The 71,241-nt window shown below is 43.7% G+C and overlaps 5 protein-coding genes across 5 annotated transcripts; 2 read left to right on the forward strand and 3 right to left on the reverse strand.

Annotated features, from left to right (window-relative positions):
• Positions 1–2,018: 2,018 nt before the first annotated feature.
• On the reverse strand, positions 2,019–8,376 carry LOC139660881 (volume-regulated anion channel subunit LRRC8E-like). The gene is made up of 3 exons (XM_071539146.1): positions 8,361–8,376; positions 7,593–7,776; positions 2,019–6,037 (listed from the first exon to the last, which is right to left on the reverse strand). Exons 2-3 carry the CDS (start codon positions 7,731–7,733, stop codon positions 3,749–3,751), a joined length of 2,430 nt encoding a protein of 809 aa, XP_071395247.1. The 5' UTR covers positions 7,734–7,776; positions 8,361–8,376; the 3' UTR covers positions 2,019–3,748.
• A 2,072-nt stretch (positions 8,377–10,448) lies between these two features.
• LOC139660888 (kelch-like ECH-associated protein 1B) lies at positions 10,449–23,984 on the reverse strand. The gene is made up of 7 exons (XM_071539157.1): positions 23,937–23,984; positions 19,578–20,990; positions 18,013–18,258; positions 15,951–16,627; positions 14,486–14,691; positions 13,593–13,769; positions 10,449–12,413 (listed from the first exon to the last, which is right to left on the reverse strand). The coding sequence occupies exons 2-7, from the start codon at positions 19,881–19,883 to the stop codon at positions 12,148–12,150; spliced, it is 1,878 nt and encodes a 625-aa protein (XP_071395258.1). The 5' UTR covers positions 19,884–20,990; positions 23,937–23,984; the 3' UTR covers positions 10,449–12,147.
• Positions 23,985–26,721: 2,737 nt separating this feature from the next.
• On the reverse strand, positions 26,722–31,527 carry LOC139660883 (sphingosine 1-phosphate receptor 1-like). The gene is made up of 2 exons (XM_071539149.1): positions 31,456–31,527; positions 26,722–29,826 (listed from the first exon to the last, which is right to left on the reverse strand). Exon 2 carries the CDS (start codon positions 29,548–29,550, stop codon positions 28,321–28,323), a length of 1,230 nt encoding a protein of 409 aa, XP_071395250.1. The 5' UTR covers positions 29,551–29,826; positions 31,456–31,527; the 3' UTR covers positions 26,722–28,320.
• A 25,380-nt stretch (positions 31,528–56,907) lies between these two features.
• Positions 56,908–59,933, forward strand: fdx2 (ferredoxin 2). The gene is made up of 5 exons (XM_071539158.1): positions 56,908–57,094; positions 57,694–57,745; positions 58,067–58,173; positions 58,280–58,367; positions 58,509–59,933. Exons 1-5 carry the CDS (start codon positions 56,908–56,910, stop codon positions 58,663–58,665), a joined length of 591 nt encoding a protein of 196 aa, XP_071395259.1. The 3' UTR covers positions 58,666–59,933.
• Positions 59,934–68,130: 8,197 nt separating this feature from the next.
• On the forward strand, positions 68,131–69,428 carry LOC139660890 (forkhead box protein D1-like). Its single transcript, XM_071539159.1, has one exon. It carries the CDS (start codon positions 68,205–68,207, stop codon positions 69,141–69,143), a length of 939 nt encoding a protein of 312 aa, XP_071395260.1. The 5' UTR covers positions 68,131–68,204; the 3' UTR covers positions 69,144–69,428.
• Positions 69,429–71,241: the final 1,813 nt, after the last annotated feature.

The raw sequence follows: 71,241 nt of genomic DNA on the forward strand, positions 1-71,241 counted from the left end.
TCGACTTTGTTGAGGGAAATCACAGAAACTTACATTAGGTTTTCTTTGATCTAGATACCCTGTGATCTAGTAACATGGGTTTGCGTGGGTTTGACTGTTTTCACCTCCCTGCCTCACATTCATATAGTTCCATGCATTCACACCTGGGAGCTGCACAGTACAACCACAGTCAACAACAACTTCAGCAGTACTTGTTGAGGGAGGAGGGAGTGTTTGTCATGCATTTTCCCCACCCACATTTTCCCAGCCGGTCTTGGGTTTTGAAACTGCAACCTTCCAGTCAGCAGCCTGCTTCTCTGTCTTCTATGCTACCGCTGACTCATCTTCCATAATAAAGACACAGCGCTCTGGACCTCTTCGCTGCATTAAACTATATTTTCTTACCCTAACACTTAAATCAGGTACAAAACAGTTGTACGCATGATAGTGACTGACTTTACTGAGCACAGATGCGGGTGTGGCCCTGGATCTGAAAATACTCCTTGGGTAAACATGGTTGTAGTTCATCTCCCATGTAAGTTAGGAGAGATAAGACTGTGAAGAGAGAGACAGAGATGTGACTCGAGTGTGAGACCCCCTTACACATGGTCACACACATACACAGAGTTGAATCCATGATTCATGGGAATACATGATGATGGTGCTGAGATAAATCAAGCTGTGACGTAAAGTTTTTGGTGGGAGAGTTTTAGTTCCTCTTCCAGAGAATATGACAAGGGGTGAACTGTCTGAACTCATGTCACTGGTGTCAGCCTCTGCAGCTCATGCTATACATGATACGTTGTGTTAAGAAGTCCAACAGGGGGTAGAGGTTACAGTGCAGAAAGTTCTCCTTTATGAGTCTTTAAAATAAAACTCCATAAAATAAACAAGATAGTCACTCAGTGGTAATACACTGTAGTATTCCATGAGTTCTGAACTTTCATCTTGATTTATGTCACCTTGAAGTCACACATGGTGAGTCATTGTAAAATGTGATCACATCTGGCACCAACACATGCTTTATAACTGCGGTAGGTTGCAACACTTCAATTCACTATTCAGTTGGATTCATCAAAACGTTTGCATGCAGGTTGCGTGGAATTAAAGCCGACTGGAATGGAATTCTAACCATTTAGACTCTGGAACAAGAGGAACTAACTGTCAAGGAGTTTCCCTCTCTGATTTTCCTGTAAGTCAAACAAGTGTAAATATTGCATTAGGACAACCAGGCCTATTGGCATACTACATAAACTTGACACTGAGGCGCAGCAGTAGTAGCATATACTGTATCAACCCCCCTCTTTAATGACTAATGCATCTTGGAGTAATAATCTGTTGTTTGTGAATCCAGCCAAGCTAATTGTACTTCCACTGGAAAGCACCCCAAGTGTGCTGTAAACTATTAGCTACTACTATTATCTCATCTGTTTGGCTAACACTGGCGACACTTTACTGCCACCTTCGGTGAGGTGAAGGGAAATAGGGAAATGATTGCCAGAGCATTATGAAGTGGTGCATACAATTCCAGCTATGGAAATTTCCATTCGGTTCAATCTCTCTCTCTTTCTTCAACAACGGTGGCATATTCTGCTCCTGTCCAACTCAATTAGAAAAGCTGAAACAGAAAAGACAAGGTTTCCCTATGGCCCTGGAGGTGTGTGTCAGCGTGGGCAGGTCAGTGTGTGTTTGGGCATTACTGAGGTATGTCCCTACACCGGCTGATAGGATCCCCTGTTGTGGAGATACAAGCCAGGACATGACTGTGCACTGACTGCGGAGCACAGTTTTGTTGTGTGAGTTTGTAAGTGCAAGAGAGACACAGGAACAGGGAGAAAGAAAAAGAGAAAGACAAGATAAAGAGGGAAAGCAAGTGTGCATTTGTGTGTTTGTGTGAGAGAGAGAAACAGAGAGAGAGAGAGAGAGAGAGAGGGAGGGAGACAGTATCTGAAAGAGATTGCCTAGTATAAGGTAATGAACAGCCACGTGTAAATAGGTCTCTAAGCATGAGTAACTACACTGACACCCAATGTGGCACCAGAAAAAGTTCAAATTGTTTTTATTTCCTTGTTTCAATGGGCATCGTTCATAAAGCACTCTGTTATTTGCTCAAGTGTTTGATAATGTTATTGAACAGGCCAATGTGTGTTCAAATGTTTTTGGTACCTTTACTTCTTACTATTATATTACAGCCAGATTCATTAACAGTATTCTCTGGATATCACATCCTGATTTTCCCATATCTAATTGTAAATAGTGAATTGTGCTGACGAGGTAGTAAATAGAAAAAAAAGAGAAGCAGTAATCTTCCCATCGATATTTGTGTAGTGTGTTGAAAAATGGTAAAAGGGAACAATACATTACCCACCACAGTCATGTACTCAACATAATATTCATCTAAAAGGCATTTCAAAGACAGCAGCTTTCACTTTTTCAGTTTTTTCTTTCAGAAAAACATTGCTTACTGTATTCTGTTATGCACACTGAATATCATATTTACTTTCATCTGATTCATAATCCCATGTATGAATTCAGGCTTCCCTCCATTTGAATGAATATGTGAAGAGAGAGATGAACACCCATTGTGCTTCTATTGAAAGGCAGCAACATGAGCCACTGCGCTGTAGGAAACAGTTGTTCATGCTCTATAAACCTGTTGAACAGGATACAGGATAGTAACCCATCCCCTCTTGCCCTGAAAAATTCACAAAGAGTGCATACATCCACCAATGCTATGCAATTGTCAATATATGCCAGTTCTATATGTTGGATTTTCACCAAAAGTTAATAATTTCTTCCATACCCCATTACCAACTTGTTTCACATCAGAAGATACACACATTTTCATGATGGGACCTGAAATGGGTCATGAGACATGTCTGTTCAAATTCTAGCCACTTTTAAGCCGATTATCACAAAACCACATGGCCAATCAGCTCTATAGCTGTTCTGTGGCCTTTAGGGCTGCCCTTCTACCAAAAATTGGCAGGGCAGATATGTCTAAACCGCTCTCCAGTGCGTCTTCTTATGTCTGCTGATAGGTACACAAAGTTTGATGGTGTTATGTGAATCTGTTTTGAAGTTATATGTTTTTTAGTGAGAAGCCACACCCATCTTTGGCCAATTGGTGTGAAAAGTTAATCAATTCTTCCTTGTTTTGTGCAACTCCATTTATAACTTTTTTAGATATCTTGCAGACAGACAAACAGAAACCGGCTGTCCAACTCAGCATAACAGGAACCTGAAGCCCATTTCATCAGTCTTTTCTGGCAAACTTCACATGACTATATGATCTGTCCTCCCCTTCCTCAAACCGTAAAACCAGTTGCATAGAAATCCAGTTTCAGTAAAAACAAATGTAGGAAAGTATTTACACAGTATCCATTTACATAGAAAAATGTTTAAAAAAACATATTTAGATTAAAACGTGTATACAATATTTTCAAATAAAAATGTGCAAGTAGATCATTCACGCATTACACTGATTTGACCACACATTGTATGATGACTGATTTTAAATAAGACAAAACAAACCGTTTACTCAAAATTGTTCATATCTCAAGTCTTAAGTGTTTGCTTATCCTTTTATGTTCAGTGATGGTTTTGGTTATGGTTTCCCTTGTGTATTGTATGAAAAATGTCCCCTAATGGCATGGACTGCTACTCTTGACACATTCTGTGCCATCCATGCAAGTCCGAACACCACAGACCACTACATTACAAAAAAAAAAATAAAAAAATGGTAATGCCAACTCTTAGCTCTTCTAAATCATCTGTCAGTCATTCTGTTTCGTACATCTGATGGCAGCTGATCCACCAGGCTGTCCTCTACTACCACCCCACTGAGATTCAGCGCGGGACAGTCCCCTATCTCCAGCGGTAGAGACTCCAGGCGGTTCCCCTTGACCTCTAGGCGGACTAGCTGGGCCAGGTTGGCCACTCTGGGGTTAAGGGAAGACAGGCGATTGTTTCCAAGAGCCAAAATCTTTAGCCTTTTACAGGAGAACAGCTCCTCTGGCAGTGTCTCTAAGGAGTTGTAAGCTGCAGAGAAGAACTGGAGGCTCTGCAGGATGCCCACCTCAGGAGGGAGGGAGGTCATCTGGTTGTGGGACACATCCAGGTGCCTAAGCTTGGTGCAGTAGAACATCCTGGAAGGCAGCTTTCGGAGCTTGTTCCAGCTAATGTCCAGCGTCTCCAGGGAGTGCAGTTTGCTGATATGCTCGGGGATGTAGGTGATGGCGTTGTGCCACAGCCGGAGTGTCACCAAACGGCGACAGTGCTGTAAGCTCAGGATCTCCTCCACAGTGGTCAGCTTGTTCTCCTTCAGGTCCAACTCCTGGAGGTTAGAAAGGCTGAAGACAGCACTCGGGATACGCTCCAGGTCACAGCCCACTAACTCCAACGAGACTAGGTTGGTTAACTTCTTCAGGCTGCTAAAAGCTTGGAGCTTGCCACCTTCATTATAGATACACAACCGCTGCAGCTGGAATGCCACATCCCCTACGCTGGGTGGGATCTTAGTAAGGTTGCTGCGGAGAGTGAGGACTCTCAGAGCTTTAAGGTCCTTCAGGGAGTCCAGAGTGGCGCTTCGGGATACCTCATTGGTTAGAGGACCACTCAGATGTAGCTCTTCCATGCCATGTAGGGTGTACATCCACACAGGCACCTGTTCTAAACTCTCAAACGCCAGACGCAAGACTTTTAAATGTTCCTTGAGGTGGGTCATTGCAGCTAGCTGGAGCTTGGCGGGGCAGTGGATCAGTGCTAACTCCTGAAGAGAAGCTAGCTGTGCCACACTACCTGAGATAGTGACATTAGTAAGGAGCTCCAGTTTGAGCGATTCCACCTCTGCAATCTCAAAGACAGTGTCCGGGAGCCCCGGCAGCATTAACAGGTGGAGCTCCAGCCGGTCACTGGAGTTCTTAGCAAGACGGGCGCGCAGCTTTTTGGCGGTCCACTCATGGTTGAGGTTGACCTGGCGGAGACGGCTCTCACTGACCTCAGATAGAAAGACAGCAAATCTTTTTGAGTACAGAGCATCATATTGGTCACTGAGGTGGAGGAGGAATGCAAAGTCGTTCTTCACATCCGGTATGTCATTAATACCTGTCTCCAGTCTCACTTGCTCAAAGGAGTACTCTTTCAGAGGGCGATGGAATAGCCAGTAGAGGGTGTAGATGCATAGAAGTCCATACACTCCCACAAAGCAGATATAGCAGTAGGCCAGCTTAGAGAAAAGATGGGCCTTGTTGTGGTTACAGCAATAGATATCAAAACCAGTCAATTCAGGAGGAACAGAACAGCGCACTACAATCTCAATGTTAGGAACCAGGGCTGCACTGTAGATGGTGATTAAAAGGAACTTGAAGACTTTGAGGGATGTCTGTAGCACATACATGACATAGAGGAGGTCTGCCTCCTCCACATGAGTTCTGAACTTCTTCACCTTCTCAAACAAAGCCTTGGCCTGCTCTCCCTCCTTCTTATCCAGCACTGAGGGGGCTGGCTGAGGCTCTGGATTCTTCTTGTCTGGATTGGACTTGACAGAGGAAGACCTAAGAAGCCCTACAGTTTCCTCTTCTGCTGCTGGTCCATCTGGGGCAGACTTTGACATGGTGTTCCTCCTCAAAATAACCAACTTCTCCTCTCCTCTTTCCTCAGAAACCTCACTCAGGGCCCTCGTGGTCCAGGGGGAATCAAAGCACTTCCCAAGGATGGTGACAAAGAGCTCAATTTTAGAAGAGGTCCCTGGGAACTTGAACCAGAAGCTGCTGGCTACCATGAAGATCATAGTGTGGATGACAACGAGGTATGGGAAATACTTGCCATACCAATGTACAGCCCTCTCATAGCAATAGTGGTTGACAAACACATACTGGTGGATGTCCAGGTTGTTCTTGCGGCCAAACACCTCCCGGATGATGGGGCTGGCAGGTTTGACCAGTGAGTGTTCCCACGTCTCGTTCTCCCCGTAGCCCCGGATGTGGCTGCAGTCGATCGCCTCAGGGGTCGGGCTGGAGAAGTGGCTGGGCAGACAGGAGATCTTGTCTTGGGTGAGCTGTGGAAGTTGAATGAATGAATGAATGAATGAATGAACTACTGTATGTGGAAACTAGGCATGGAAATTATTAGGAATACATGACAGTGCATTTTGCTACGTACACCAATACAAGGCAGTCAGTCCTAAACTATTTCACTCAAATCAAAGTATGGCTCATTCAGTTTTTGTCTAGAAAATTACTTTAGTGAATGTGAGTGTGGGGTTACTTTTGAATGAAAAACATTACGATTCTCTGCATGTTCCTGAACCTTCCCTCCAAAACTTAATGGACTGACTCAATGTAGCAATTCAAATAATTTGGGGATGGTTCCTTTTCATCTCATATCAGCAGCTGCAAGGCAATAGTGCCATTTATGGCAGATTAAGTGAGATTAAGATGCTGCTAGATCTCCTTGCATTCACTACTCTTTCTAAAAATAAAACTTAGGTTAAAGTAGGAGTAAGCATTTAAAATATAGTCAAGTAAAACTAAAAGTACAGAAAACATACTCCAAAAGTTGTAACATCTCTACATTTTTAACTATATATTACAACTTATTGTTATATTTTATATATTACTAAACTTTGCTCAAGTACCTTAACTCGACTAGTGGTTAGTTTTTAATGCATTTTAAACAGCTGCTAAAACATAATGCTTTTAAGTTACTTTGACTAAAACGGAGAGATGATATTATTTGAAAAGAAAAGTAGAAGAATTCTAATCTAGATCTTGCATGGCTTTAAAGTCAGATGTTACTATTTATAAAATAATTTTCCAGCTTTTCTTACACCAACACATGGTGCCTTGGTGTTTTTTAGGGGGTGTCTTGCAGTTTACATCTTTATTCTTCTCTCCAACCTTTTTCCTTGAGTCTGGTCTGTCTGCCTCCAGTCTAAGTAGTGCCTAGATGGTGTAGTGGTTTAGACAGCCGCCTCTGGGTGCACAAATGTTTCTGCTGTCTTCAATGTTTCCTCTGTTCTGTACTTCTCTTGTCAATACTACTGTCTCTTAAGAAGAATTGTTGAGGAGAACTGACTGTCCCTATTGTTTTTTTTTTTTAAAGCACCACCTATACACTTATCTCCTGGTCTACAGAGAGACAATGTAAAAAACAAGTAGTGGAACTTGCAAGTTATCACTTTTTACGTATTAATTTCTTTGTTTCTGCTCTATTTTAGATTCAGTTAATATGACACAGTAATGATAAGCAGGTGATGAGAGACACATTAAGCAGAAAGTTAGTGATTTGAATCCACAGTAAGTGGGTCAGGAGAGACAAAGGTTAGTTCGGTTACACTGTCTCTGTTTTTTTTTACTTGGAGGTCAGATAATGTAGGAATTGTTGTGGTATGTGCCACCAGATTTAGACAAAGCGGGGGTTTGTGAACAAAGCATTGCTCCCTCAACAGGTTAGTCAGACATGCCATAATAGTTACAAATGATGCGAATGTTTCACCCTCGTCAACTAGGCTGGTAATAGTGATGTCGCTAAATCCATTTCCACCCATACCCTAACATTTGAGGATTTAAGAGCTTATGATCACAAAGTGGTTGGTTTGTAGGCCGCCTCACCTGCAAGGTGCACCCAAAGACTCCAATCATAAGCATGGCAATGCATAGGTACTCCGAGAAAACGTCCCACCACGGCTTCAGGACCCGAAACTGTGGATTCTGTTCTGTGGCAAAGTTTCTGAATTCACCCACTGGGATCATCCTGGCTGCTGCTCCAGACTGATGATGGAAAGGCAAGCAGTGACTGAGAGTGAGAGGAGAGAAGAGAGGCTCAAATAGGCTGGATGAAACAAGGTCCAGTTTCTTAACAACTTGTCAGAAGTTTGAAAGGTATAGGACACAAAAACACAGTTGTACTTAGGTGGATAAATAGCTGGATGTATCTATGGGCCTTGCATGAACACACGAATGATCTGCCTCTGCACTGTATGGGTATTCAAAGTGGATAAACTAGTTTGACAACAATGTCTGGAAACAAAAAAGACAAGAACGACTCAGGGAAGAGATAGGGAGGTGACATTATCTTGAGTATTATTATGGGGGTAAAGAGCTTTACTAATGCGCACTACATTTGCAAATGCCACTGCATCCAAATAAGAACAATTATTATTATTTAGTTCCTGATGTCAGTTGTTTGAAAATGAAACCTCACACAGGCGGGTTAAGAAATCGAGAAAATCATTGCAGCAGATCAAGAAACTTCAAAAACATTTATTCCACAGAACAATCTAAACTTAATGTCGTGGAAATGTTTCCAGTTTGTCCCTAAAATATGAGCCTGCTGTGTAGGCTACCTGATTCAGTCTTTTACAGGTGAAGTCGACTTACCTGCGTCCGAGCAGGATCAACTGGAGCGCTCAGGAGCCTTTTTTTTTTTGCCTTTAAAGAGGCAATCGTGTTAAGCAACACAGAATGAACACAACATTTCCGGGCAGGATTTTCAAAATAAAAATAAAATCGACGAACCTGTTGCAACGCTTTTTGAGTAATACAAAGTAGCCTACCAAAAAGAATATAAAGACCATATCCAAAACGGAATCTGCAATAAATGAAAAAGACACATATTTTTTTTCTCCCGAAATCCCGAAATGCCCTTTTCACAGCTACTCATAGCCATATATTTCAAGCTTTTAATTATTTTGTGCATTTTCCCTTTTGTATTTTATTCTTTAGGCCTATTTTTTTTTCTTGTAGAACACTGTTACTCTGTTTTGATATGTACTAGGCCCTATATAAATTCTACGCAACTATACTACTGCTACTAGTACTGCTAGGCAACACTCTAACTTCCTGTCTTATCGTGCTGTATCTGCTGGCTTGACGCATCAAGTTCAAACTAATTTGTATATTGGGGCGGAAAAGTCTTTCAGCCGACAACAGGGATTCTTATGCTTGACAGAGACTTTTTGCTCGTCCTTCATGTTCATCCAAAAAGAGATACAGTAATCCTATAACGACCTTTAGAGGGAGAGCCTGCTACAAATGTCACAGTAGTGGCATAGTAGTAGGCTAGCAGCTACTATAATAATATATCCTTTGGGAATATTATAGTGATACCAGGAGATAAAATACCATACAGTGCGAGGTCACTTTAAACTCACTACTGAGCACCTTGAACCCACTCTGAGTCCTTATAGTGAATATTATACTGATTTTCTGTTAGGGTTAGGGCATAATAACCCTAATGTTGACTTGGCTATAATATTCCTCCAGGGACTCCTATATGATTTGCTGTGCTATTTGTACAAGCTTGGTCTGTAATGTATTAAAGGATTACAGTATTTTTTCTTTTCCTAAGGAGACATATATTAAAACATCAAAATGCAGTTTTCCTGTCGCTTTCAGTGTTAATCTTCTTTCTTGAGGGCCGCTGTATTTTATTATTATCTGGCACCACAGATTATGTTTTCACTGAAGTAAGCCAACACAAACAGGGAAGTTTTCCTTTTGGATAATGATGGTTTGCCAGCCGCTCCATCACATCCATCTGCCAGATTCAGCAAGGAAATGAGATGTGTCAACAACTATCATGGGTGGCCGATTATATTAATAACACGTTTGTAAGACTTGCTGGGTCTAGTTTTATGAGATATGTGTAAGACCGTAATTATGACAAAACATCCAAGTAAAGTTTGACTTTACTTCTATCTATCTCTACTTCTAGGCTATCTCAAATGGAACTGAAGTCGGTAATATTGTATTTATTATATTATTTATTAGTAATATTATTGACACAAAGGCTGTGTTCAATTTAAAAGGGGATTTGACACCATCTAGTGGCATGTCGCTCTGAAAACGTGCATACATTTTAATGTATTACCCATGTTTCAGTAGCTAGACCCTTGCTTCATACTAAAATACATATTAACGCTTTTAGCCACATCCATTAATAATAAAGCAGATGTGCTCACGTAGATTCATATGAATGGGTGGTTTTGTGTGTGTGTGTGTGTGCTCATGTTCATGTGTGGAGGGCGCAGCTGTCTCTGGTGTCATCTCCAAACACTGGCCCTTGAGGGGCCCCATAGCCACATCATAGAAGTGGGGTGTCTGCCATATGCATGTATGCTTCTGGGTGTGTTTTAAGCATGTGTGAGACCTTTGTGTCTGGGTCTCTCTGATACTTCACTCTGGTGAAAGAGAACCCAGTGGGGGTGTAATGTCAGTGAACCATAGAGTGAGAGAGGGTGTGTGTGTGTGTGTGTGTATGTGAAGGAGAAAGGAGAAGTGATTAGAGAGGTTTAGAGTGTGCAGATATTGTCTCCAGGTTCATGGGGTTAATATGGTAAGTATTTATCTAAAATGGGTTTTTTTTTTAGATTAATGTCTACATTGCATCAAATTTCTGCTCACAAAGGGAAATCAAGACATGACCACGGTGGTACAATAAACATATACTTTTACTTTACAATGTATTTTTGTACAGGGTATTGTTTGCTGAAAAAAATTTACAAAGCAGACCTTAAATATTCTAATTTCCATTCCAACTACTGACGGACAGGAAAAGTCGTCCCTTTCAAACTGAAGCAAACTTTTTACAAACATTCAAAATTAGCATTCACAGGCATTCCTAATTAGTTACAATGCATGCTAGTTAGTCAGAAACACAACACCAGAGTCAAATTCAATACAAAGTCGATGTCAGTTTAGAGGAAGAAAACAAGAGGACCAGAACAAATAAATAAAAAACTGAGCTCTTAAATTCTGTACAAGACTTCTTAGAATATCAATGTACAAAACATCACTTAAAAAACCTTTGTAGCTTAAATTGCTGTTACAAATACATTTCTTTAAGCAATTTTTTTTTCTTTCATTACAATATTTGAACACTAATGCACAAACATGGTCACTTGTGTTTTTGAGGTCTGGCGGACGTGAAAACCAAATGTCGACTGTAGGGGAGGTTCTGAGCGATTTCAGTGATTAGTGTTTTAAAAAAAAAAAACACATTCAGTGAGATGTCTTGAATCATAAGTTTCTAAATGCTACAGTATTCCCTTTCCTCTAAAACATAGTCAAAACCTGTTCCTCTGTTCTCTTGGCACTCCACATACAGCGATCCATCAGAACCCGCTCCGATTCACAAGAGGCGACGCTCACCATTTTGCTAAAACCTATTCAACACTTTCAGATCGAATTCACCTGCTTTTCTCTGATTATATCTGAATTTTAGACATTGTGTTGAAGTCTAAGCTTCATCTTGTGGCCGTCTGGGTCAACTTGGCCAATTCCTACACACCACACTGCGCCTCAATTTGTGCCTTTCCGACTCAAGCACCTTGAGAGAATATACTGACGACAGTTAACGCCTACAGGCATGGTAATGGCACTTTGAACTCTACTGCCTTATACTGACAAATGCTACTTTTTCTTCTCTCCTTTTGTGTTTTTTTTAAACAATGGATCTATTTGAAATATGTTTCTCCCCGCGTAGATTTAGCTGTTCTGCACAGGCTGGTCTTGAAGTAGAAAAAGAGCCCCTGACTGCTCTTCGAGCAGCCCTAGGCCAAGAAACGGCCATTTTCAGTGTACAGCCCTTCTCTCCCGTGGGTTAAACCCGGGAGATGTTGGTCCGATCGGGGACTTCAAATGCCAGAAGGTGGACTGATCAGAGGTCTGTCTGATTTGACCGATCACAATTCAAAGTCCAGATCTTGGGAACTGAACTGAAAGATTTTTGTGGTCACATTATATTTGGATAGTCCAGTGCTGATACTCAACTTACCATCAAATGGCAATGATGAGTCGGTAAAAAGTGTACTGAAAAGTAGTCCATAGATATTCAATGTCTGGGTTAGGGTTAATCTTAGGGTTAGGGTTAGAAATGGGTTCAGTGTTAGAGTTACATAGTCTGCAGAGATGCAGCAAATAGGCAAGTGACTCTGTTGAACATTTACTTTTTGTCACCTGATAGTAGAGTATCAACATTGGACTATCCAAATAAAGTGTTAGGGATTTGTTTTTTAACTCCTCACTCAAATCAAATATCAGCTGGAGAATCAAAGAGGCAGCTTTGAGTGTTTCAGTACGCCTGTTTCTTCTCAACTGGGAGGAGCCATTTTTTTTATTATGGAAGACAGAAGAGAGAGCTCAGAGCGGAGGGGGGGTCCAGGTCTCAGGTGCCCTTGCCGAAGGGCTCGTTGTGCCGCGGGATGTGGTGAGAGCCGAAGCCGGAGGTGGTCGAGTGGAAGGCCGGTGACGCCGTGCCGCTCTCCCTCTCCGCTTTCTGACACTGAGACAGTTCTTTCTGGCAGGGCTCCATGGTGACGGCCACACCCACGCCGCTCCGGCCCGACGTCATGCGCGTCACCTCTGACCACGTGTCCGTCTCTGGGTCGTAACACTCCACGCTGTCCAGGAAAGTGTTGCCATCGTAACCTCCTGTCAACATACCATAGATGTTTTAGCCTATGAATATACAGTACTCCTGTTTATTTCCTGTTTAGTTCATTAATGGTGCATGCTGATTATAGAGCTGAAACATAAATCTGTTAACAATAGAAGCTTTTAACAATAGATTCAGAAAAAACATGGAAAACAAAGAAAGGGCGCAAGACTTTAAGAGGGAATGAACTACTCATCCCATAGAGCATTCTGAGTGATGTCATTGATTCCCTTCCCCTGATTTTCCCTGATGGCATCATGTCTGACAACAACCATGTTGGAGCGGCTTCAATCACCGATACTTTGCTAGCCAACTAACGTTACCTCACTCTCTTCTTCCTACCAACTACACGTAACTTTGTAACAGGTGTTGTTTCTATGGTAACAGCAACCTCTCTGATGTCTCTCTTGGTGGGAACTCACTAAAGCTTGTGGGTAGTGTAATATTTCACAGGGAACACGATTCCTTAACAATGAAGTTGAAATCAGACTGACTGACGGCTTCTACAGGAGCATGTATAGTCGTTTCATTGTAAATCTACCTTACACCTTATTAGTCAACGTTATAGCTAATAATCATATTCCCTATGGGAAAATGAATGTTAAATTTACTTCCAGAAACAGATGTTGCAGCTGTATTGGCAAGTGTTGGTTAAATCATAGGGTCCTTCAATTCTGTAATTATACTGACCTCCTCTAAATAAATAATGGAATATATATTACAGATAAATACTGGTTACATAATATTATTTAACTATGTATTAATAGCAACCCCCATGTAATGGATCCATATAGCTTTTTTTCTTTTTTGGGTGAATAATGGGTGAATACTGAATAGAGACAGGTGTTTATTAATACATAAGCCCACTTCACCTTGTAATCACTGCAAAGTTCTTTGAACATCAGAGAAAATAGCTGTTTACTCTCAGGGAAACAACAACAGGTGCAGGTTAAATCATAGGGCTGTTAACTGTGTAAATACTGTATATAGACAGGTGTTAGATCAATGAGACCAGCTGGAGTGGGATGTATCACCATGTCAGTGTGTGAGCCTACTAGTGGTTTCTTTGCGTTTCCCTTCATGATGAAGGTCTAGTACCTGCATGCATTAAAAAAACAACTTGCAGCAAACAATGTTGCATGAGGTTCTTTTTTTTGCATATCCCAGCTACTCACCCAGCACATAGATGCGTCCGTGGTGTGTGGTGACTCCCAGAGCGCTGCGCCGGTGCCTCATGGAGGCAGCAAAGCTCCAGGTATCCGTCTCCACGTCGTAGCGCTCCACTGTGTTCAGCTGGTTGGTGCCGTCGTAGCCGCCCATCACGTAGATGCGGTTCCCCAGCGCGCACACACCTGGAGGGAGATGGAAGGGGTCAAAAGCAAGTAAGTATCTGAAGTAGTTTAAAATACCTGAAATAGTTTTCAAATATCTTGTTACAATGGCCTGTCATTTACACAGATGTTCAGGAGGAGGTGGAGGTCGTGCAGAGTGCTGTATAGTCTGAAGATAATCTATAAATGAATTCCATGATACACATTCACAACAATAAAACTAATAAAACAAGATTAGAAAAGAAGTTTACAAATTAGAAATACCTTGATACAACTAATTTATATAAGTATACTCTTCCTTAACTTCAGTACAACCACCTCCTCAACTACCACTACCTATAGATAAATGCATCTATGATGACATTTCCATAATTTCTTTTAATAGAGTGGGCATCAGTTTTTATTTATTGTGACAGAATAAGAAATGCATATTGCTTGTTTTTGTATGGATGATAAGGCTAATACACTCCATCTCTCCTCCTGTTTGGTATTGGTTGGTGTGATCTCACTAGAAAAAAATCCAAGGGTAAGGTCAAGGAAAACATAGATTTAACTTGAATTGAAGCTATATACCGCCATTTATGGGCTGTCTAACTTTCATGACCCCAGGACTCACAAATTCTGTCCAAAGCCCCATTGTATTATTGTTAAAAAAAAATGCATGGCTGTCAATATGAAAATAAGGTTGTTTCTCTTAATTCCTGAAAAGTCGACTTTATTCTTTTGGAGACACTCACCTGCTCCAGAGCGGACGGTGTTCATGGCGGCCATGGTCCTCCACTCGTCCCTCTCGGGGTTGTAGCACTCAGAGGAGCTGAGCCGGTGGATCCCGTCGAACCCCCCCACGGCGTACAGCAGCCGGTTGATGACGGCCACCCCCACGCCGATCCGCCGCGTCAGCATGGGCGCTACCAGCTGCCACTGGTCCCTCTCTGGATCATACCTGCGGAGGGAGGACCGGCACGAATCCATTAGAGTCCGCTTTCAGTGTCCCTAGTCTGCTAAACTGACACAATCAATTTTTATTCTGAAATATTAGGCTGACATTCTGACAGGTTAGGCATATGCCCTTTCTACAGACAGCTTTGTTTGCCCGGTTAATATTTGTCATTTGTCATCGCCCCCCGCCTGCGTCACAGCCGAGGAGTACGACCGATACAAAAACCCACTGCTTGTATGACTTTTAGGCACTGAATTCTCAATAGACTATTAATGTAATACACTGTGTTACAGACAATTTGACAGGTTAAGCATTTTGCTCTTTCTGCAGACAATTTTGTTTGTCCAGTTAACGTTCATCATTTGTCACCGGTGCCTCTCTAGGCCTGAGTTGTGCCTGTGGTTCAGGACAAACACATTAAACACTTGTTGGTGGGACATGTTGATGGGCTGGGCGTTTAATGCTCGTTTTATTGTCCACTAAAATTTATGCTGTTGCTGGCTCACTGTCTAGCCAATAACTGTCGAGAAGCAGCCGAACAAACAAAAATGCACTTTTAAGATGATGAATTGCTAATAACCTGGGTGTTAAAAGAAATCAGCATTTTTTTTTTTTTCAATGGAATTGTTTATTATTACTCTTTAAGGAGGGTGGGCAGTTTACTCAAGTATTTTTTATTTTTTCTTACAAGACAAAAAGACACATAACAGCTGAACAGAAGGTAAACAGCTTAAATTCTTTGTGATTTGGTGAAGGAACAGTGTTAGGATGTGCTTTCTGGAGTGGATGTGATCAATTATTCTAAGGGAACTTTTTCCCCTTCTATTTTTAGCACTCACCTCATGTGGTGTTTAGTTTTAGAACACAAAAAATCTTCCCTGGAGGTTAAGACTTCCTCATTGTAGCGGACTGTGATCTAAAAATATATTAATAGGAAGTGGAACAAAATGTTTCGCAAAACGAATTAATTTCCAGGGGAGATTGATAGAGGAAATTACCTGATCCCTGCACTCCGGGCACTTACTGCTCAAATACAATAAACAGACCAGAGCATAAGCTTTATTACCTCTACTGCCTTTAGTCAGATATCCCGATTGGTTGTTTATTATCCAATTGATAATCTAAGCCAAACCACCAATACACATTACAATTTATTGAAATATTCAGTTGATCCCAGTTTATTGGACTTTAAGAACAACCTAGGACAAACCAAATTCCACTTGCAACACATTGAAAGTTGTAACCACTGCTGATTCACTCACCTTTCAACACTGTTGTGATGAATACACCCGTGTGACCCGCCCACTGCATAGATCATGCCGTCGATGACACCAATGCCGATACGGTTCCTTGGCACGCTCATCGGTGCACAGGGCAGCCAGCAGTTGTTCATGGGATTGTAGCAGTCCAAGGTGTTAGAGTCCATGTTGCCGTCAGGAGCGTTGTTTCTTCCCCCAACTGCATAGAAAAGTCCACTGATCACACAGGCGGCCAGGCCGCTCCGGGGCACCTGCAGGTCGGCTAGCCTCAGCCAGGCTCCAGTACAGGGGTTATACGCCTCCAGGTAGCTGAGCGACTGACGGAAATAGCCCCCCGCCGTGTAGATGAGCTGCGGCACCTTAGGGGTCCGGCAGGAGTTGACTTTGGTGGGCTTGTGGAGGGTGAGGTCTTGGAAGATCTGGGCCAGGTAGTCTTTACACTGGGGGTCCCATTCCAGAGACTGGAGCTGAGCCTGCAGGAAGTTGGGGGTGAGGGAATGGCAGCGGACAGCCTGCAGTAAGGCCTGGACGTACGGCCGCCGGTTCTCGCGGTCGTAGCGCACCCAGGCCACGCACGCCTGGAAGACCTCGGACTCGCAGCGCACGTTGAGCTCATCGCGGCTGATGAGGGTCACCAGCTGGCAGTGGGACAGGTTGAAGAACTCCTCCTGGGTCGCCACCTGGGAGCGGGAGCAGGAATGGAAACTTTTAATAAAGATTTGTTGAAGACAATTGTTGTGCTCCATTTCAATTATATAGAGAAAGAATCAAAACAAATGTCTACAAGTCATGAAAACAACAAACATTTGGTAAATCTCTAGAAAAAGTCACAGAAGTAACCGTGGTACATCCGATCAAACACAGCAAAAACAGGAGGACACTTTGTTTAGACAAACCCTTGCCAAAAAGAAGTCACTCAGGTCACTCAGACTCAGGTCAAATTTCAAGATTATTTGGAAGACAATACAGTAAAAAGAGAAGGCTCATTTACACTGGGACCCAGACTGACTACCCAGACAAACTGGCGTCCTGCCATGAAAGTAGCTAAAAGTTTTAAACCAAGTCTAATCAAACAGTATAGCATATTCTGTTGTTATTTATGATTAATATGACATAGGTTTGCATTTGCATTCAGCTTAACTCTTTCAATAAAAGCGTATACTGGAAGACCATAATTCATTCCAGGAAATTTTACTCATGATGATGAATTTCATCATCATGAGTAAATAATGAAGAACTGAATGTGTCAGTGACGTTTCTATTTATATGTTTCTCCTACTGATCCATGGCGAGAATTGATGTGATTCACTTTTTACCTCAGTACTCTGACCTACCTACCTTTCTCCACAGGGATCAATAAAGTGTCATCTTATCTCTACCGTGCCACATGGTATCTACTGACTTCCATTTAAGTTGCTTCAAGCACAGGTAAACCCCAAGATGCTAACCCACATACTACTCATACCATGACTCATAGCAGACATACTTGACTAGCACAACTAGGGCAATTGTTTGCAGGTCTGAAGCAGAAAAGTCGCCCAAGTGCCGTGGCACAAAAATGACTGAAAACAGTCAATTTCTGTTTCTTTTTTTTCAGTTATGAGCTGGCACCACACAGATGAATTTATCTATAGAATGTGCAACTGCCTTAACAGTGAAACTCAAAGATAAGATGGGTTCATCCAGATCAGTTTTAGATTAGATGACCTGTACTCAATCTGCTCAAATGCTAACCTTTTGAATAAGAGTCATTGTCCCCAAATTACAGTAGGTGAAACCAATGTGTTGTTTCAGACTACACAAAACCACGTAACCAAGGCTGATGGCTCTTGAACTCCTATATATATGACAGTAGGGGAAAGTCAATGAATGGTACAAACAAAACCATCCATCCATTAACAATTATGTGGCTAGAATAAGTAGCTCTCTGCATATCACAACAGGTCCGTGGCTAAGTTTCATGTAGTTCTCTTGACTACTGCCCTCTCAATACCACCTTAATTAACACTGCATGTGTACTTTGCGATCCTGCGACCTTTCATTAGTGATCCTGCTTAAACTTTACCTGGCTGAAGTTCATGTAGATGTACTCGCGGGCCTTCTGGTGGAGCTCTGTGCAGCCAATCTGCTCGGCAAAGTTGGCGATGCCGATGGCGTTGCTGGGGTCAAGCTGCTGGACCAGAAAGTCACAGCAGGCCTTGACCACACTGTCGATCTGGTACATGACCGCGCCGTTCATCACATGGATCACACACTTCTCCCCCACAGAGATGCTGGCTGTGTAGGCGAACTCTATCAGTCTGTCCATAACCTGAACAGGGGAGAGAGGGGCGAGGGATAGCAGGGAAGGAGAGGGTAGAATGGAGGGAAAAGGAAAGAAGAGGGAATGAAATGAGGGATTTATGGAGAGGAGAGGGGGTAGCAGATGGATAGAGATGGGGGAGAGGGAAAGGAGGAGGAATAGAGGGACAGGATCGAGGCAGAAAGGGACAGAGAAGAGAAATTTAACTGTTTGACCAGATATTTTTCACATATGGTGGTTCACGAATGAGGAACAGAGCTGTCTGTGGTACAGACCTGAGTTGTCAGAGTTGTCTGCATGACAGTGAACCAGACTTATCAGTTGCTGCTATATTGCAATCACACACAATCTTTATTTAGTGTACATGGCTGAGACATGGCTCTGACACTTTGTCTATCTGTGAGACTCCCAGCCAGGGACTGACTGGCATCTGTTCAGCTAACAAGTGGCAGATTGGTAAATGTGTGCATGTGTGTGTGCATGTGTTTGTCAAACACCCAGGCTGTCTGAGAAAATACATGCTGTACTGTTCAGAAATATTTGATTATTGAGGTCAAACTGACTGTTCTCAACAAAGTTTTATCATCTTTGATGAAGCCATTTCCAAGTGTTTACTGTAGGTAAACTGGCCATTGCCAATTTCATTATCAAGAGTAGAATCTCATGTTGAAAAGAGCAGCTTGTATGAAATGCATCTTTACTGTAATATATTGTAACTTAAGCCACATGTACCATTTTAAACATCATGTATAACTGTGAAATTAATTGTCTTGGTTTATCATAAACAAATGAGACCATGGTCGAGACGACTGGTAGCCTCTATCCCACGCCAGTGTATTGTTAGTGCTAATTCTCAGAATTAAGACCCCCTTTCCCATAAACGCTTCTGCTTCCTGTAGCAAAGAGAATTGCTAATGCGAGAAACTGAAAGCTTTAGCTCAGTTTGTGCTGGAAGAACAGCACCCTCTTCCTGTTTTGTGTGGTACAGCAATATCCCTTTGTGCCGCAAAACAATCTAGCAGATTTCCAACCCAGTGGCACATAAACTAAAATGCAATGTAGAGGCTGGTAGAGGCTGCCAATCTTCTTGTAGATGGTCTTATTACTTACGGTCACTATGCTAATGTCTCAAAATTAACGTGGTAATAAATTATTGATGTTAAATTGCTATACGTTGCACCTTTAAGACGGCCATACCTCCTGTACCGTTCCCTGAGACCCTAAAACATGTTTAATGGGCTGTAAGTGGGATGGGGTCGCTCATGACTCAACTATCAAATAAAGGAGAAATGTCTGTAAAGAAAAGACGACACCGCCTTCTGACTCACCCTGGGGTGGATTCCCTCGATGGGCACCACCTCCATGCCGCACTCCTTCAGGCCGTTGGTGAACATGGCCCTGAAGACCGGGGAGGATGAGGCCAGCACCACCTTGTGGGCCACGAAGTCCACCGCCTCCAGGTCGTTGTAGCGCACGCGTAGCGTCACGTCACACAGCTGCCGCTCCAGACGCAGCTCGTTCATGATGGCGAAGGCGGCCGCCGTGTGGCTCTCTAGCGTGTAGCTGAAGACGCGGTGGCCGTTGCGCGTGGACGGCGTCACCAGCGCTTTGCATTCTGTCATGCACTCTGTCATTTCCTTCCCGTTCTCCTCCTCCTTGTCCACCTACTCAAGAACACTGGTGGGTGTTATGGGGCATCCTTGCTCCACTGGAGGGCATGGGCAAAATAAGGGAAGAGTTGGAGCTAAGGAACTTGCAGAGGGTTTTCCAAAAGAGAATACCCTCCTGGGTTTTTGTTTGTGTGGACAAGTGCAAGTTTAAGGAAAGTTTATGTAGATATGAGGATTTCCTTGCTCTGTTTAGTCCTTGAGTCCAGCCATCGTGATCATTAAGGAGCTACTAGAGATGTCTATGCCAACTGCCAGTCATGGCTGTTTGTATTGTAACTTGGGTCCAATACGATTTACTGCATCAATAATATCTTCGCTTCTGGATTCCTCTGGCTCTGTGAGAGTTACCTTTGTTCTTACTATAATTTACAGAACCGGGCAAGGCGAAGACTGGGGCAGGTTTTATGGCAGGGGGAATAAGCAGGTACAACAAAAAGACTCAAAGAAATCCTTTGCCTGCTGTTTTAGTTCAGTTGTTTGTGTTGGCAACAGAAGAGCTTTTTTTTTCTCTGCGGAGGGGGATGTCGACACTCTGGCCACCAGATTCGTCGATCAGTCTAAACAAACAGGACTCTATTGCAACATCTGTCTTTTGTCTCACTGATCATCTTTTTTGAGGTTCACGTCTCGTTTCCGAAATTTTTCAATGGCCCTCTTCAACACAGCAACTCAATAAAACACACAGATTTGGAGGCGAACATTTAAGCCTGGGAGAAAAAGCACTAGGTAGGTCAGTCTTGCATATTGATTTCCTGCTCTAGAGAGGGAGAAAAGATCACGTCTGATTTACAACTACATTTTAACGGAGGTAATAATTAAAGCTCCCGCTCAGAGGGCTACACTTCTGCTGAGGGCTGCAGAGTCGGATAGCTTGTCAACTCTGTAGGGGAAAAAAAAAAGAAAAAAAAAAAGAAGGTCGGGTGCCAAAAGTGTCATGAGCGTAACTCGGAGCCCTCGGGAATGAGTGGGTGTTCAGTGACTTCCTCTGGAGAGGCCTTCCTTGAGGTTGCCCCGCTAAGGAATCTGTTTGCACCGCTGTGTTTACTGGGAAGCTGTTGCCTCAGCTGACAACTGGAGAGAAAGAGAGAGAGAGAGGGGGAGAGAGAGAGAGAGAGGAAGAGACAGTGAACTTGCGTTGACATACAGTGGTCAGACATTCTTTCAAATGACTATTCGACGGACTGCTGCAACCGGCCGTGTTATTCATATCTACTGCTTTATGCACGGTTTCTATATACCGCTGCCACTGTTCATCTATATCTGTGACATGCGTTCATATATTCATGTGTCTGCTGACAAATGCGATCTTATCTCAAGCATCTCAAATGACAACTTCTGTAGGAAACAACATATGTAGGTGACTCAGCTAAAGAAGCTCTGAGGCAACTTCTTGTGCAAAACTTTATCTAAGCAAAGAGACGCTGTGTTCTAGACCATGGAGCTGTTCACACCCATGGCCTATTCTTCCTGGTACAGTGCAGCGGGGTCAAGGTTTCCTCCTAGTCATGGTGAACGTGCTCTTGGCCATCATGACTCACATTCAGAAACAGTACTTACTTTTTAAAACTATGTGCCCTCTGATAAGAAAACTTGTGGGGAGAAGTTTAACAGACTCTTGTTAAATCCAGTCCTAAAACCTCTGGACCGAATCTATGAGCTTTGTACTAGTGAAGAGACTATTAGCGCAAAGGGGGGGGACACATGGGAATGCAGGGAGAGCAGAGGAGTGACGCGCATTATGAAGGAAGACGGAGTGACTTAAATTAGGCCTGAATTTAGCCGGCCAGCGTGACTGAGTGTTTTTGCCCTGTCCTGTGACCAATCCAGCTGGGGGTTGAAATGGAGGGAATGGTATGTGCTAGAGAGCTAACGAAACACATCATGCTCTCTCATTGACATCCACTCACAAATAGTAACACATGGTGTACACACACGCGCGTAACAATTCTACCACAACATAGCCAAAGACAGCCACCACAACTTAGTCTATTGATTATTTTTGCTCAGCATCACAGGCTACTTGTATTTAGAATATTTCAAGAAATCCACTGCAGTAGACGATAAAATGAGATGAGAATCTGCAGACTGAATTCCTTGGAAAGGAATTCTTCTTTTTTATGGGGAATATGTGGACATAGGCACTCGCACACCATGAAAACAACTTATTGGACTGCCCACAAAAAAAGCCATGCCACTGGTTTTCCTTTTCCCTCAGACAAACTACCGCTTTCCAGAGTATGAATCGCCCGTAACAATGACAAGCAGAGAACAGTCACCCGTCTGTCTAGTCGCCTCTGATCAGGAAGAGTCAGAGTTACTCAGCAACAAAGCAGCTGTGGATGCTCGGAGTTATATAACAAGGCACCTTAAGTTGTGCACACACACTAATCATTACCTGGAGCGGCGATAAGAGAACGCAGTGCATAAGCCAGGTTATATGGCCTTGCCGGTTCCCACTCTGCAGTACTAAGTAGGTCATTGTGTCCTACTCTTTAATCAGTTGAGGTGAAGTGAAACTAAATATTCATGATGATGTCTGGGACTTTCTTGAGGACAGTAATGCTTTACGCACAGTGGCTCTGATAGCGCTTGTCATATCTAGCCAGTGTTTAAGCCCCACTGTAATATGAACCACACTGTGATTCCTGTTTAGTGGTGTGCTTTTTCTCCTCCAGGTTTCTGAGTAAAATAGTTCCACGGGACAACATGTTGCTCAACTCTCTCTCGGAGATGCAGATGGCAACTGCTCCCTGACAGACTGGCCTAGAGAGTCCCTGGCTCAAAGTCTGCCCCGCCACATTTCTCTGTAATAGCTCCTGTGATGAACAAACACTGTTACGGTTTTAGGCGTGACATGAAGGTGCTATACTTGCTTTCAGTTTCAGATGAGCAGTCTAGCCCAGAGGTAGCCCAAGTTTTTCATGCCAAATAGATAGGCATTACACCACAAACTGACATCTGATAACATTTTGTCCCAAGGGACCCCGACTGAGAAGATAGTTGTTGTTGGATATGATTTGATACAGAATTACATTAACTGTGTATAGCACAGGGTGGGAACAACAGTGAAACCTATGTACAAAACAGACATCCTTACTCTCTCTCATAGTGCTAACCTCTGGAGAGCGGGATAATAGTTCAATTAAACTATTCCTTATTTACCGGGGACCAACTGGAAGCCCTGCAAGGACCCACTTTGAGAACCACTGTACCAAGCCTACAATCCTTGGATGCAAGTCAGCACGAATTGCACAATAGCCGAGTTAACTCGACCGAGCCAAACTTTCAGGCATTTCTTACAGTTTAATAGAGGCGTTGTTGCTTGCATTGGATATTAACAGCAGACAGCAGCGCCCAGGCGTTGTGAGACCGAAAACAGGCGAACGAGGCTGAGCTACAGCAAAACACATAACTATGAGTGTTGAACATGTTTCATAGACATTTGGCAGCGAGCTTTCATCAGTGACTCATCCTGAACTCTTCAACGAGCGAATTGTGGAACTGGATGTACCAAAACATGACCCAGAAGTGAAGCCAGTCCTTATATAAACCCAGATGGACTAGGATTTCCGCGCGATCTACCCAACATATTCAGGCTTTCACACAAAGGACCGTTTCCCCCTCGAATCAAATCACTAACGTTGATAAATTCTGCGCTTGTTTTGCTCAAAATAATTTAGAGCCGCGGCATGCACCGAAATAATGACAATACAAGTGAACCAGTCTCGATCAAAGTCTGTGATTTACGACGAAAGTGAGCTCAATTTATCCACGACCAGCACCGGAGACCCACGGAATAACAAGTTAAACGTTTCGGAAATAGAGCTGACAGCAAAATAGGCTCCTAATAATAGACAGTAGCGTAATGGCTTGGAGTCGATCCGCGCACAAAAATGCTACCAAAGCGGGATCTAAATATATTCCTATTGGTAAACATCGCCTCGCTTTCAAATGGCTAACATCTCCGTTTGTACAAATCAATCTTGATATCTTAAAAATGTAGAAAAAGAAACTCACGTAGTCTAGTTCAATTCCTCCATCGCGGTCTGCCGAGCTGTGCGCCACATATGAAGGGGGGGAAAGCTGTAACTCACCATGACTAAGCATTGTACCGGCCTCCTCTCGCTTTCACAATAAGAGTCCGCCTCCACAACACACAGCCTGCCTCCGTTGACACGTAACGGCAGCGGAATACGTCCGGAGGCAGGGAGCTTTTATTGAGAAGGAAGCCTCAGAATAAAGGAAAAAGAAAGGCCAATTCTTGGCAAGGTGCCCGAGAACTGTAGCTTTAACGTCAATCAAATCTGTTAAAAATAAGATCAGCCTGGCCAACATCACAAACATGTGAAATGTGCACACCAGGGCTACTTTACAACAAGTTATGAAGGATGCTGCAATACGTAGAGCTAAATCTCAGTTACAAGTAGGTTAGGCATGGAAAATAAATAAAGCAAAATAAGTGACATCATTTAAACAGCAGAGTCAACCACACATTTTAAAATCCCAACAATAAATTACTAAATATAAAGGCTATTGCTTTCATAGCTTATAATATTGCAAACAATGATAATTCTTCGCAAGAGACATGAAAATAAAAAATATATTATAGAAAATATAAATTCCTTTCATTATTCTAAAACACCAAATGCTTCATCTCTTGTGTGCAGCTCACCTTGCTTGCTGAGGTGTCCTGGAGAAAAATTGTGTGTTTGTCTGGAGGAATGGCTCCTACAGTAGGCTACATAGCAGCTTTGTAGTGTCTGCTTGCTCTAGGCAGGTGCTGACACACCAATAAGTTTCTCCCCTCCTAGAAAATACGTAATTCAGGTCAATACAGCATGCTGTACTCTCCTTTACAGCCACAAGGTGGCACTAAAAGCCAACTGTGAGACAACAAAGAGGTCATGGCGATAGGAGGCAATGTCCACCCACTGGGTCTAATTAGTTCAAAACATATGTTGACAAATGAGTTTTGATCATTTGGAAATGACCTGCCAATGACCGTATAATATAAAAAATACTTCAGCTTTGTTGAAAAGCACAGCCTGTAGCCAGGAATCACACCTGGTTAAACCCATTCATGCTGAGATTAAATCCTCAATTCCTCAGGGTAAATGAAATCGATGATGAAGCTTCAACAGTCACGACAAATCCTTAATATAATATGACATATGTGGGAAGCCGTGAATGGGCCTTCACCTATAATTCCCTAGTTGAGCTGCGATTACTCTCCCCTCCGTTTCTGTGCAGTTCCAGAAGAATTAGATTAGGTTACCCTTGGGGCACCGAATGGACTTTCCTAGACAAGCTTCACACTGTCTGTCTGCACCTCACTGTCTCCCTCAGCTTGCGTCTTCTGTTGAGGGGTTTAGCCTCAGGACTGGGGTGTAGGGTGAAGTTGCAGTATAGCAGCAGTGCAGCAGCAATGCAGCGTGAACGCAGAAAGTGGAGCTTCTCTGACATGTGTACTGTACTGTAAATAGTCTGTGGTTAGAAGTGGCAACAGGGAAGCTGGACCCTGGTGACTTCATCTCTCTACTTCTACTTCTGCCACAGTCCCTCTCTGCTTTGTTTTATGAATTTAGCTTCAGGAAGGAAGCAGAGACAGGAAGGATTCCCTGACCTGCTGGCCTGTCTGACTGCAGGCACAGTGCTGGATACAGCCGCGTTTACCGAGTTAACATCTGGAGAAACATCTTTAAATACTATCAAAGGTATCACAGTCTTATGTGCTGGGTTTTATTGTAGATAGGTATGTCTTTGGGTCACCAAGGATTAAATCAAAATTGAAACAACTATATCCTATATGCTTTGTCAGTCTGTCTGTTTTGTACCACTAGCTTTTGCATCACAGGATGAGGTGTTTCTTTTTAAGCAGAGTGTGTTAGCCAAATCACGTTGATAGCTGGGAAAACCTGATATTATGTCCCTAGGTAGGCTACCGTGTGTACTTTGTTTGCACATGCTAAAAAATAATGTCTGCTCATATGACATCCTTATGTTTAGTTTCAGAGGGATTGTTAATGTTTGAATGTTTGAAAGAGGTCTCATAAGGAGTGGCATTCCTTAAGTGCTTGTGGTCTCACAGTAACAATGCAGATAAAGACTTCATTTCACATGTCAAACTTGGAATTTGTTGCAATAGTAATTATCACACCACAGGACAGTATTTCTTAAACTTAGGACCTAAAATTACAAAAGATAACTAGCATGTTTCTCTGAGACTGGGCCCCAAGGTGAAACTATAGTGTCTATAGTGTGTTTAGGGCTGTAGGTAATTGCATAAACTTTTACAAAGTTGAAGTAACAGCCTATTGACTTTCTCTCTCCACATGTCATACAGAAGGTACAACTACCAGAGAACAATGTTAAAGCCAGCTGCATGGGGTCTATCTGCAGAGGTCTTACTCTATTTCAAGCATGACAAGCTCGGGCAGCAGGTCAAAGCGTGGTGATGACCAATCGTATCCACAGGTTGACAGAAAAAACAGAGAAAGATGAATTGAGAGGACTGAAGAAAAGGCTCATTGTGCGATGCCTGGGCCGGCCTGAGACATGTAAAGCTTGTAGAAGAGTCCAGCTACAGTATCTAGGCCAATGCTCTTACCAGATGTGAGACAAGGGAGCTGACTTCCTGTGGCTCCCCTTCAAGACCCGTTCTTTCACTCACCCACCTTCAACTACCCAATAGGAAATACATACCGACACACACAAGCATATGCAGTTACAGCAGACACGCACACACAATGAAATGAAACCAGGAGGTCTTTTGAATCTTTCCAGAAAGCATTTTATTGCTTTTATGAAGTGAGAGGTGAAGTTTGCGAGCCTTTTCTTGATACAAAATACATATAATTTACAATACAGGTGATATGAAAGTCTTCAGAGATACAAAAATACAAAGATCAATACATGATTTACAGTACAAAATAGCATACCACCTCTTTCATCAATCAAGGCCCAGACTGTACAGAAAACATTCTTTTGAAATGACAGATGTCAAACAAATTTAATGAGTAGAAAAAGGATGAAATCAATGCCTTGCACTGTAACTGGAAAGTTTCTAATACCATGAGGGATAGTGAAGGGAAGTGTTGGCATAATTGCACTTGTATGATGTATTTGCCCTGATTCCACTCAAGGACAGGCACGTTCTTGTCCTTAAAACTCCTGATGCAGCTGGATGATGATTAATCATTTAAACAACCTTGTTTGCAAGTTCACATATAAATCTTTGGAGTGATAGTTTATTGGACTTAAACTTGTCTTAGTCTTCCCAAAGAAGTGATACAAGTGCAGCTGATTCAGTCAGAGTTACTTGACACAAAAGAATCAGCATGTCATGACAGTAAGGACAATGTGTCTTTTTGGACCGGTCTGTCAGTCAATCACATTATATGATTACATTCTTGTTGTTACTGTAGTGGTTTAATGCACACAAAGTCTGACACCACCTACACCAACTTTCCCATTGGCATTTAATGAAAATCAGTTCAGCTAACCACATGCCAACTCATTTCGAAACAGAGGGGGGTTCAATTTTGCATGAGTCTCCCTCCCTCCGTACACCACAGCATTCTGCATCAAGTGAAAGTTCCTGTGTTTGTGTGTATAGAAAGAGCAACTGCCACCTTTCTCTTTCCTGTTTTCTTTCTCTGTCCCTCTAACTCTCCCTGCTTCATGTACACAGATACAATGTGTAGTGGTGCTAGTATAAAACAGGTTATCATGACAAGTATGGCACACCTTGGGCCTTCGAGCCAGCGAAATCCAGATGTCCACAGATGCATTAGGCTGCGTGTTCATGTTGTGCTCTTGGCAGTTTCATAGGAAACAGAGAAAAGGAGCAAAGGGAGCCCAACTCCTCCACCGCAAGAACCCAGCGACTTTAGGTTACGCTACATTGGTTCAGTCTTTAGTTTTACAGAACGGTGTCCTTCTAAGCTTTAACACAAAGTAGAGACCCACCGGAAAAATTAGTCCAAGGCTGCTTTTCCATTCGCTACGTTATTTCAGTGCAAATTAGTTAAGGGAGAGTTTTACATCTACACATAAGAAAGTTGTTCACATTTGAGTCTCATCCTCCTGGCCCTTTGCTTTGTAATCGTTCCCACAATGAACCTCTTTGATATGGTTATATTGCTGTAACTGCACCACTCCTGACTTGTTGCAGCGAGACATTTGTCTAAACATGATGCTATTATAACCCGTAGCTGTATTGGGTGGCTCTATAACATTTCATACACCTTCTGTCTTTCTGGCTATACTCCAGAATTCGAGAATGCCAGGATTGCTTCCTTTCTACAGAAGGCGTGCTAGGCATCTATTGTCCTCCTCTGTTTAGTGGGGAACTCATTCACACACACACTGACTCCATTGTGCAGCATGTCTGATAAAGTCTTCAGGACTTGAAGAGTTTGGGGTAGAGGGCCTTAATGGGAGAGGGGGTGGTGATGACGTTCCCAGAGGAGATGGTGGTCTCCAGGCCCCCCTCTAACTTCTGGGAGGCCACCTCTGTTTTGCTGAAGCTGCACTCCAGGAACGGCATCCCGATCTTCTTCACCTGGCCGTCCCTGGTCATCAGACATGGCCGACACAGCAGCCTAAGAATGGCTCTCCTCATGTCCTTGCTGGTTAGAGTATAGATGATGGGGTTGAGCAGCGAGTTGACCATGGCTACTCCCAAGAAGTAATCGGCCTTGTAGAGTAGTCGGCAGCTGTGAGTAGGGCAGAAAAAATCCAGGAGGAGGAGGAGGAAGAGCGGCAGCCAACAGGCAATGAAGACGCCCAGGACAATAGTAACTGTCTTGAGGAGGGCTATGTACTTCTGTGACTTCCTCGCTAAGCCCTTCCGCAGGGAGCCTGACAGGCCCAGGCGCTGGCGCTGTGTGTTTGCGCGGACGATGCGGAAAACGCGGACATAAAGGACCACTATGGCTAACAGCACCGCGCTGAACACAGACACGCAGCAGAGGATGTAGCTCTTGGCATAAAGCGGCAGGACTGTTGAACACTGGTCCAGTCTGCGGATGCAGTTCCATCCCAGAATCGGTAGGACCCCCAAAAACCCTGCCAGGGCCCAACTTGCACCAATCAGTGCCAACATCCGCCCTCGCTTCGCCCCGTGGTATGGCCTCATGGTCACCATAGTAACATGGCGTTCGATGGCGATGGCCAGCAGGCTGATGACAGAGGCGGCCAGTGTGATGAAGACCCCTCCCTCCCTGAGGAACCATAGCAACGGTGTCAGTTTCAGAGTATTAGGTCCTGACATGATGATGTTGGCCATGTAGGTAATCCCAGCCAGCAGGTCGGACAGGGTCAGGTTTCCCAATAGGTAATACATGGGCAGGTGGAACTTCTTGTTCCTCCAGATGGCAAGGAGAACCACAGCGTTCTCAAGGACGATGAGGAGACACACCACCAGGAAAGCGATGCCCTCAGGTTTCAGCCCCTCACGGTAGCGGTCGCCCTTCAGCTTGCCTGTGTAGTTGTAATGCTCCACGATGACGGCATTGTCCTGGTACTCCCAGAAGAACTCCAGGTAGCTGGGAGAGGAGGGAGCTGGGAAGCTGGTGGGCATGGCTGTGGTGACGGGAGTCCCTGCATGAGCAGAGCTGGAAGCCTCCATGGTTGGCGTTGCTTTGGTTGTGTTTTGTTTGCAGTCTGTGGCTATAAAGTCATTGTTCTTGTCATGCTTTGGCAGTAGGGCTGTGAAGTTTTAGATGTGTTCAAATATTGATGAGGATACACAAAAAACTGTGTCTTAGCTCCTGCGATGAATAGAAGGGATTACATGAAGCCGATATAATCCAAAAAAGTAGGTTTCACTCCGACTCTCACTCATGTGTTTTCTTCTCCACCAACAGATGGTGCTCTTGAGCTCTCTTTGTCGAGGTCAGACACCCTGGAGAAAGGGAAGGAAAGAGAGTGAAAATTTATGGATAGGAAGGATGCGGTACCACTGATATCGACTTTTATAAACTTGAAGTGCTTTCATAGAGACTTGTAAACAGGAAACATAGTCCCACTGATAAACTGTTCAAGTAGAAATAAACTGATAAAGTGAACATTCAGGCATCTTGAATGAGATTAGATTGCATTGCAATTACATTTTAGGCCTTTAGCCAAATAATAAGTGCAAACCAAAGAGTGAGTCAACATTCATGAATCATAATTGTATAATTGAATCATAATAATCAAAAAGTGGCTTAGCAATGAAGAAAAGAGACAGAACGCAAGCCAGCAAGGCCAAAGGGCGGTAATTATGTGAATAGTGAAACTGAAAAAAAATGACTTCAAAGTGTATCTCTTGCCCTAACAAATGGTTGGTAAAGAAGTTAAATGCATATTACCTGATAGGATTTATGAGTATAATTTTTGATACTATGGAATCTAAACAATACAGTGATATCTCAAAAACACACACAGAGTATAAGGCAGCATACCATGCTAAGGATCTAATGGACAGAGGAATAGTTTTTGTGTCAAACAAACAGTCTCTCTAATTGTGTTTAAACTGTATGTCAATCATGATATGGTTGTTAGACAAGCTCCATCACAACATGTGTGTGTAATTTGGCACACATGCAGCCGCTTTCCCCTCCAGCATCAACGTAAAGATGAGGTGTGTTTAAACAGTGTAAATAAACAGCATAAACAGTGTCTCCAAAGCCCATGACATTTACAGACTATAATGATAAAAACACTAAAGCCTATGACTGGGTGGCTTTAGCTCTCAATGTTATGTCGAAAACCATTTCCAGTGATTAGGGTTGCATTCCTTTGAGTCTTGTCGTGCAAAGGAATTTTTTCTTGCCTCTTGAGTCATATGTTAACATTTAACAAATGGTCTGGAGACTTTAGCTCATTCAAACTGCTGCCAAGCATTTAGGAAATTAACTTGAGTTGTCCAAGTTTGCACAAACAACTGAGTGCAAAGTCTCCCAGAAGTATTGACTGAATCTACACCATCGCTAAAAAGATGAATGAAGATGATGAATGAACAGCTGAATGTCCAATTATTCCAGGAAAGATGTGACTGAAAGAATAAGTTTTTAGCTGCAGTGTTTCAGCATTTCTTTCTTAAAACAAAGACCATATTTAACTTTAAATTATGAATTATAGTACTTTATATTTGACACAAAAAGTGCAATGGCATAGTTTGATAAAATGTCTGTTTGTTTTTTTTTGTAGTTTCTTAGTAAAATTATGTTTCAAAATTCCAATAGCCTTTCCCTCCCCCAGGCTGCACAAACAACTTGACATATATAATATATATTTTCACACAGAAAAGTTACAATTTCCATATTAAAAAATCATCAAAAAAATCATAAGTAACACACACTATACTCTGAATGTCAATAAACTGTAAAATATCAGTGCTAATGATCATCATTCTAGACTTATGACATACTGTCCCATCTAAACACTATATAATACAAAGCCAAAAATCCAAAGAATACGTGAAACAAACATTTCCCAACATTTCCAACATGCATATTGCATCAAAACAGATGGATCACGCTGAAGTTACCTTGAAATTGCTGTAGTACTGTCTCTATCCCACAAGGCATCTGGAGGAGAATCCACATGCAAGCGCCGCCTGACTCAGAGGCAAACTGACAAGGCAGAGAGTGAAGTACAGGACCTTAGTTGAAACATGCAGCTGCTCGGGGGTTGGTCTTAACCCACTCACTCTCTCTTTTCTCTCTTTCGCTCTCCCTCTCTCGCTCTCTCTCCTCCTCTATCTCTCTTTCACTCTCACACACACACACACCCGCATAGTGTAAATGATTTTCCCTGGCTCCACACTACAGAGTTCTTAAAATCTGTTGTACATCAGAATCACATTGATGCCCCTTATATGTTTCATTGGACTGACTGTACAGCCACCAGAGTTTTGGCCCTGAGACTTCTATACATTTCAATATTCACATTCTGTAATCAGTCCCCAGACTGACACAGATGGGTTGTATACATCAAGTCTCCCAGATATGATGATGTAGACTCCTCCTTTCTTTGCACAACCATATGATGACAGATGCACAAAGCAGTTAGCCTTGATTACACAGGCCCTCTTTCTCAAATATTCTCTCTTCTGAGACCTCAGGCTAGGGTTTATAATGTATAATAATAATGATAATAATAATAAATTATAATAATAATCTTTATTTGTACAGCACCAGAGGGTATGTAATATCCCCCGAAGACACAATGTTAGCTACATACTAATCATTTAACTGAAACTTCCCTGGATCTAGCCTTCTCTTGGGTAAGAGATGTTGTCGTCGTCATCGATTTTGGGAACAATGATATTATTGGTCATGTGCAACACTTGAGAGATTGCAAAAACAAGCCGTCAGCACCACAGAGTGCACCCAGGGCGATGTAGAAAAAGTGAATCATGAGAAACCGCTTAATTTTACAGCCTTTAATTTTCAGGTGTTCGTCAAATAAACAATATGTAATGGAATTTTCCAAAGCATTAAAAAAGTGTTGTAAAACTTTGCTGCTTCTTTGTTGGGAGAAGCAGTGTTGAAAAGAAGCAGCTCAGTAATAATCCCCCCCCGAACTCCCCGAGCCAACGGAAATACAGTCAGCCAGGTTTAGAGTTTCTTGAGTTCCTTTGAAATTAGATTTTGCGCTCCCACGATTATCAATTCTACAGCATCCCCTTGTTGTGTGTAGGGAAGCGGATCTGGTAGCGTGGCGGATTCACATGGTTTATGTAGTAATGCAGGCGTCCCAGTTCCCAGAGCTTGACAGTAAGCGGACGGCCTGCCTCGACACGCTGCGGCGGCTCACCTGCCAACCTCCCCTGCAGGGCCAACAGCGCTGTGGGTCTGTCGGGACAAAACAAAACAGGAGAGAGGTGAGAGTGGCACTTTCCAAATGTCAGATCCTGGCTTGCTTTGTTGTGTGATTCACAGTCACTGCAGGGTACGATGCACATGCTGTATGTAAATGTGTCCTCATACATGGACGTATCTCCACCAGCTGTCTCCCTGCTTTTGCTGAGTTACCTCCATGACTGAGGCAGTTCATTCAAATAACCTTTTTCAACCGGCTGTGTTTTGACAGTTGGAAATCCTGCTCTGATCCTGTTGCTCGTCTGATCTTCTACGCTGCAGCGACCGACTGTCCAAGCAGGCAAACTCAAATAGAGACCTGTTTGTTGTGGGATTACCTGTTTTAGCTGAACAACCCTGATCATACCAGGGGATTAAGTCAGGCTGCTGTGTATGTGTATATGTGTGTGTGTATGTGTGTGTGTATGTGTGTGGTGTGTGTACAATCCACAAGCTCTTTCTTCCTCCCTTCCTTCCTTTCTCTCTCTTTCTTCCTCCCTCCCTTCCTTCCTTTCTCTCTCTTTCTTTCTTTCTTTCTTTCTTTCTTTCTCTGTCATTGTCTCTCCCCCTCTCTGTATTACCATCTCTCTCCCCCCATCTCATTCTCTATCCCTATTTGCATTGGTGTGCGCCAGCCGGGGTCAAGTGCCGGCATTTCCAGCCCCTGATAATGTCAGTTAAGTGTGACTGTTGACATGCTGACACACATCAGTGCATCAGCAGATCAAACAGTCACAACGGCCTGAGCCAACTTCAGGAAAAGGCCAGTGTGCTCAGGGCTTCGCTATGAAAGGCAGCAGAAATGAGGCCATCCCAGGCTGTTGGCTGGAATAAAAACACAAACCTCTCATCACAAAGGACAAGTGCAGCTTATTTGCGTCAGAGGCTGCAGTCCTATATATTGTACCCATTGTGTGTGTGTATGAATTGTGTGTGTGTCTATGTTTAGGCTAGCAAAGAATTTGCAGTTGGTGGGTAAACTTGTGACTGCATGTTTTCTCCACTGCTCTTTATTGTGTGTGAGTGTGAGAAAGAGAGAGAGAGAGAGAGAGAGAGAGAGAGAGAGAGAGAGAGAGAGTGTGTGCATGATCTTTATGTGTGTGAGTGCGTACGTTCTTGTGCATATGTACTTGTGTGTGTGTATGTATAATCTATATATAAATGTTACATGTTTCACGTGTGTTCCCTGGTGTGTGCACCGCTGTGTGTAGGAGGGCAGGCCATATCAGGAGGTCATTAAAGAGTAATATCCTGTTAGGGTGAGTGCAGAGGCCTCACATCAAAGCCCCAGAGAGGAATGGGGGTCTGACACCGGGGGTGAGCGATCCACCAGACGGACAGGACTCACTGCTCTTTACAGGAAGGAAAGCCTGTCTTCTTTCATCTCTCGTTCTCGGGTCATTTCTGGGTTCCTCTGTCTGTCTGTTCATGTCTCTGTTACCCTCTGCCTCTTTCTACCCCTGTCTACCCCTGTTTTCTCCCTTCTCCCATTCCTTCTGCCCCCTCAGTCTCTTCACATGTTCCACTTTCTGTACATCAACACTGGGAAACCATGCCAGATAGGTTTCCCTCTCCCTTAGTCCTAACTGTATGTTTTTGGCCACACACCGCTGCGATGCCGACAGCGTTCAGCTGAGCCAGCTCCTCCTGGGCGTGGATGTAACGCCGACCTTGACGGACCAGTTACGTGACCAATAGGAGCCGATTGTGGCGGATGAGGGGATTATTTTTGGTGGACCGCAGCCTCCCTGCTCCGTGGAGGCTGGTTGATGTGGTTCTATACCCGGGGAGTGAGGTCATGACGGCTCCATAGGCTGGCAGCCTAGTGTTAATATTTTTATGCCCTTCATATTTGGAGCCTGTGTGGAGAGAGATGGTTGAGAAAAGTAGACCCGCTCTCTGCCATGGGAAACTTTGGGGAACTCAGGACCACCTACTGCTCGAGAGATTGGAACGCATAACTCTTATGGCATCATGGTATTTATTTCACTTTTTAAAAGTGAATTGTGTCCTGCACATGAACCTGACCCGCACAATAAAACAACTGTAAAATATCCCAATATCCCAGACGTTATTTCACAGCTTGTCTCCAGGCCATTCATTAGGGTTGAGTTTTTCATTCACTGCTAAGAGGGGGAGATACGGGCTTGGCATATTGGGCTTTAAAACACCGTTTGAGTGGTTTTTCCCTGCCAAGTCCTTTTCCTCATCACCTAAACACTTCAGGCTGAGGTCTTGCTAAGGCTATCGCACCGCCGGCCCTCCTCCACTCTCTCACCACTCAGTCCTCCTCCTCCTCAGTTCCCGTGCACTGATAAGTCCCCAACATCAGACCAGCCAGACCAGGTCTGTGACGATAAGAAAACATTCCTCGCTGTTAGCATTTGCATCTCGCTCTGTCTGTGTTTCTCTCTCTTCTGTTCTCTCGCAGAAACAAAATGTATACAGTAGATTGGCCCTCCCCTCCTCAAGTTAAGTCTCTCTTTATCCTTCCCTCTCCAGGTTTCAATACATGCTCACCGAAGCGTGATGTTTACTTTCCAGTATCCGATCACTCGTTGAGTTCTGGGGTTTGCGTGGCATGACCTAAGCCGGCCCGACCGCTCGTCGTTACATTGTTTGTTTGGATTTTCCAGCCCGCTTGCCGCGGTTTTGGGGGCCACTCAAGGGCGATTTATGAGGATCTGTTTTCTTTTGAAGTTCTCGCTAAGGGCATGGTGGCTTCAGAAGGAGGGATGAGCTGAGGAATGAGTTCAGAGAAAAAAGGGGGTGGTGGTGGGGTGGTGGAAAAGGGGTATTGGCGATCTGGTCTTCTTCTGACGTCGGTCGTGTGGTTGCTGGGAGATGCGGGGAAGTATCTGCAAGCAGTGAGTCATCGCAATTAAGCTCCATTCTCACAGGAAATGGCCCCCTATTGCTCCAATTACGCTGATAACAGCAGATAGCTCCTTGGACAAAGAGAAACCAGGGATCAGTGTGTGTGTGTGTGTGTGTGTGTGTGAACATACGTGTGCCTATGTGTGTGCATGTACATCTGTTTTCTGTCTGTCTGTTTCTGTCTGTGTGCAGTTTGACGGTACACATCCGAATCCATCCACAGCTTTCATCCAGTGGTTTCCATCCTCTACTGGTGGGGTGGTTAAGGTCAGCGATCACCCTATTGGTGACGCGGTCTATTTCTCCTCGGCTTGGCTGCGTCTCAGCGCCGGGGCTTTGTTGGGTGAGCGCGGCTGCAGTCTGGATGTGTCGGGTCCAGGCCTGGCAGACTGCAGGCCTAATGAGAACCAGATTGAGAGCTTTCTTGGGGGGGTTAGTGTGCAATACTGACACCCCTCTCGGCTCCGCGGGGCTGTAACACATCATACGACGGCGCTCCACAGGGTGCGCCGCACTTCTCCCCCGCTCCCTTCCCGAGAAACCGTCTCGCTCAATCCCCAAGATGGACGCCACGATGATCCGCTCATTCCTGCCATGCCAGACTTAACGCACAATGCACGCTCCATATGCTTGTTCCCTGTGGGTATGTATGTGTCAAAGTTAAACTTTGCATACATGCACATAGACTCATACGCCTTTGCTGTAGTTATAAGGATATTCATTTGACTTAGATGTATGGCCACACCCCTAAAACTAAACTTCAACTTCAAATTTAAATCAGTTTTATCGGCATGACAGGAAAGAGACCAACGTTGCCAAAGCAATAGAGTGCTTCAATTGTAGTCACATTGCAAATATTAACCAATAGTTTTCAGTACATATAACTTAATCCTCACCAATGCGTGCTAAATCTTAACCCTTACCCTGACCTTAAACTAAAGGTAATTCTAACCCTACACTTAACCCTTACCACCAACCTAAAAACTATCTATTTTCCCAATAAGCTTCAGAAAACAGTCACAACAAGTGAGCATTTTTCTGGATTTATGGGGATGTTTTGACCCAGTAAGATAGTAAAAATATAGATTTTGCTCACCTACACATACTTTTACACACATACCAATCGAAACACACAAATTCTGCCCTCATGGGCCTCTCTACAGACATGGTGGTAATCAGAGGAGATGGGCGGACGACGACGTTACAACCGCACGGCAGCCGTGCTGATCCCTGCGGGACGCTCGCTCAGGGATTGTGTTGCTTGAACGATTCCTGCCCCGTTTCTTCTTGGCCCCTTGAAATTCCATCTTTCTCTCTGTTCTTGAAGAAAAAAAACAGAGTAGGGAGAAGCAGAAACCAGTAAGAATGTAAATGAATGCCAGATCTCCCAGTGTTGGCCCCTCGCTGCATCCTGGGCTAATTTGTAAAAACGTGCAGCCAAGACGCTGATAAGGTGAGAGCAAGGAGAAGGGCAAAGAGACAAGCTCGGGCCTGAAAGCCCTTTTCTGCTCTCCTCTCTTCTCCTCCCTTCCTTTCTTCTCATTTTCCATATTTCACTTCTACTCAGTCTCTTTCTCTCTCTCTCTCTCTCTGTCTCTATTCAGAAGGTGTTTTATGAAGCTAAGATTAAGGCTGAGGCAAAATGGGCACAGCACCAGCTCAGTCAACCATTGGGTAAAGAGGTTAGCATGACTGGAAGTGATTTGAAATTAAGTCTGGGTTCCTCTCACTTCCCCCCTTTCATTCCTTCAAGTGTGTTTTCTTAAAAAGCACGCCTCCAAAAGAAATCGCTAATTTCAGCTAAACAATTAGCCTCTCACATTTTTTTTTTAAAACCCGACCAAGCGATGATGACAGCATTACTGTGCATTACTCTCTCCTGTCGGCGGTCTTGTCAGCGCGATGTTGTCATGAGAGCAGCGGAGCGAGCGCGGGCAGCGCCAGCTGCCGTTGAAACTTTCCTCCAGCACGCCAGCATCATTAGGCGGGTTTGGACCCCTGTTCAAACAGATGACATTTACTTAAAAGAACGAAGAGCTATCAGAACTCCTTTGGTCTCTTCCCCAGCCGAGACCAAAATCCATCTGGCCTGGCTGAGTAGATTCGTTTAACAATTCGACTCCCTGTTTGGTCCTGTAAACACAATGCCACTGGAAGTGAGTGAGGAGCTTTTTCATGTTGAGCATTATGTTGTAAAAATATAAATCTCGATGACAACAATGAGAAAGTTAATTCAAAGCATTGTTCCATCTCATGCTTGCCAAGATTTAGGATTCAGCAACAAGCTGAACATGTGTCCTAGATCTGAGCTGTGTTAACGCACTTGGAATCCAGCCATCTGATAGCCTAACTGATGTGTGTTGTTGTCCATAAATCATTTAGGCCGCTCTCCCATTCACTGCTAAGCTGGCTGGTTAGGTTTTACGACGGGGAGTTTTATTTGAGCAGCGGCGCATATTTCAGCCTCTCACCGTGCCTGTAATATCGGCCACATCTCACACCGCTGCCCTGCAATCTGCCGCCAGCAGATGCCTGAGATGACAGCAAATTAAGGTAAACAGTGAAGGCCAGATAAAAACTCTTATTCCAAGAACTCATAAGGCAAGCACACAGCTTTATCAGAGAGCTTATTGGATTGCATTAGCAAACGACACAATCTTGTTATCTTTACAATAGGAAAAGGGCTGTATATGTTGTTTGCAAAAGCTTCTTATAATCTCTGATAGCCTATTTTCTATTGAGCGACGCGTCGGACCTTTCGGGAAGTCCATTAGTGGAAGTCGGGGCTCTGATGTCATTCAAGTCCTGCAACCTATTAAGTGCGGTTTCCAGAGAAATTCGAATGCAGAAACTTAATGTCTTCCTTGGGTTCTGAGCCTCTGTGTGTCAGTCACCCTGCCCCTCCGCTCCAGAAACCACATTTCCAAGCTGCCTGTTCCATTGCTAGCAATTAGATCTCAGGTCACCAGCAGCAGCTGGGTCCTGTTTCGGTGAGCTGCACTGCAGGTCCAGTGCAGGTTTCAGTAGATGGGATATCATGAATGCATCAGCAGACTGTACACAGACACAAACCAGCTGCGAAAAGCGAAAGGAAAGGGAAGGGAGTTTTAATGCAGTTTGAAATGTCTGCTCAACGTGGGACTGCAAGGTTTCCCCTTCCACTTTGAGGGATTGCAGCACTAGGATAATTACATCGGCCTACACACTTACATGTATAGACACATACGCATTCACACACACACACACAATACAGACACACTGGGGAGTGGGAGGAATTCTAGTCAAAGCCATGTTTGACTCCTCATTTTTCAGTCAGCCCCTCTCTTTGCCCTCTCTTGGTTTAGTGGCTCAGAAATAGACCCAGATGACAGCCGGAGGGGACAGAAGTCCCCAGAGTCACAAAGTTCCCCAGTTAAACGTCCGCCTACGGAAAATCATTGCGTTTCTCATTTTCTCAGCTGAATCCAAATAAGTCTTGAGTTTAGATTAAACAGTTTTCATTTGATTACGTCCCACACCCGCTTAAGGGATCAGGTTACTCTGGGGCCTGCGCACCACAAAGCCCAATCTGACTGTCGCTCGTTTGTCAGCAGTATACATTTGCAATCAGAGTTGTTGAGTCAACTCAAGGGAGGGGTACAAATGAAGCGGTGGTTCTGGAGTTCTCTAAACTCCAGCTGTATCCGTTAACTAAACATTTTGCACAAGAGAGGAGATTAAATCCCTCCGTTAGTCTTGTAGCTCTACATAGTTCTGTGTCAATACCAATCAGCGCTGTGGGACTGCAGAGATCAGGGGGGTCGCTGTGCGTTTCTATGTCTCATTTTGGTGTTTTGTTTGGGTCCTGTTCAGGAGGGAGGGTATTTGAGTTTTCCCAGTGACTGATAGGCGTTGTTGTTTACGGAAGCACAATTATACGAGCGACTGGGCACCATGTTGGTCCCAAATGAGTCCCTGCGGGCCTCCTAATGGCCGCCCTATAACTGCCGAGGTTTGGGGCAAGGAGAACTAGTGTCTTTGCTAGCTGCTATAAACCGTTTTACTGTTCAGTAACATTGTAGACTCTGTGCTGGGGCTCAGTCTGCAAGGATTTCCACACATAACACTGGGAATGAGAGGGAACCATAGGGGCAGAGGCTTTTTTACATGTGGTGGAGGGACTGGAAGAGAGCCGCGCCGATGGATTTCACAAGCTTCCTGACGGCCCTCTGACATTCCCTTTGGGACATGTCATCTGGGACCTTTCCCCTTTCCCCGCTCTAATAGGTAGGCTGCCAAGAGGGATTTAGTGGGATGGAGAAGAAGCAGAGGGAAGAGTAGAGAGAGAAAACAAAAAGAGAGCGACAGTGAATAAGAGAAGAAAGTGGAGGAAGGAAAAGGACAAAAATGAAAGAAAAAAAGAACACAGAGGAAGATGTAGAGATTTAAAGATTAGGCAGTTGTCACATGCATTTTCATCTGTCTCACACATAAAATAGCTCGCTAATGAAAACATGGAAAAGAGCTGTAAGTGCCTCTCTCAGTGAATAGCCAGGAATATGCCAGCGCTTGAAGAGAAATGGCACTCTTCCTTCAAGCTTGTTTAGACTGGAGAGCAAAAGATCTTCCATAACTCCTCACGCCATCCTCTCCGGTGTCTTTTCTTCTTCTTCTTCTTCCTCCCTCCCTGTCCCCTTCCTCTTCTTCTGTCTTTTCCTCCCCTGCACAGGAGGTCAGAGGTGAGTCGTCCGCTCGCACACATCTGCGCTAATGTTTAGAGAGGAAAACAATAAAGTCTCGATCCCCCGCAAGATTGCGGCGATCGCTCCCCGCTTGACCCTGGGAACAAACCCGCGCTCCGCATCAGCTGCTGTGTGTCTTTTAGCGCGGTGTGCTTAATTCCCTCACAGCCAAGTTGTGTACAGTACAAGCCCGTGGGTTTGGTATTCGACTATAAATCAATGAGTTCTCAGTCTGTATTTAGATGTTCAGCTGCAGGGTATGGCATGTATATGTGTTATGTGGCTGCCAGCTGAGAGAAACGGAAAGAGAGAGAGAGAGGGGGGGGGAGGGTATGCAGGGGAAAGAGGATGGGAATGGACTGGGCTGCATTTATGTGGGGAAATATCTAGTAGTGTTCAGTGTGTGTGTGTGTGTGTGTGTGTGTGTGTGTGTGTGAGCTCAGCTGGATATGCTGGAGGGCGCTTGCCCCGTCAAGGGGGGCGTCTGTTTATTTGCTGTACACTACTCTGCACTTCCGTTCTCACCCGCCCTCGCTCCCACTTTCTCCGTCTCCGTTTACCCCCGCTCCCCCACACCTCTACCCCAACTTTTATTTTTTACTGCCTTCTCTCAAAATAGTACTCCGGCCTTTTCTCCCCCTCTCTAATTCTCCAAAGCTGTTGTCATCCACTTGACTCGACCCGCGTTTGCATCAACACTACTACTTCCTATTCAGTTGCGTGTATTACTCCCTGTCCCTCCTACACCCTACCACTCAAATTCCCACATTCTCTACCTCCGTGTTGCACATTACATTCCTTCCTTTCCTCCACTCTGAAACCCCTTTCTGCTCATTTGTCAATGTCTTTTGCAGACATGGACAATATTTTACAGGAATGTAGATGGACAATGTCACCTTAAGCAGGGAGGACAATTGGAAAATGGGACTAAATCAACATTTAAAAGACGCATGTACTTGACAAGAGGGAATAAGTCCAATATAAACATACTGTTGGAAATGTGAAATTTGTGTGATAGAATAAAAACATGGGATAGAGATTTTAGGAGCTTACTAGCCCGTGACTTTTACTTCTCAGTCCCGGTTAGTGTGAAATTGCATTAGTTATCAGATTTTCACTGGGTTCAATGGAAACAGCATAGAGATGGTTGCCAAATCCCCTTCCGGGCTATTGCCAAAAACCCTTTGGTTCCAGGCCTGATAAGAATTATTCTACTTTATGCCCATTTCTAGGCAACTGTTTCTTGGTATCCATGCCATGCAGAGCAAAACAAGCTAACCACAGCATAGTCACCATCTCTCTCTTTAAATTCTGTGAAGACATTTGCAGACATTGATTTCATATTGATTGTGAAGATCAAAAAATGTTCATACCCATTACTTGCCTCTCATTCTAGGCATCCAGGCCGTGCCAACAAGACAGAGAGCGACTAAGTGAACCAAGCAGATTACATCTCCAGTCCATGTTTGTATATTTTTCAAATCGAGACCCCTTGTTTATTTTGGTGATCGTTCATCTACTCCCTAATTGCAATGTGATTTTCAAATGGCCCTTAACTGGTTTATGAAGATATGGGCTTCACCATGGGTGACCCTGCAAGTTTCCACAGGAAATAGCTGCAGGGTTAACGGGGTGAGCATGTTTGCTCTGATACCTTTGGCCCACTTATGTGCTTGTGTGTGTATTTGTGCATATGTGCGAGTGTGTTTGTGTGTGTAACACTGCCCCAGGCCTGAGACAGGTAGAGTCTTAGGCTCACACCCCAACCAAACAACCAAAATAGTCTCAGGCAAACCACAGTGGGAAAAAAAAAGCTCAACGACAGAATCAGCCAACTTTGACCTTAGGCTCTTAATGGTGATTCCTGAGAGCTTGTTTTCATTCTTACATATATCTCACTCACCCACTGCCCCCCCCCCACCACCCACCCACTCCTGTTAAACCCTTCATCCGAGTCTCGGGTCTCAACCTCAGAGCTTTTGTTTTTATATGTGAGCACTTGTTTTCCTATGTGACCCTCTCCCTTGGCTCCGAAGGGCCGCATTAACATCAATTTGCACAATTAAACTAGAATGCGTGAAGAGTTAGCACGTTGGTGCTCTCCGGCCAAAATATGTAATTGAGCTAATAGCAGCTGTGCGAGCCGGATCTTATAACACATTCACATGTTCCATTAGGAGCTGCGTTCACGAGCCAGGATGGAGTGACTGGGTCCAGATGTTCGGCGTGGCACTGCAGCGAGCCGTACGGGATGCAACAGGGGAGATGAAGTGCTGTGTTTTCTGTCACAAGAGAAGTATGAGAATCGTCCCAAGTGATCCTGAGTGCCCTAAAAGGAGCTCTTTTTTTTATCAGCTCTGAGCCTATTGGGCTGCGTTTAATCAGCCTTTCTTTGCCGAATCCTCGAGAGTGATGCAGTCCTGTGAGCTGTCCAGATGATAGCACCTCAGTGATTCTGTCATTATATTCTGGTTCTGGGAAACCGAGCAGGACTCTGTGGTAGTGATTAGGTCAGGTTTCTAGTGGAAGGATGTAAACATGTCTGTTTGATAGCCTAATATAATGCCTGTCATGACAGCCTCTATCCAGCTGGGGTTGTTTCAAGTGTAGGGCTGATCACAGCGTCCAAGTTTATATTGTTAAATGGAGTTTTGCCTGGTAATCTTGGCATACTTGACTTTAAAACATGTCCTGGAGCAACTTGATCGGTGTTTGTTTGTGCCAAACTAGAAACTTTCCATTGTTTGTATGGGGAAATGTGGACAAAAGAAGCCCTCTCTCCTCAGCAGCATCTAAACCACGGTAGCAGATCCTTCTGCCGGAGAGCCTCTCCAAACTAGACAGCTGTGTTCTCAAGGGAAAGCTTTCATCCTCAGTGGTGAGCTTGTCTCTCATTAGGCAAGTCATGGAGAATAGAGGTTTTCAAACTTTTTCTTTGATGACACATGCTTTTAGAGATACAATATTTAACTTTATTCACATTGAAATAAGAAATGAATGGGATCTATTATACATTATCAGCCTGTGTCATGCCTGAAACTGGCTTTTCAGTGATGTTTGAAAAGTTTGGGGGGCGTAAACCATTTGCTATGGTCGTGGCCAATGGGATGAATCAAGATGGGGCTAGTGGCCACAGAGAAGGGAAGTCACAGCAACAACAACAATGGAGGGAATCAGTAAGAAATGAAACAATAGTGAAGCTAAACATACATCAGACCAGACCCGTTCAAAAACACATTGGATTTTTTTTTCATTACTGATTGGCTGCGTTCACCATCTGCTTCTTCATCACCTTTGGTGGCGCTATAGACACTGGTTAGCTCTTACATAGCCAGTATCTTAGATACTAACTTTTCCAGAATAATTTGGAAGTCTATGTTAATTTCCTTGAGATCCTTTTGAACTAGCCTTTCACAAACACTAAGACACTAAACCCTGCAACCCTAAGTCCAAACAGACACTAGGACACTGTACTCCTTTTAGACAGAGCGCCAATCTCGAGGTTTTTACTGTGTCAGGCAATGTGGTTTTTACGAGCCCATCTTCTCATCTGTGCTTAGTTAACACTGGTTGTGTTCTCTTGTGGTCTTGGTTTCTGTGGCTCTGATCTCTCTCGAGCTAACTGCTCCTTAAGCAGTCAACTCGACTATAAATCTTCAATTTTCAGCACATCTTGAATTTAGAGGGGAAAGACAATTATTTTGAGGGGCTCTTAATTGTTTTGCCACATCACAGCCTAAGTAGTAGGTAATTGGATGAATTGGCGTCAAGGGAGTTTTTTAATGATGCAGTCATCGGGATGGCTTATGTGCCTAACGATGCTGATGTGGTTCAAATCTGTCTGCTTACAATAAACTACATCCAATTAGATGAAAAATTGAATGTAATGTATTTCATGTAAACAACAATTGGATTGCTTTTTTTGTGCAGGAGTAACAGCTGCTAATAATCTACTTATGTCATATATTATGTGACAAAAAAAACACCTCAAATGGGTTTCATCATTCTCTTTCCTCTTTACCTTATCTCCTCTCTTTCTCTCTACTCTAGAGATAACGAATACCAGTTTACTCTCTATCTCATTTCCTTCTCCGTCTTCTCTCCATCTCACTATTACTCGAAGCAGCACAACACGTTTTATCTGGTTAGGCAAACATGCCGCGGCTGCTCCACAGACCCTCAGAAAACAGTAAAACACCGTCAGCCAACTCCTCCTCCGACGCAAACCAGCCAGCAGTAAGCCAACAGCGAGAAACAACACAACAGAAGCCCTGGCTGCTCCGAGAGGCTTTATATAAGCTTGTGTCTATCGGTGCTACAGCACTAACATACTGCAGATAGCAACAGATTTAAAGACAAACTTCATTCCTAATTTAAACTCTGTGAGTGTTTCTTTTTACCTCCCTCAGAGAGTATAAGCTAATTTTCACTGACAAAGCGTGTGTGGGGAGTGACACTGTTCATTAATGACCTTTGGCTGTGACGGACATTAAACATGGGGGTGAGACTGTACGGTGTCACAGGATCCTTTACAGTTTACGTTAACAGCACTCTAAGTAATCCAAATCCCTTTTGGTGCTGCTTAATGACACGGAATAAATATGTCAAGCAGAGCAGAGACGACATGCTAGTCGACGGACGGCTGCCTAATGCTCCGCAGGCGATGTCACATCCTCCACTAATGAAACATATGACAGAGAGAGAGAGAGAGAGAGAGAGAGAGAGAGAGAGAGAGCGAGAGAGAGAGAGAGAGAGACAGAGAGAGAGAGAGAGAAAGAGGGAGAGAGAGAAATTCCCTACATTCTTCCTGCAGAGAGAATTACTTGAGGCTAGGTTAAAGCTAGGTTAAGTTCCAAAGTGCTAAGTCTCTCCTTGGGCAAAATAACAGATCTTTGCTTGAAAACTGAGGAATAAATCTGAGTGAATAAGCCCGCTGTTTTCACGGACCACCCTACAGATACGTTTCCACCACAAACCCCCATTGTTTTTTAAAGGTTTTGTCCAATGGACCACCGTTTGAGAAGAGTTTTGTTTTCCGGCTGTACTGTAGGTGGGGAGATAACAGCAGAAAGAAATCTTTGAAATCTTGAAGTCTTTGACTGAAAGTGAAATCTTTGAGCAGCGTGCTCATTTCTCTTCTAGTGCTGAATTCAAGTGAATGTGATAACACTGAAATTGAAACCCTCTCAAAGGACCTGTGGGTTTCCTCGGTTGCCAGTTTGGGAACGGCCGGTCCGACTGTTGCCATGAGAGAAGCAACAAGTTCACTGGCCAATCCAAGCTGTCAAGAGAGAGCGGGTGATGTTAGCGATGCCGTGTAGCTAGCTAGGTCCCGCTGTTCGGCGTAAACAAACTCTCCGTTGTTCGGTCCTCCTCCTAGACAACTGGAGCCATTACCAGCCACCGCAGAAACCCAACGCTCCCTCCCCCCTTATTAAAGATTGCCTTCATCCACGGTCGTTTTCATAAGCCCCTCTACTGCCTTCGCCCCCCCCCCCCCCACTCCTCCTCCTCCATCCCTACCTCCCTTTCGCCTTCCCCTTTCCTCTCCGTTCCCATTCTCTGTGGGTTTGGGGTTGGCGAGTGCAGGCGTCGCTGAAATTGAGGCCCGCTCTCTCCCCTCTCTCTCTCTCTCTCTCTCTCTCTCTCTCTCTCCGTCTTTTTGACTTACTTCTCTCCCTCTTCCCCTCTCTTCCTTTCCCTCTCGCCCCCTTTCTCGGGACTGGGCGTTCACGTTTTCTTTCAAGGGAGAGAAAAACCCAGCGCCAAAGCCCATGTCAAGCTTGTCGAGAAACAATGAAGGAAAGTTCATTTGAGAGGAAAACACAGGAAGCCAAGACGTATGGAGTCCAGCGGGCCTGTACCCCGAGTCAGAGTGTGAGCCAGCCAGGGGGAGAGTGCGGTTAGAGGGTGCGGCCCGCCAGGCTCTCTACCCAGGAACAGAGTGATTTACCTCACACAGACAGAACCCGCTGAACCGAACACACACACGAACACACTCGCTCACGCATAGGCGCACACACACTTGCCAGAACACAAGAATACAGTACATGAACTCTCAAATCCCCCCCCCACAACTTAACCTCATAGTTCTGAATTTCTGCCCCGTTTCCAAGTGTCCCTCTTTAATGGAAACCTGGAGGGAGAGATAAGAGAGGAACCATGCTGTGGGGGTGGAGCGGACACACACACACACACACACACACACAAACACACACCATTTTACGAGTGGTGTGTGTGTGTGTGTGTGTGGGGGGAGGAGGAGGAGGCCAGATGAACCCCTGTAGATGTCAATGAAGGAGGTCTGAATGCGCCTTTGTTGATAACAGTGACGGATGATGATCTCAGGGGCTGCAGAGTCGTAGATGCTATCTGCTTTATACAGACTTCAAGATGGAGTCTGGAGGAGATGGGCATCGCGCCACACTCCATACATCATGTGAGGAGGGAGACGAGGAGAGAAAGCAAGGGACAGAGAGAGAGAGAGAAAAGAAAGAAAGAGATACCAGGGCTGGAACGTAGCTTGTTTATGGCGATTCCTGCTCCTTACATGGGGCTTTCCAACCGAGGGCCTTTCAAGTGTAAAACGCCGCAACATGAAACACATGGTGGAAATGGGAGTTGGGGAGAGTAGAAGAGTCATAACTGGCACGATGGGAGCCATAGAGTCATGAGGGAGCGCAGTCTGCGTAAATGGCACACACTCCCTCGCTGCGGTTTGCATATGAATCATCATTAGGAAGATTTTTACAGGAGGAATTTCAGCTTCAGCTCTCGTAGTTTGGGCATTTCATCGTAGTCGCTGTAGAGGGTTCAATTCGCAGAATGAACCTGCTGAAGTCTCATATTTAGCCTTCAAATCTTATTTTTCAATTTAATCTATTTTTCTGCCAATGAGGTGAGATAACTCTTTAACACTTTTTTCCAGTTTCACTTTTCCCAGGAATTTTCTAGAAATATGTTGTCAATATCTTGAAAGACTAAGGCAAATCACTGTACTGCTATCAAGAAAATGACACAAAATCTTGAAACACATTGATTTGCATTGGAAACACGTGAAATTATCTAACCTCATTGGCAGATTTTTTCACTTATTTAAAAATAAATACTATTTTAGGACTCAATAACAGACAAAATGACTTTTTTGCAGTGTGCACGTCGGTTATCGTGACTGCTCATCAAACACTCGTACCCTCATATTGTACACAGATGGGGAAAGCTAACCCCTCAGTTTGAAACAACCCAAACCCAAAGACACAAAGTATTCATTTTCTATGAGGGAAAAACTTACATCAGCAAAATGAATCTTGAAAAAAAAAAAAGCAGCTTTCAAAAAAATGCTGTGGCAGTTGTGACCTAAAAACATCTGGTCGGTGTCTCTTCACATTGCACTGGATGGGTTTGATTGGCGGACGTTTGAAGGCCGCCACCTCTGTGATCCACTGACATTTGGCACAAGAGCGCAGTGGAGAGGTCAGGAGAGCGTTTAAGGTGGCAATGTGCCAACAATCAGGAAACACGATCCCAGACGCCAACGTGCCGGACCGAGAGTGAGAGGCGAGCAGCTCTCTTCCCAACCCCCCGCAACGCAGTTACGACATTCCAAGATCTGCAGCATTCCTCAGGACGGTCTGTAGCGGTCTGTGTGGCATGCGTGAAACAGCATCAAATTTACCCCAAAAGTGAGCTTGTAGCCTGTAGCTAACTCACACAGTGATTGATATCTTAGTTTGTTAAATTACAAAATGCCTCAAGCGAAGTAAATGCGTCATTTGTAATGAATTCTTTCCGTACGGGGAATTTCCACCCGGCGGTGGGTTACTATTAGACTTGTCTAAATTGTATATCTTCTGTTTGGGTGGAATGTGTAGCTTATCCCCCTCCCCTTTCTGCTATACCAGAGATAAAAGCATCATCCATGCAGCTGTGGATTGCAACTTTAATTAAAAACCACAGCAAATGATTTTTTGTTATAATGACTTTGCACAACCATTGATTTGGCAGACGCTCTCTGTGGCTGAACTTCCAGTAAAGACACAGTCATTGCACTGTTCCCTTTTTTTTTTATTGAAACTCATCTCCTTGTTTGTCTGTGTTTACAGCACTGTCTATTGGCAAATGTGTGTGTGTCTCAATGCTCATTTGGGTGTGTATGTACATGTGTGTGTGTGTGCGTGTGAAAATGTATTTTAGTCTTTGTGACGTGATGCGACCTGAGCCCAGGTGCTTTATTATAAACTTGAGAGAGAAAGGATGAGGTAAGTGTACCAGGATAATTATAGGACCCTGTGTGTGTGTGTGTGTGTGTGTGTGTGTGTGTGTAGGGGGGCGTACTGTAGATGCCCATTTCACTGTCTGTCTGTGTGTGTCTGACTGCTTGTTTGGATGTGTGTGTGTGAGTGTTTATGTCTTGGAATGTGGATGACTAAACCTGCCTGGTGCTTTGGCCCCGGCTCGGTGTTCCAGTGATCGACACATACAGTAGGTGCAGCATGTGAGTCGAGCGTCTCACACACACCTGTTCACACTGCGTCACCTCCTGAGCTGTCTGGTTTTGGTACTGTGCTTTTATGACAGCAACGTAAGAGATTTAGCTGTCTGTGTGAATCTACTGTCCTATAATGTGATAAGAGGTGATAAAATGACGCATATGACTCAAAAAACCCTCCTCATTGCGTGGGTTTGCAGCGGTTGTATCAGTGAATGTATATATCATACATTCGTGTGTCTGTGTCTATGTGTCTGTGACTGCGTTAAACAGGAAAACCTCATGGTGATAAGTCACACAGCGTGGTGACAGGAGCGGCGGTGATGCCCGAGGCAGATACACCAACCAGGATCTGGCCACACTACTCGCCCCGTTCCAGGAACCACCACACCAGACTGTTCAACCGCCACCTGCCATGCCTTTATCAACATCTCCCTGTCCTGGCTCATGTGTGTGTATGTGTGTGTGTGTGTATGTGTGTGTGTGTGTGTGTGTGTGTGTGTGTGTGTGTGGACACAATAGGGGAAGGGGTGCAATGTGGCCGCTGGCAGGAGATAAAATGAAGGAATCGGTTAAAAGAATTGCATCATATTAAAAGATTGTAGTAAGCGAAGGCAAAGGAAGGACTGGAGGAAGAGAGGCCAAATGGATACTGTGGTCACAATGCCACCAGGCCTTCATTTCCATAGTGAAGATAACTCTGTCAATTAAATGTTGGTGCCATCGTTTCCACACAATGAGCATATTCATACTAATAGAGTCGCCATTGTGAATGTTCATTTGCTTAACAAATGATCCCTTCAAATGAAAGCATCGGCCGTTCTTTTGTTTCTACCTTAAATAATAACCTTGTTCTTACCCTGCATTCAAGTGAATTTCACAATGTCGGAATTTCACAATGTCACATCTCGGCCAATCGAGTAGTTTGCATTCACGTGCTTTATGGTTGGAAAATTGGAGAACGTTTCCTCAACTGTTTACACACATTGCCAGCCTTCTAGCCTAACGTTAGCAATCGAGCTAGCGATAGCCTAGCTAGCAAGTAATCTTTGATTATTTCAGGGGATTATGAATGTAAATACCACGGGAAACTGAATGATGTAACACTATAATTATCAAGAAATATCCATGTCTTTTAAATTTGTACTTGTGGTTAATTTTCGGCTTTATTGTATGACATTTCTTACGTTCCCGTACGTCACAACTTGGCCGATTCGTGCTGCATCTATACAATCCTGATTTCTCTGACTTGATCTGACATAATAAGGTGTTCATGTGACACTTCCTGGTCGGAAACTCGTTCAGATGGTAAACCCGACACCACTTGAATGCAGGCTTTCTCACACCTTGATTTCACAGGACAGCTTCTAGTCTAAAGAGCACAGTGTTGTGTCAGTTTGGTGCCAATCTGAACTATATGAGTTTCCCTGAGGCTGGTTTGACCCAGTCGGGCCTAGTTCGGTCCAGCTCTGCTGCTCTTGCATGCTCTCCCATCCGTCTCCCCATAAATCTGTCCAGTCATAATCCTCCTCCAGCCCCTGAGATGTAAAAAGAGCCTCGGCGTGAGGAGAAAACGGCTCGCCCACAGAATGAAGGCTTTGTTTAAGTGATTTGCTTAAATCTTAAATCATCGCAGTTCTTTTGCAGACTAATCTTCTTGCATGTCCTCGACTGAGACGGAGCTTTAGGAACAGACACTGGTGTGTCAGAGAGACCTATAATAAGACAGAAATCCTCTGTGAATGCAAGCAGTTCTTTCAGCATAGATTTCAGCTCAGGTCCGAGCCCATAAAAATAATTCACTGAGGAGTTGTTTTCAGGAACAGCTTCAAATCATTTCACACATGTTGGGATTCATATCTCCACACTATCAGAGGAGGGATCATTTCACGGGAGGTGCCTTCACTGTCTTTCAGGAGCCTATAGTCTTCCTGGGCTATCAGCATAGCAATCAAAATGAATTTATTGCATGTAGGGAATCTTAAGTCAGAAAAAAGGAATTACTTTGAAGTCAATGTAAGGAATGACATGCATACATCGTCAGTAAATTAGATGACAAGCAGTCACTTTACATGTACAGGGGTTTTCCTTGCTTCACGTTGTCAAACACAAATAATTTCACTTGAGATGTTACCCTAACTTCTTAAGATGTAGATCTGGAGGACAGAGACTGTGCTGAATGGGTCTCTGTGTGTGTGTGTGCATGCGTGCATGTGTGTGTGTGTGTGTGTGTATTGCACTTCTTGGGGTTGCCATCTCCTACCTGGGCACAGTTATTGTCTGGAGCTCAGGGCTTTATCGTTGCAGAGCAGAGATGATAAGAGACAGCTCAGGACACAGCCTGCCTGTCTGGGATGTGTCTATGTCAGTGGCAAACACACACACACACACGGGTAGAGGGTGCCAGCTATACAGCACATACCACACTTAGGGTCCCCCAAAACCACAGTACCTTTTCAAATTACAAAATTGCCCATTTACTATATATTACTATAATTTACTTATATGAAACCAGTGTTTGGAGACAAGCCTGGCACCTCCAAAACGTTTCCTTTTTGGAAATCAACAGAAGCAGCTTTATTGTAAGATTTGTGGCCTGTTTTTTATTTATACAATGGCTTTTGAATGTATTCCCAAGGACCACATTGCCTTTCAAATAGTAATAATAATGAAAAACAAAACCATCAAAACACTCAAAATTGCAATGACATCATGACAGCAGGAGTCTATGGAAAACTGGAGACATTAAATTTCTGCAGTCAAGTTATGCAATGAATAACAAAACAGTATTCATGCCACACAAGATAGGTTTCCTGTCTCATGCTCCTTTGAGATTTTTCAATCTGTGAGCGGCACTGATAACATTGTTTAGACTGGCTATATCCTCCTGAAGACATATCTGTCCGGTTCATTAAGACGAGTTGTGTTTGTGTTTTGCTTCGGTCGTGAGGTGGATGAGGGATGGGGGCTTCTGAGAAGACGGTGGGATGGATCGTGAGGCAGAGCGAAAGAAACCGGAGTGGAGAGAGGGAACATGGAGGGAGGATGGAGGAGTACGCCAGGATAAGCAGAAAAGGTTTATTGACTTGGGCTCGGTTGATTCTAACCTCAGCTCTGATCCCTGGGGGGAGCTTATTTGACTTTACTGAGGGCGATGAAGAGCGATAAGGGTTCAAGTGTATCTAGGAAAATTAAAAAACTGTGACTGTCAAAAAGTCACGAGCACGTACGCTCCGATACCATACATGGAATGCTTTTGTTCTGGTATTCTCGTAAGTTTCATCACTGGTTTGATTCAGAATTGAATATAAAAATGAAAAATCCAGGAAAACAAAACAAATTCAAAGGTAGACGTGAATCAGCATGCCACCTCCTTCAAAAGTTCCCTTCAACTGCAGGTTCCTAGAACTAACATATCAATCTGAATCTGATGTTTCCCTTGTATTCCTGCCCTTTGGAGTCTGAAGCAGAGAAACATAGCTGTGGCTTGGAAAGGAAGAGACCATCATCCATTGTGACCTGAGCATACAGATAGAAGTTCAACAGGGAAAAAGAGAAGAAATGGGGGGGGGGGGAGAGAATCAAAATGGACCGCACAAGAACAGACGGATGCGAGTGAGAGTTTGTTTCAGTGTGAGGCATTAATGTTTGCTTTTTGCCAAGTAGGCAATTGCGCTGCAGAGCCTGTGTGTGTGTGTGTGTGTGTGTGTTGGTTTAGCTGTGAGTGCGGCCTTTCAATCCCTCTCTCTTGAATACAGTGCGGCCTGGTGGTTTGGAAAACACTACTAGCTCAGCTGTATCCTACTCTAGGTGGGACGGAGTGTGGTAGCTTTACAGCACCCCAGTTTGCATGTACCCAAACCTTATTTTCTTTTTAATTATAGGAAAATGACCTGTATATTTTAAGAGCACAAACTGTATCAGCACTTGAGTTATGTTTTCAAACGTTTTTAGAAAGGCTAATGTTTCATTTTGAAATATGCTGTTGAGACAAAGAAGATTTATGGCCACAATGAAAAGTAGCACTCGGTTCATATGGAGTGAAACAGAACCCAGTCTATCATGCAGTTAACACCTCTTTCTCCCCAGAGAGAGAGAGGCCAGGTCTGGACCATGGAGGGTCAACTGCAGTCAACTAGTGGCTCCGCAACTAGGGCACACACACACACTCACACACACACACACACACAAATACATGCAAATAAATAAACGACACACAGAAGGATATGGACAGACAGGCACACATAATTACACTCACAAATACATGCTTGCAGCCATTTTTCCTCATTTGGAAGTGCATGCAGACGCATACATATGTATTTACACACATGTTGATGTACAATCTGTTCTCACGCACACACACACACACACACACACACACACTTTTCCTCCCGGTAAAAGTCATCCTTACCTGTCAACACAGTGAAGAGGCCTTGAGCTGCTCTCCCTCCGCCAAGGAGCTTATCAATCACTCTGCTGCCATGACAACAGAAGAAGGCCTACGGTTGGCTCACTGTGTGATACTCCCAGTCCCGGGGTGCCGATGTCTCCCTGGTAACAGCTAAGTGATTGACAGGTTAGTTTGGTGCTTTGACAGACAAAGAGGACCTGTAGCTATTTAGTGGACTCAGCTATTGATAGTCTGTGTGAGTTCTAAATGTTTCTGATGCAATCTATGACCTATTGCAAATAGTGAATTATAAGTATATGTTAAATTCAAGTCCTATTTTATGAATAATAGACATTTATAAAATATGACAGCCAAATTCTATAGACGTTTCACCAAAACAAACAACAAAGAAAGCATATAGGAAAGCACAATTGGACTAGACCTATAACTTCCTCGGTGTGTTTGGATTTGCTGACATGATTGGTTGCACCCCTGTGCCCTCCCACGTCTGTGACCTCTCCCTGCGACCTCTCTTTATCTGGGGTCAAAGGTCAACAGTCAGCGGTCAACACTGTCCATCACAGGCCAGACGGTAGTCGCTCGCCGCAGACCAGAACCGCTAAACCACAAACAGACCTCAGACTAAAACAAACACCTTGCCTGCTGCCGGCCGCTGTGCAGTTTTTAATGTTTAGCGCGCGTGAAAAAGCTCATTAATTACCAACGACTCGACGCGACCTCGAGCCCCGCTGAGACACATAAAATGTCCCTGCGGTTAAATAGGTGACGCACAATGCAGAAAGTGTGCTTGACTAAGACTCTACCTTTCCTGTAAGAAGCCAGACTCCCACTCTCACAGGTTTCCCACCTCTCCTTTTGTCTGGGCGAGATACAAGCATTCCCACACTGGCGGAGCATGCGAGGGCACAGGGGCACTTTGTAACCTGTTTCTAATTAGTTACTCCGAGAGGTTTGTGAGTCATCTGAGCAAACACAGTTGTGACGCGGCTTGCACAACGCAGCGTTCATGCATGACCCACACACACACACACACACACACACACACACACAAACACGCACAGTGGCTTCAAACATTAAGATGAAGATGATATGATAAGATTAAATGCAGCAGTCGGTTCAGACTTGTCCTGCCGTCAATACGCTCTGTTTAAGGTCAGTATTTGTGGAACTAACTAAAAATATTGTTTTAACATTAGAAGAAAGAGTATTGCCTCATGCCGGGCACCAAGGCAAGGGGAAATTACTAAATTTGGGTTTGGGCTGGAAAAGGTTTAAGAATGCTTGCCGTTGACTGCGTCATTCAAAATGGCTTTAAAGGCAATGTTGATCCACGCAGCATTCAAACTCCCTTGTGTGAATTCCCTTACAAACATCCATCCAACACCCGTCGTATCCTGAGCTGACTGTAATACAGCAACTGAAACCAAACAAAACAGCTGCTGTCACACACGCCAGTGTCCTTATATGTAACTTCAAAATTGATGCATTTACAGTAAGACCTGAAATAACATAAATAGGGGAAGTAAAGTTTGCACAGAGACAATGAGTCAGGAGCGCAAACTAGAGACATTTTCAAACCTTCACATACACACACAGTGAACATAATGCTGTTATCATGTGAAAACTTTGCAACTCCAGGTTTGATGATTTTCATGTTTTCATTTTCAATTGAAGGATTGCATGCTCCTCTATGGGTTGAAACAATTCTATAACTTTCTGGGCTTATGAAACCCTTTCATAACTCCATTGGATAACATCAAAAATGCATTGTCATCAAGCTAAAAACAAGCCTGGTTTTCTCGTTGGAGATACAAGGCTTTCACCACACAGCCGCTGTAAGTGTATCCCAAATGTTTTGCTCTGAGCGGCGGGGCCTTAGAATGTTAAAGCAGTGAAAGCAGCGCTGAAGGAAGTGTTGGTTCAGACTGAACAGCACCCAAGGGACTGGTGGGGAATATTGCATCTTTCCATGCTGCATCTGTTCTTGGAAATATACAAAAACTGCACTTTGAGGAGTTTCAATACACTGCAATACCACCACTAAAGGATGAGGAAAGGTGCACACACTGTTGGACTGTTGTGTTAGTGGAGTGTGTTTGTTTGTGTATGTTGTGTGGTGTGTTTTCATGTGTATGCGTCTGTGGTTTTTAAGAAATGTCTCATATAAGTATTTCAGTGCGGTTTTTGGAGTGTGTTTTTCGGAGTGTGTGTGTGTGTTGTATGTGGGAGTTATTGAACTGTGTAGTCATCAGGGAGTATAGTCTGAAGAAAGAGCTAGGGGCCACTTCATATCCAAGTCAAGCATGTAACTACCTCCGCCCACCACACCTCTACACACACACACACACACACATACACACACACACACACACACACACACCTGCAGCAGCTTAAGACAACAGGGCCAAAGCATACACTAAGTACTCTAAATGGATACACAGACACATAGGTAAACTCTCCCCGCGGACACTAATCCTAAACAGGTGTGTATGTATATGTGTGTGAGTACATACATGAATGTGCAGGAGTGTTTCATTATGTGTATTTAGGCTATACAATGTGTAATAATAATCTATATGCCAGTGAGTTACAGAGCCCTAGACTCCCAGAACTCTCTATAAAATGACAAAGTAGACAGAAAATGCCCCCCATTACTTTTTATGGCCATCCGCATGGGAGGAACTCTCTGCAGCAAGAATGGGGGATGGTACACATCCTAACCCCAACTTTAAGACTGACTTGGGCCCAGAGCACAAATTATTATGAGACACCAAAGAGAGAGAGAAAAAGCAAACATTATAGTACTATCACTGTGGATGAGCTCATGTTGTTATAGAGCCACTGAAGCCCATAAATCACATCTCAAATATCTACACAATGCTCCTCTGTGGGGGTTTTACTACTCTGTGAAAAGATTATATGTTTAATGCTGCCGCTTTTTTTTTTTTTTTTTTTTCTTTCAGGATACCTCTACACTCTCCCAGTGGAAGTCAAGGACAGAGAGGGGGAACATATGGAGAGAGAGAGAGAGAGAGAGAGAGAGAGAGAGAGAGAGAGAGAGAGAGAAAGAGAGAGAGAGAGAGAGAGAGAGAGAGGTTAAACACAGAGGGGGCCTGAGGAGTTTACACCTGCCTCTAGTCATAACATCACCTCTCTCTCTCTTCACACACCAGTGGTTTCAGTCCTACACTCTCCAGCTTCCCCTCACTGCCGGCCTGCATCTGATAACCTATCTGCCTGGCTCTACAGCTCCCACAACAATAGGCCAGAGCATTTGTTTATTCTTCTTATTATGTGGTGACAGTCAATATGGGGCTTATGATGATTGGAGCTTTGTGTAAATATGGAATCAAAATATAATTTGTTTTGAACCTTTTGAGCTGCAGACAGACCTGCTTCCTTGGTCAGAAGCGTTTCACATGCTTAGGTTGGTCAAATATCGCTGGAATTGAAAACAAATGCAGTACCATTAACTGTAACAGCAGAATAACAGCATTTGTCATTTGTTGTCATTGCTCCTGTGCGGTGTGTGAGGCAGTGGCGCCCTCTGCTGTCACAACAGTAGATCGCAGCGGGGGCTTCGCTCCGCCGGTGCTCTTCTCCTATTGGCCGCTCCCGGCCATGTGACCAAAACAGTATCATGGCGGCTTCCGCTGCAGTCCGGTCGAGCGTGGGGCTGACTTTCAGACTTTCTAGAGTTATACCGGACTGTAGCACATGTCCCCTGTACCGGCTGAGCAGCTGTGCGACCGGTATCGCCAGTTCGTCAAGGGGAGGATCGCTCGACCGTTTTCGGACACTAAACCGGCACTTACAGACGACCATAGGTGAGTGGCGCAGCCGGCTACCGCCGTATAGCGGGGTACTAGCTTACTGAAGAGTCCTGCTCCTCTCTCATGGCCAGATAAATGTTGACACCGAACAGGTTTCTTTTCTAGCAAGGTCGTAGGAGCTACTTTGGGTGCCTGTAAAGTTTTACTGGCAGTGGTAGGGCGACAAAGGCAACGAATAGAAAGTTGAAGTTCAGGACTGTTTAATAACAGTTGTGCAACGCATTACAAATCATCACAGATTCTGTTGTGAAACCTTGTGCAATAAGTCAAACATTCCCACTCCACCATGAAGAGGAGTTTACTGATATCGCTGTTGACTGCTGAAATTGCTGAAATACCCACTTTTTCGTCTCTTCTTCTTCTTTGGCGTTTTATGGCGGTTGACTTGACTTTCGTTTTGTTTTTTTAGATGTTTGTCTGATTAAGGTCCTACGACCAAAACGGCGTAACGTTAATAAAGTAACATGCAAGTGTAGACAGTGTGCGGAGTTATATTTCTCTCTCAGTATCTCCCTCTTTGGTTTTTGTCCCACGCACCTGTCACTCAAAAGACTTTCAGGAGTGCAAAAATCTTCCTTTTCTTTTCTTAAAAGGTCTTTACCACAGTGAGGAGGGGAGCTCCAATGCAGAGGACCCAGAAGACGTGTAAGTTGAATAAGGGCTTTTATTGTGAAGGGGAACTTGAAAGTGCGCCGTTGTATTCCCCGACTGCCCACATTTTCTGAACACTTAAAATAATAATAATAATACATATAATACAACAATAATACATGTAATAATAATATTACAACCACAAAATTCAGTAATTAACTACAATTCTTGTCGATATTGTCCGGCTGTATTTCAGTGAGAGAATATGCAAGGCAAATTCTTTTCAAACTGGGAATCTATTTGTGTTCATAGGCATGAAATAGTGTGAGAACCTTGTCAAGAAGGTATTCTTATGAGTTGGTGTCTGCTGTTTAGGGTCAATGTGGTGTATGTAGACCGGTCCGGCCAGAGGATCCCAGTTAAAGCCAAAGTGGGAGATAATGCTCTGTACCTGGCTCACAGGCATGGGATTGAACTAGAGGGTGAGAGCATACACATTTATATCTGCAACTTCAATACTCTGGTGAAGCATGATTTTGAACGATGATTGTTTAACATGGTCTGATATGTTTTCTCTCTCCCTCTCAGGAGCCTGTGAGGCGTCACTAGCCTGCTCGACATGCCACGTCTATGTGAGCCGTGCCCATCTTGATAAACTGCCAGAACCAGAAGAAAGGTAAGCCTGATCCTTAGAACTGAGGATCTTCTCCATGACCATAACATTGTACTTTTAACTCCAGTGTGTGTGAATGTGTGTGTGTGTGTGGAGAGGGCTATAACTGTTAACAGACACTTTTGTCCCATCCCTGTGCTGTAGGGAGGATGACATGCTGGACATGGCGCCCATGCTTCAGGAGAACTCCCGGCTGGGTTGCCAGATCATTCTGACCCCAGAGCTCGAGGGCATGGAGTTGACCTTGCCCAAGGTCACCAGGAACTTCTACGTGGACGGCCATGTTCCCAAACCCCACTGATGGTTGTGAAGCGGGGCAATGAAGAAAAACAAGAGGGTGTAGCCGCTAGCTAGCCACCCTGTGCACCGGTTGAGTTAGGGGGAGGCCGAGGAGGGGGTGCACGGCTAGGATAGTGAAGCCCATAGCAACTCCTAAGAAGACATCTGCAGACTGAGAAACTCCAAAATGTACCACTGACAGGACGGGCCTGCAGACCACACAGATCAGGCGGCCGTTACATCAACTTCACTGAAGTTGAAATTCATGGTTACTTCAAAGAATTGTGGTGGTTTAACTGTCCTTGTATTTGTTTATGTGTAATGCAGAGTTCTCAGGCCAGGACTGAGATGTCGTCTAACACCATTCAATCTCACAAACTGTTCTTTGTTAAAGCCTCGAGGGGTTTAAGAGACAACATGTCATGTTTTTGTTACACATTGCAGAGCAATATTTAGCAAAGTGCATCTTTGTGTCCTTGAATGGAACATTCCATGTTACAACTCATATACGCACAAGTGTCAACAGATTATGTTCTCAGTCATTTCTGCACGTCCATCATTATCACCTTGACTCACTCGTCGATATTGTATGCATAGCATTCATTATAACATATATATGTTGTTGCTGATATAATTTGTAGGTGTGGTGGCTTGTCAACAAGTACCCTATAGACTCTACAGTTAACCCTTCATGATCCTGGAAAGTGCATTCCCTCTGCATGGTACTGAAGCCAGTATTACATGATCATAAACAGCCATAGAGGATAATGCAGTGAATTTGAAAGACCAACTTGAAGTTGCCTAAAGCTCAAAGGATGGGCTATCATCAAAAACATACTACCAAAACTTGGATTATTTAAAGTGAAATTTTAATTGCTAATCAAAGATGTTTGTTCACATTCAGTGAAGACCTCATGTTTCAACTGTGAAATGAATTATGACTTTTACCACCATTGATTTTTTTTTTTTTTTTTAAACATTGTAGTAGGGGAAATTCCATTCCAAGCCTTTTTGGCTCAGAGGATGTTGAGACCCAGCACGTGCACTCTGGTGATAACGAACCAAGGCTTGATTAGCTGCGTTGGCTCAGGTGTGCTTTGAACCAGATCAGGACTGAAGGGGAGGAAGGCTTGGTTTGAAGCTAGCGGGCTCCATGTTACCTTGAAATGCGTTTACCCTGTCTACCCTTCACTTGTTAGGCCTACTGTAACTGTCCAACATACGCACAAATGTAAGTGTACTGTGTTTATGATGTCTTTAATTTGCAAATATTTGAAGTTGTGCAATAAAATCAGTTTTGAAAAGTCTGCCATCTTCGAAGACTGTCTCCAACATCTTAATCAACACATAGTTCCGACCATAGGGACCCAGAAGAAGCAACACTTTTCCATCGCTGATCTGACATCACACCACAAATTATATGGTAGTTGTTTGCGTGGCAAGCAGCGGGATAATGTTAGTTTAATCGCTTCAGTTTGAAGTAGGCTAACCAGACCTGCACTTATTGTCAACAGAATGCTGTTTCTCACCCCGAGAAACTGGAATTTAGTGTAGGAAACACTTTTATGCACCACCAGGAGTAATCACAGCAAACCAAAAACACCCGTGTAACTCCTGGTCCCAACACACGGACCCAACCATCACAGCAACCCGCTGCCTAAGTTTGAGGTCAAATTAAGTTCACACACGTTACGATTTTGTCTGATGATCGATTTGAAGACGAGATCAAAGGTGAGCATCTACGTACACGGCGATCGCAATTTAAATGCGTTATCTTATGGTGTTGGTCAGTGTGGTGTTTCGCATCCCATCTTCATCTTAAAATGGGCCTTTCCTGACCCAGATGGTGAGCGGAGGCCATGACAGATCAAAATATACATCTGGGAAAAAGGATCGGTGAATTTGCTGGGAGATTTATGGATGATCAGGGTCGAGGGCTGATTTAGCAAGTGGGTGTGGTACAGTCACAGTTTATAGAGCAGAATATATGCGATCGCTGAAGTAGACTTCCCAGCAGTGCTCACATGGGCCTAAGAAAAAATCACATAGCCTACCAACAATATAGGCTTACTTGTACATACAGATGACGTCTACTGAAAATATATTGTGAGTAGTCCAAAATATAGCCTATAATGGATAGCCTACAGTGCTACTTAAAAAAATTGAAGCTATTTCCAGTGGATGACATGTACATGTTCGAAATCATCTTGGTCATTCTTAGTCAATTTTAAACACGCTAAACATATTGTTAAGTCTATGTGAAATCTGCAGTGTAGCCTGACTTGGACTAGGCTAATGGCCTGCTTCTGCGCTCGAGACAGGCAGGCTCTATCACAAGACCCGCGAAAGTCCTCAGCATTCTAGAATACAGCTCGCTACATTTGAAATGTAGAAAGCTCATTAAGACTCTGTTTTATTTGGTCTGGTGAGTTGACTTTAGCTACATCTTATTATTATTTTTCAAATGAGACACCCGCTTTTCATTTCCAAGTCCGTTATCAAAGAATATTTGACAGCTCGTCCTTGTTTACTTAGTTAAATTATGAAATAACGAATATTGACCATTAAGGATTCATGTTAGCATTGCTATATCAAATGCAATGTAAGCCTAATTAAACCACTGCTTCAGGGAAGAAGAGGCTACCTTTAAGAAAACCAACTTGAACTTTGAATTTCACCATAGCCTAACATAATAAATATGGAAGCCTAATGGAAATAAAAATGGTTGCACTAAGCTAGGACTATTGAACAGCTGCGATAGTCCTAGCTTATTGGCTACAACTGTTGAGTTGTTTTTGGATACATTAGTAACTATTTTCCTTAAATACCTTGAAATACTACTTAAATGGTATGTTGTAGTGTTATGGCATTTTAATATTGTAAAAAAAGAAAAAAACATTTAGCATCCATCTGCATTGAAGCTGTTTGTTTTTCTGACACAGACACTGCCTCAACATGAGCACAGGGCCAGGGTCACCAGCTGCCTTCATCCAGGGAAACCAGGGGGACACAGAACAAGATGCCACCCAATCCACAATCCTCCACCTTCTCCAGGAAGCTTCCAAACTAGCATCCCCTGCCCACAACAGTTTGCTGGACTCAGATCCGCCCCCTACATGGCCTAACAAGACGTCTAGGCAGGATCCTTTCATGGCTAAAAGGGAGGCCAAGGATCCACTTTCATTTCACGCCTCCTCTCAGCACAGTTCGTCTCACATGTTGCCTTATAACCAGGCAAACAATGGCACAGAGGACAGTCACAGTAACAGGGTCACAGCCTTGGTTGAGCCTAGCTGTCAGTGCAACAGTCCGTGGAAAGTACTGAGTCTGATCAACCTGCAGTGTGAGAGGCTCCTGCATCACCGAGACCTCGAAGAATCAGACTTGAGTTCAATATGTACCACAAAATCCGGTCATTCAACAGCCAATTCATCTGCTTCAGCAACAGGTGTAACAGATCAGGGATACAGAGGTGACAGTGTGAGTCCCGAATGCACTTTGGGACCTCCTTCCCTCATCAGTGAGGAGGAAGGAAACACAGCCTGCGTCAGCCCCGCAGAAGACGTGATAGGTGAGTTGAGAGCAGATTGCAGTGAAGGATCCAGTGGCGTTTCAGCGCGGTGTCGTGTGAAAGACTCCAAAGTGGGCAGTATTGTTCGATCACAGAATCCTGGAAAAATAGACACGGTTAGACGAGAGCGTGCGGACAAAAATACAACAGAACATTCACAGCCTGCGCACAGCGACAAAGTGGAGGTCAAATTGAGTGTTATCACGGGATTAGAGTGGAACGAGGAGTCTGAGGAGGATTGTTTCCCTCCTGAACAGGATACTTTGACTGTGACGTCCTCTGAAAAGGCTTTGACACAAACACACGTCTCGGCTGCATCAGATAATCCCCTTGGACAACTGAATTGGCGGCTTATCTGTAATTCAGATGAAGATGCAAGTGTAGCACTACACCCCTCTTTAAGTACAAAGGAGTACCTGATACCGAAGCCAGCACTAACACTCGACCTGAACACGAACCTAGCTTTGGCTGTAGAGCCCCTAAGTGACGCACAGCTGCCATCACAGAGCTCCCTCCCACCTCCTTCACAATCTGTATTGCTCTTATTTACCAGTGAAGAAGAGTCTCACATACTCCTAGAACAACATGACAAAAGTACAGCATCTAAGCCACAATGTCTCCCCTTAGAGGTAAAATCCCCACCAGCCCCACAGCTGAAATCTCCAAACTACAAGAGGCAAACAAACCCTCCACCCTCTTCAACAACTAAACCAGAACACAGACCAGCGCCAGCGGAGGGAAGTGCTCCTCCATTCCCCCAGCAGTGTTCCTATGAGTCCACATGGAGAGCCAAGACTCCCAGGAAACAGACACACCCCAGCCGGAGCGCTGATATCCAAGATCCAGACTTTCAGGGTGTTACCTTCCGGATGGACACGGAGCTGGACGACAGCAGGGAGCAGTGTCGGCTCCTCATAACCTCTAAGTACAGGTAATGGCAGATTCAAAGTTCTGTTACATTATTTTTTTGATTCACAAATTTTTGCATGGTGATTTAAAAGACTGTGGTGTAAACATTACTTAATTTGGCACACATTATCTGTGTCTGCATGTGTCTCCTCTACAGCAAGGAGCTCTACAAGAGTGTAAGAAAACCCAGGGTGAGGTCACGGCTTTCCCAGAGTTCCCTGAAAACCAGCAGCTCAGACGAGGAGAGCGACCCGACCACCAGCATTTCCAGTGAGTAACACTTGGCTGCATTCGCTATCTAATCAAGCTGAATGTATTGTGGACACAATATGTACACATTACTCCAGGCTTTCCAGGCAGGAATGTGGGGTCCCATGCAATTTTACAGTGGGGTCACCTTGAAAATCGCTCATCTCACTAAATAAATGTCATATATGTCTCACCTTCAAATGAAAAAAACTGCAGCCACGTGCTTGCCTATTAGTCGTCATTCATAAGCTTACATCATCAGCTCGATTCCTGTCTCCCAGAAAAATTAAACTTTGTATGCTATAGATTCACTGTAAATATCAGAGCTATGTCAGTGCACGGTCCTTGTCTTTCTAATGCCGGGGTCAGAGGCAATTTTTGAGCATTACTCGTTCACAGTTAAAATAATAGTGCAAAGTCACAAATGGGGAAAATATCCTGTTCACTGTTGTATGAAATGCCCCTTTCCTCCACTAGGGGACGCCACCACAGCACAAATTGCTTCACTTGAGACAGGTGGAATACATTTGATGAGTGATAATAAAGGAGGTATTTAGGGAAACTGCTGTGTAAACATCCTAAGACCATAATGGGTAACAAATAGTTCCCTTAAGTCCGTGTAATAAATGGAGAGAAAAGGAAGGAGAAACAGCATAGGAATTCAAACATGTAATTTCTACTTTCAGCTGTAACGGTATCAAAGTTACTTCAGTTCTTCACACCACAGATGGGCTCATTCACAAGTCATTACAAGTTCATTGTGGTGATTACCATCCCTACTAGTTTTAAATGTTTTGAATGTGGTTATAAGAAGAGGAATGACAAGCCTACTACATACATAAATTGTATGATCTGTATTTCCAAAATCCAGAGACAAGACAAGCAAGACTCTAATCTGTGATGCCACGCAGATGCACAGCCTGGCTCGGCTGATGATGAATAGGGAACTGCACTGCACTTGTGGAAACAAAGAAGTTATGAACTACATAGATGTGTATAGTTGTATAGTAGTGTTGTCAGTTCAAATTAGAAAATCTTTCCTTGCACCCAATAAATCATCCTGAGTACAGTCAGTCACGGTTTCTGTCGTTTTCTGTTCATCCGCTATGGAGTTGTACCTCAGAATGACATCACAGATGCACAAAATTGTCCCAGGGCATCGGAGTATCTTATTTCATCACTGAAATGTTGTGGTATTCACCTGAAATCTTTGAATTGCCATCACAACTACTTCCTTTATACAGATAGTACCAGAAAATGTTGCTTGACAAGTGCTTTTTGAGTACACTCGTCTTAGAATTATATAACCATGATTACAAATTAATTGAATGTTTTCCTTTTCTCTCCTTTCACCAGAGAGAAAAGTTTGTGCATCATGCTGCACTAAGAAGACTCCCATGTGGAGAGATGCTGAGGACGGGACTCCGCTCTGTAACGCTTGTGGAATAAGGTGCCTCATATTAACATTGGCTGTTGCATATTTTGAAAACATATTGGCCCATAAATTCATGAGTAGGAGTACTGATCTAGAATTCTTTTTTGCCTTTTAGATCGCTCTAAAATAAATGTTTGAGGTCACTTAAAGTAGAACTTTTATGTTTTTACTTTTTAGCAGGCCATGTGAGCCATGTGAGTTCCCAAAGAGTCAATTTACAATATTGGTTGCACCTGTGGTGTCCATAATGATGACATTCATATGTCTTTGGAAAACCCACTCCAAAATATCATACCTCTAACTCACAATGAGCAGACTGCAGGCGTGGTGATGTTATCCAGATAGTATTTATGTTTTTTTCTCTCAGACTTCACACAATCTTAATTTGAAGGGATAAAAAATTGAATATAGATGCTAACTACAGACTAAGGGCAATAGAAGGTTGACTGTCCATGAGTTATCAAAGTATATATGTTGATTGTTGAAAGATGAAAGTGTTCAGCTACAATGGAATAATGTTTCAAAGCATAACACTGAAATATTTTTGCTGTTGTCTCATTGTCAGCATTGGTTTGGACTAGTTGAATAGTACTGCTGATGTTCACATACGTACTTAACATTTTGCAGAGATGCATTGCTTGTTTGAGATGCACATTACATCATTGCAACAATGAAGGAGAGAATTACTGTACCAGACATTACTTGTTATAGGGTGTTTATTGCCTTAGCTTTTCTGTTGCCTGCTCTTAGCCACCAGTAATACAGTGTGCTGCTGAAAACAGCACCCAGCAGACACATTATGATGGATCAGTGTTATGCTTGAAGGCAGTGATCCTAGATCAGCACTCCTGCTCTGGGAAGTTTCAAACATAAATCATTCCATCTACTGCATGAGAGTTGGATAAAAACAACATTCACTATGAACCTGAAACAGAAAGGAGTTTAATCAACACCATATTTCTGTTGTCTTTACTTTTAAAGGTATAAGAAGTACAGAGTGCGCTGTGTCAACTGCTGGCATATCCCTAGGAAAGAGGGCAACTCCAACTCACGCTGCCTCAAGTGTGGAAACTTTGTGAGGCTGACCTCAGCTCAGCGCAAACACACAGCGTAGGCAACATCGTTTTTTAAGTCCACATGTGACTGAACTCTGCACACACACTCACGCACACACGCTCTGCTCCTGCAATTCTTCCTTCTCTACAATTCACTGCAGGATTAAAAAAAATACTGACGATCATTATATTTATTGGGCATGGCTCCATACATCTTATTTAACTCAGAGCACTTAAATTAATTCCATTGCAATGTTGCATATTATTTAGGTCTACCTCAGGCAGTGCCACCCAGTCCCTCTGGCTCTGTGACTGCTCATATGGTGCTATATTTATCAGGGAGAAAATACAAACGGATGTATTGATCTACTCTTAGGTCTTGCACTCTGCACTTGAAGAATGGATGAAGACCGTTTTTGAATGTTGACTTTTCCCTCAGTCTTAATTGCACTGCTCCCTACTTGTGCAACTTGCTAACCTGTGTGTATTTGACAGACTGTCTACAGTTGAAGGGTCAAAACAAGATGGCAATAATTTTATACATTCATTGTGCATTTTGTTTACACTTAGATCTATTCGGTTTTTTTCTATAATTGTCCATCTACACATCGGAGACATTTTGATTCAGTATAGATGCACAGTGTTGTCTGAAGCTAGGTTGGGAATCATTAATTGGGACAAATAAATGGGATAACTTATAGGTGGGCTACAAGGAGCAAAGTATTCAGTGGAAAAATACTGTTGGTTGTAATTGTTGGCATTTTTCATCTGGATTGCTTCAGTGTTGCTTGTGTATCATGGTCATCAGTGCCAGATGGCTGCAATAGAAGTTATTTCTGGACAGGACCAAAGACTGCAACCTGAGCTCAGCGCCGTTTGCTGTTGTTAACTGCAAGACAATTTACTCCACTTGACCTTGACAGCAAGACTGTCCACTTGTGCAACTTCAGTACATACCTATTTAGTTGCATAAGTTAATTAAGTTATGTATTTCTGTTGTCCTCATTGGCGTTTGTAATTGTGTTTTTCTTTCTTTTCTTGTTCCTCCGGCTTGTTGTTTTTGGGCAGCCATTACAATTTTGCTGGCTAAATAGGACGGATTTCCTCAGCATATTTCTGTTACAAAAGAAACTATTTTCTGTGAGTCTGGTCTGCAATAAATTGTCTAAGAAATATCCATTTTGTTTCCTATTCCTTAGATACTCTGAAATATTGAACTTGGAAAATGATTTGTGTGCAAGCACATAAACACATAAGCACACTTGATATAAATTCCCTTACGAGGAAAAAAACGACAGTAAATTCTAGAAGGTTACTATCCCATATGTCTCAATTTATTCGTTAGGGTTTACTGTTAGTTTTACCTTCTCTAGCCATTTAAATATTAAGTGTTCTTGCCTCAAATATGCTTAATGAAAAAATCGCAGGCACTTTGGTTTTAGTGGGCTTGTCTCTATCCTTTATATTCCTGGCTGTACATGAGGATCATTTCCTTTGGTATGCCTTATTGCCGGATCGTTTGGCACATGGTGAGAGAGGCAACTCTCTCCGTGTGACTGTTTCAAATCAGAGGAAGACGTAATCCGTTTTGAAATAATAGCTGCACTGTATCAATCTGTGCGGGGCCACCCACTTGGCAAACAGGCCTGCACCGCACAGTGGGCCGGGGAAGCGGACTGTGGAAAGTCTCATTAACGAAGCAGTCTTTCCTCTCACAATAGCCTACAATAAAAAAAAAGTAAATGCTCAGATATAGACCTAAGCATTTAAAAGAGATCTAGCGTGCAAATGTCTTTTATTTGTCTATTTGCAGTCTTTGGTTATCTTAATATGTTCCTGTTGACATGTAAGATAATTGTAACCAAATTAAATTACTGCTTTTAAAAATAATGCCTATTGGAATATTAATTATTTTATCCATAAAGATCAGGCGTGTTTCATAAGACATCATCATGATCATCATCAATATCATCATTATCAATAAATTAATATACCAATACCAGTATTTCAAAATAAACTTCACTAACTACATTTATTTTAATGTGAATCTCCTCTCTTGCATGGCATGGATGCGTAATTTTCCTCCTGCAAATGACCCAGAAGTTTCATCTAATCTCGCTGCATCAGTGTAGGGTGTCTGCTGTTACTCTGATGCAGCCCGTGTTTGCAGGAGGAGGAGGATGAAGAAGTGGGGCGTGGGAGGCTAAAAAGTCAAAGACGCAGTCCAATGCGCTTCCTTTTTTTTGTGAATGAAAAGCGAGAAGGGGATCTGCGCCTGTTCTGTCCTGGAGAGGCGCTAATCTCGCCTGTTGGCGCAGGTGCCACTGGACCCTCTGAGGATCATGACCTTGGACAACAAACTCATGGAGGAGACGGACATTGACGTGGAGGGAGACGGTAACAAAGATGTGAGAAACGCGGATTATTCGTCGTTGAAAGAGGGCAGCGCCGATTTGGAGCAAAGCGCGTCGTCCTTCACTCCCAAAGGGCGGGAGGAGGGAGACTTCGCAGCCCGGCTGCGGGTCGGTCCGGGCAGGAGAGCCGCCTCGGTGAAGCCGCCGTACTCCTACATCGCTCTCATCACCATGGCCATTCTCCAGAGCCCGAAGAAGCGACTCACCCTCAGTGAGATATGCGATTTTATCAGCCAGCGCTTCGCGTATTACCGAGAGAAGTTCCCTGCGTGGCAAAACTCCATCCGTCACAACTTGTCGCTAAATGACTGCTTCGTCAAAATGCCCCGGGAGCCTGGCAATCCCGGGAAGGGGAATTACTGGACGCTGGATCCCATGTCGGCCGATATGTTTGAGAATGGCAGCTTTCTCCGGCGGAGGAAGCGCTTCAAGAGGCAACATTTCTATTTGGGAACGTTAAAGGACGGCGGTGCGCAGGAGCGCAGCCTCATGCCTGGGTTCCCTTTCCTCGGAGCGCACAGGGTGGGCTCCTGTCTGCAGGGGCCCGCTTTAGATTTATACCACGATCAGGGAGTAGGAAGACGTCTGGGTTCCCACACTGGTCCCAGCATCCCACCTGTTCGCAGTATCTTACCTGCGCTCTCCTCGCTCCTCTCCAGGACTGTGGGTCACAAGACTTTCCCTCCTTGTCAGACTCTAACCTTTGAACACTTCGACCCGGGACACTGCGCCACTGTCCCATCTTTGGCTCCCAACTCCCCGTTCATGTCTCCCGTCTCACTTCATGGAATGATACCCAATTACCCTGTTGCCCAGCTGCCCAATTTCCCCACGGGCATCATTAAAGTTTCATCTAATTTAATATAATCTAATTACGCCGCATCTCCTGAACCTCCTCACGGAGAACTGAGTCATCTTCTTCTGAGCGTCATATTGAATTCTTACAAAATCTTGGTAAATAGTTTAAAAGGTTTTTTTTTGTTGTTGTTGTTTTGTTTTGTTTTGTTTTGTTTTTCAACAATGGCCTAAGATGCAGACAAGCCATCATACTGTTCATTGAGTAAATTAACATTTGTTTGTTTGCTTAACGGCCCTTTCAAAATGTTTTCGATTAATTTATGTAATTGCACAGTTCAAAAATATTTTGAATAAAAAGATGATTGTATTTCTAATGTGTCTGTGCTATTTGAATTAAATGTTATAGGGTTTATCATTTAGTACGAAGAATGTTTTTGCTGCAATGTGCTGCAATTTGCTCCAATGATTTTTTTGTTTGTTTTTATTTTTGAAATTTCAAATTTTTGTCAGAGTTTTCATAAGTAAATATGGGGCTTGATTTAAATAATTAGCCTACGATTAGCCTGAACAAGCGGATCAGCAATGAAACACTAAAATAATACATGGAACACATTTACCTAAACCTACAGTAATAATAATAGTAATAACAATTTAATAACAATAATAATAATGATAATAATAACAACAATAATTAGCCTACGTATAAAATCTATTTAGCTCCCCGTGGCTCATAATTACTACATTACTCATAAATAAAGCGGCGCATTTTGGGGCAAAGACAACCGTTTTAATTTGGAAGTGGAAATGAAAGATAAATATTTGAGCTAGGCCTACTGACATTTGAAATCACTGAACCATCCTCTGATTTGTAGTATTTCTTCGCCCACATGACCCTCCAACAATCCAAGTATAGGCAACAATTAGAAAGGTGATTGCTCATAATATTTTAGCCTATTGCACTAATGCGGGTTTGCCAAAACAAAGCTGCACCTGGCTGGTTGGAAATGAGAATGGAAAATTGTGCAAATGTGACGACATCGCTGAGTTTATTTTATTTTACTGTGGATGTCGAGCGCTGATTGATCACCTTTGTTATGGTTTTAGAGGGGATGTAAACACTGGAGATCACAGCATGTGAGCATGTGCACATTTTCTCTCTCTGCCTCCCTCCCGCACTCATTCATTGTTCGTCTGCGTGCGCGTGCGTGCGTGTCTATGCCTGCGTGTACGTGCGTGTGAATTCGCCCTCATAATGTTTGAAAGGAGGCCTTCTTTAGTCAAAACAGCCCTTCATATTGTAAGACATGCCTGTATTGCCAGTCTCTGCACCCTAAATAAGTTGCACATGATCGTGGTAATGCTGGCTGTAATACTGTTAGCACGAATATCAGATACAGCTGGTCATCTGGCCGTCGCATATTATTACAAGTAAAGTTAAAATTGCACAGTTGACTTTGGATCTGAAGTGCTTTGTGCAGTTTGTTTTGTTATGTCGAGGCAACTTAAGGATTTAGGGCGCCAGCCGTGCATCATGCATTTAGGGACATGCAGTGCTGCCTTCTTACATTTTCTCATACTAGACACATTTCTGAGCCTAAATATCAAGTGTTTTATGTCTTGGAATTTAATTGTGTCAGCTAGTGGAGTGTAACACATTTGAAATTCCAATTTTTATATTTTTAAAGTAAAATGAACCTTATCACACATGAAAAAAAGTGCAATAGACAAAACACTTCATCTCAATCTCACCAAAATCTGTTGTGTAGCATTTCAACTCAGTGTCTTCATGGATGGTGATCAACAAAGTTATCAATAGAAAATGTGTGTGTGTGTGTATGTTTGTGTGTGTCAGAGAGAAAGAGAGAGAGAGAGAGAGAGAGAGAGAGAGAGAGAGAGAGAGAGAGAGTTTGAGATGGCGTGAGAAACAGGGTGATGTGCAAGCAGGTAGTGGTTACAAAATTAAGGTAACTGGAAGAGTGCAAATATTGGCAAGCAACCAGTATCATGGATAAATGAGGCATTTGAAGTGGACAAGACCATCAAGCTGCAGAGTGCGGATTCTGAATCCATTTTCCTGCCAAGACAGTGTATATTTCAGTCTTGTCTGGGACCCATCAAAGTAGCTACAGACAGTAGCAGTCTTGCTATGTGGTGAAGAAACCCTAAA

This window comes from Centroberyx affinis, unplaced genomic scaffold (assembly GCF_046629955.1).
Source record: "Centroberyx affinis isolate AG114_WGS23_722 - 3 ecotype Tasmania unplaced genomic scaffold, CSIRO-AGI_Caff_v1 ptg003413l_1, whole genome shotgun sequence".
NCBI lineage: Eukaryota > Metazoa > Chordata > Actinopteri > Beryciformes > Berycidae > Centroberyx > Centroberyx affinis.

Coding starts and splice junctions, on each gene's coding strand:
- LOC139660888 (XM_071539157.1), bottom strand. CDS start 19,883: ATGACAGAGTGCATGACAGAATGCAAAGCGCTGGTGACGCCGTCCACG. Junction 16,628..18,012: donor TCTACATGAACTTCAGCCAG/GTAAAGTTTAAG, acceptor TCCCGCTCCCAG/GTGGCGACCCAGGAGGAGTT. Junction 12,414..13,592: donor CGGACGCATCTATGTGCTGG/GTGAGTAGCTGG, acceptor GTATGTTGACAG/GAGGTTACGATGGCAACACT.
- LOC139660890 (XM_071539159.1), top strand. CDS start 68,205: ATGACCTTGGACAACAAACTCATGGAGGAGACGGACATTGACGTGGAG.
- LOC139660883 (XM_071539149.1), bottom strand. CDS start 29,550: ATGGAGGCTTCCAGCTCTGCTCATGCAGGGACTCCCGTCACCACAGCC.
- fdx2 (XM_071539158.1), top strand. CDS start 56,908: ATGGCGGCTTCCGCTGCAGTCCGGTCGAGCGTGGGGCTGACTTTCAGA. Junction 57,746..58,066: donor GCAGAGGACCCAGAAGACGT/GTAAGTTGAATA, acceptor TCTGCTGTTTAG/GGTCAATGTGGTGTATGTAG. Junction 58,174..58,279: donor GCATGGGATTGAACTAGAGG/GTGAGAGCATAC, acceptor TCTCCCTCTCAG/GAGCCTGTGAGGCGTCACTA.
- LOC139660881 (XM_071539146.1), bottom strand. CDS start 7,733: ATGATCCCAGTGGGTGAATTCAGAAACTTTGCCACAGAACAGAATCCA. Junction 6,038..7,592: donor TCTTTGGGTGCACCTTGCAG/GTGAGGCGGCCT, acceptor CAACTTCCACAG/CTCACCCAAGACAAGATCTC.